This window comes from Protomyctophum bolini (genome assembly GCF_963924005.1).
Source record: "Protomyctophum bolini genome assembly, chromosome: 13".
NCBI lineage: Eukaryota > Metazoa > Chordata > Actinopteri > Myctophiformes > Myctophidae > Protomyctophum > Protomyctophum bolini.
In genome coordinates this window covers 2,818,831-2,890,919 of record NC_137874.1, presented here as the reverse complement: position 1 = coordinate 2,890,919, position 72,089 = coordinate 2,818,831, and the positions used below count along the sequence as shown (strand labels likewise).

Here is a 72,089-nt window from a genome sequence, read left to right as displayed (position 1 = left end):
AACTACATCTCCCAGTAGTTGTACTAGCCCTAGAATGGAGGAATGTCTGTGATCCTACATAAATGACATATATTCCTGTATACACAGCCATAGATCGGATGCCTCCGCTCCCAGTGAGCAAGGAGACATGGGCAGCATAAATGTGCTCCGCGCTCAGTTTGTACTCACCCAATAAATAATTCCAAAGACGTGGAGTGAGATATTGTCCTCTAGTTTCACATCCATGTAAAAGTTATCAGGGCGAGGGGTCCGGAATGACAGCTGGACTTCCATTTATGACAGTCATTCGCAGTGCAGGGTTTTCTGTAGCCCCTCTCGGAACCCTCTGAAAGCTTTTATGATTGGACTTAGCTTTGCGTAGGGTTCCTGGACATTACAAAATGTTCTAATGCGATTGTTGGAACGCGGATATAAACAAACTCCACGTTAAGTCGATCGGCGGACTCTGACGATTTTCTTTCTTGTAATGGCTTGTGAATGTGCGAACTATAAGTACCTATACATACCTCTGAGAATATCTCCTGTGTCGCGGAAGCCGTTAAGTATTTTTAATCCATGTTTGATTAAAAATGTCGCTTTGATTCTTCTTGTTTATTTACCGTTTATTGTACCGCCTCCCGATGTGCGGTTGGCTTTGACGGCTACGTCCCTGCCTCTGATCTGCTCCGTCATAGCTATAGCGCCACTAGCTAGCCAGATAGGCGGTACAATGAGGTGTCAATAAACAAGGTAGGAAGAAGCGACATTTTTTATCAAACATAGATTAAATATACTTAACGGCTTCCGCGACACAGGAGATATTCTCAGAGGTATGTATAGGTACTTATAGTTTGCACATTCGGAAGCCATCACAGAAAAAAACATCGTAATACCGCGCAGAATCTTTTCTCCTTACGTGTTTACATTGTATTTATGTGCGCATACCTGGTGGCATCCCGGCGGTGAACCAGGACCCAATGTACTGGGTCTACAAAGTGTCAGAAACTTCAGTACATTTGGGTTCTGCTTGTGGGGCTTGGTTTTCTGCTGCAGCCTAGGCTCCAAAGTCACAGGCACGGCGCGCAGAGCCTTTTTAAATCCATTCTCCGCAGCTGTAAGGAATTAATATTAAACCGAAAGAGCGCATTTCATAAGTACGTATTACATTCTAAAAGACAAGTGTAGGTTACATTAATGATAAACATCGGTGAAACAATGTCTGCATCGGTGCAAAAAATTACAGATACATCGGTGAGACCGATGTCGGCTCTACTCGCAACACCTTGCTCTGCGAGGCGTTGTGAAGAGACTTGAGACATTTTAAAAGATGGTTATGCTGACAAAACAAATAGGAGAATAAATGTCATCTTTGAGTTGACAAAAGCACTTTGAGTTGCTCTGCTGATGCTACCTTCTCTCTCCTCCTCCTGTCTGTGTGTAAAGAGGTTTCATCTGAATATGAGGAGAGGAGATCCAGTCTGGTCCTGGAGGAACTACAACCTCCACAGATTAAAGACGAACAGGAAGAGGAGACTGGTGAGTCAACTTTAGCCTCGGAAACCCAGACGTTTTTATTTCCATGGAGAAAAAAAAAAGTCTGGGGCAGAGTCCACTTCAATTCGGCATACAGTAGCGCAAACGTCGATCACTCTCTGCTGATTTCTGATCGTCTGCACCTTTGTTAAATTGACACACACACACACACACACACACACACACACACACACACACACACACACACACACACACGCACACACACACACTCCTCTCTCTCTCTGTCGCTCTAATTAATTAGTCTCATGTCCAGCAGCTGCGCACAGTTTATCCCGGCGGATCCTGCCGGGAGCTGCCTATGCCATAGATAGCATAGGTGAGTTCCAGGCTAAGTCAACTTTGACATTACTACGTAGGAAGATGTGGTGCAATACTCTCTCAGGTAAAACAAATTCATATTTTATTAGTATTATTCTAACAAGACTAAAGGGTCATTCAACAACTGTAACGATAAAAATATAGTTTGGTAACTCATGGTCCCCCAAAAGACAGACAGACACACAGCATGTTCTTTCTGCTTGTGCCGCTACATAAGTATAGCACAACAAGTTTGAAGAACCCATAATCATGTTTAGCTATGAAGATATTTGGCATAAATGGTCAGAGTCACAGGCACGGCGCGTGCAGTGCCTTTTAATTCCATTCTCCGCAGCTGTAAGAAATTGATGATTATCAAACTGAAAGAGCGCGTTTCATAAGGGCATATTACATTATTTATAATTATAATCTTTATTTAAGTATTAACTGTTTACAGAATTACAGTATATTTCAAGCACAACTCAATACAAAAACTGTTAACTGTGAGTGGACGACCCAATTAAAAGCATTACACTTGTTTACAAGAGGGTCCACCTTGTTCAATTCATCAAAACATTTGGAGACGTACAAGTATACACTTCTATTTTTCCAAAGAACAGAACAGGAAGTCATCATAAAGGAAGTAAAAAGGGAAATATACAGTGAGGGGGGAAAGGGGTGGTTGGGTGGGGAAGGGTAGATTACATTAATGATGATAAAAAAAATACTTCCGCCACATCGGTGAAATAATGTCGGGCTTCGGCGCCAAAAATGACGGATACATCGGTGAGACCGATGTCGGGCTCTACTCAGAGTCAACACCTTGCTCTGCGAGGCGTTGAGAAGAGACTTGAGACACTCATTTTTTTAAACGATGGTTATCCTGACAAAACGAATAGGAGAATAATCTTTGAGTTGACAAATAAAAAGCACATTGAGTTGCTCTGCTGATGCTACCTTCTCTCCCCTCCTCCTGTCTGTGTGTAAAGAGGTTTCATCTGAATATGAGGAGAGGAGATCCAGTCTGTTCCAGGAGGAACCACAACCTCCACAGATCAAAGAGGAACAGGAAGAGGAGACTGGTGAGTGAACTTTAACATTACTACGTAGGAAGATGTGGTGCGATACTCTCTCAGGTAAAACAAATTTAAATTTGTATTAGTATTATTCTCATAATCCACTACTCCTAAATGAAGTGTCTGGTGCTGGGAGTCTGGTCCAACGCACAGGTCCTGGCTGTACTCCTGGTGAGAGCAGGAGTGGACCTGGTGAGATGTAGGAGGGGCCCGGACTGGAGTCAACCCACAGAGCCTAGTCCCTCCACCTGGTCTTTCCCTAGTGGGTCTGATCGAGGGTAGCCTCGGAAACCCAGACGTTTTTAATTCCAGGGAAAGAAAAAAGTCTGGGGCAGAGTCCACTTCAATTCGGCATACAGTAGCGCAAACGTTGGTCTCTCTCTGCTGATTTCTGATCGTCTGCACCTTTGTGAATTTGACGCAGACACGTACACACAAACACACACACACACACACACACACACACTCTCCTGTCTGTCGCTCTAATTAATTAGTCTCATGTCCTGCAGTCTAGTTTCTCCCAGCGGATACTGCCGGGAGCTGCCTATGCCATAGAAAGCATAGTTGAGTTCCAGTCTAGATCGAGGGTAGCTACTGGGACGTAAGTCGGGTCTTGATCACTCGGCTGGGTCACCCGAGTGAGGGGTATGATGTTCGCGACACCCTGAACCCCGATGACCTTGGGATACATCACTGAGGATACCAGGTGCATCTATGTGATGTATTTTCATTCTGTGGTGCTGCAGGCTCCTCTTGCAGCTTGAATGGCCCTCCTAAAGGCCTCACCGTGGGGTTGTTGGGCTTCCTCCTCACGGAAGACACAGGCTGGGGCGCCAAACAACATACTGCTCCCGGGTGCCGTCTACATTCCGGCTGTCACGCGTCTCTCCGGTGGTCACCAGACTACTTCTGGTTGTTCAGTAAACCCTTATTGAATGATAAGTACAAGTTGTTTCTACTGGTGATTTCCACAGAGCACCACAGGGAGAGGTCTACAGTATCTAGAGAGATGGCCTCCAAAAGACATTCAACGTTGTCAGAGGAACAGCCAGAGGTGGACCAGAGACGTGGACTGTTTGATGCGAAGATGCAACCTGTCGTAAAGTTGTACCGTATAGGTATGTGCTGTTTTGCTTACCTACTTACATAAAGGGATATTTCACTTTCAAAATAATTGTGGGTAATGTTATCGTCTACTCTGGCTTTTTGTGAATATATCAGACCAGCCCATTGTAACTTCAAACTTCAAACATCGTAGATACACAGAAAACACCCATCCCTGGCATAGCCATAGCTGAATGGGTAGAGAGCCCGTCTAGGAAACGGAATGTACAACAGTGATGTTGTTAGGTCTGCAGTGGGTCTCAGGACCCACGGGTGGGAGTCTTAATAAAAAAAATTATAAAAACTTTTTTTCTTGTAGTGTCATTTTGTCATAACCTTCTGTTGAACATTATGCAAATGCAACATTATAATCAATACAAACACAAGATGTCTTCTAAAATCTTTACTTGGACAAGTAAGTAAATGTTCTTGTCCAAATGACAAGTGGCTCAAAAATGTAATGTCAAGCCCTGAAAACTGTCTTTGATTAGAAATGGAGAAGATGATGTTCCTTAAAAAATGCAAAGTTCAATCAAATGTTTACTTACAGATTAAACATACAGATTAAATTTACAGATTGACTAACTTTTTGATTATTGATAATGGACCCATCTGTGGAACTGCAGGGGTCCCATGGATGCACTAGGCTACTGTACTGTAAACTGGTGCCATTTAATTTACTTTGTTTGCATAATACGTTGCACTGTTGCTTGCATAACTCTTTGCAATAGTCAGATATAGAATTGTTTATTTATTTCAGATACTTTTTCTGCATGTATATAAGCTGAGTAGATAGAATAGAACCCAGGCCATTTCCACCGGTGGAAAGGAAAGTGCCTCAAAGAGTAAAAAAATGTTTTACCAAAAACAAAATAAGAACAGCTACTACATCTGGACAGCTGTATGAAGCCTGGTGAGTTATGGTTTAGTCCACTATAATTAAAACAGTTTCTCAGACTTGCTGTTGTCCAAGCAATGTACAAATGTATTGTTTTATTTTCGTATTATATTATATATACCGGCAACATCAGCGTTAGCTGTTGGTTGGTTTAGCATGTACCCAAAAGACACAGTAAATAGCCTAGAAGTTGTCAACATAGCTATTAGCTACAATACGACAATGTATGTACTTACTCGTGCCTGACATTCCATCCACACCACCCAGTTATTTTTTGTAGGTTTCCAGACATCTGTCTATGTGCGTCCAAAGCTGCGTTGTAACTTGTGGTGTTACCCGGTACACGGATTCGGCAGCCCTACAATAACAAACAAATGTGCATGTGGGGGTGTAGTCAACGTAGGTAGGTGGAACAGTGTCCGTGACGAGTGTTTCTTGGGGCTGGACTAGCTGCAGTGTGAAGAGACAAATGTAGTCCGGAAGGAATACGGAAGAGTGTCTCTGACGTCAGTGCCGATCGGATAATCTAAAATATCTAAAACCAGAGATTACACAAAAAATAACGCCAGGAAAGTGTTCTAAATCTTATAAAGGTCATTGATATATGTTTTTTTGCTAAAAGGGTGAAGTGTCCCTTTAATATGTATTTGTAACTATTCAAATGCCTCTACGTCCAGTACATGCATTTTTACTTGGACAATGTTCATGTCCAAAGGACAAGAGGCTCAAAAATGGAATGTCAAGCCCTTTGATTTCGAAACCAAAGCTATGAAACAGGAAACACTACGTTGGAAAAATGCAAAGTTCAAACATTAAATGTTTTCTCTCTCTTTGTGTCTTTTTTTTTCTAGCCGCCCCGCACCTGCCTGTGTGTAAAGAGGAGGTTTTCACTGAACAACAGGAGAGGAGCTCCAGTCTGGTCCAGGAGGAACCACAACCACCACAGATTAAAGAGGAACAAGAGGAGATACTTCAAAGACCAGTGGAGGCTGATGGGTCAACAATGACATTACAAGCAGTGAAAAGTGAAGATGTTCATGATGATGATGAAAACAGAGACACAGAGCCTGTAGCCGGCAGCTCAACTGAACACATGAAAACACAAGCTGATCTAGAGGACTGTGGAACATCACAACCAACTAGTGACGACCAGCTCCTCTCTTCACACTGTTCTGAATCTGACACTGAAGACAGTGATGAGTGGCAGGAGCCCAGTGAAGGTCAGTCAACTTTAAACACACTGAAATCACACAAGACAAATGTGGAAGGACAAAGATTGTCTTTGAGCAGCAAGCTGTCCAAGGGCCTGAAATCATCAAAACAAACTCACTCCATGAGGAGCCACACAGGGAAGATACGCTTTAGTTGTTCAGACTGTGGCAAATGTTTTAATCGGAAGTATCATCTGACAATGCACACAATGATTCATACAGGGGAAAAGCCCTTTACTTGTAACGTTTGTGGCAAGGGCTTTGCTCAGAGTGGTAAACTAAAAATACACATGAGGACTCATACAGGTGAAAAGCCCTTTACTTGTAACGTCTGTGGTAAAGGCTGTACACACAGTAGTGAACTAAAAACACACATGAGGACTCATACAGGGGAAAAGCCCTTTACTTGTAACGTGTGTGGTAAAGGCTTTGCTCAGACTGTTACTCTAAAAAAACACATGAGGACTCATACAGGGGATAAGCCCTTTACTTGTAACGTCTGTGATAAAGGATGTACACAGAGTAGTGATCTAAAAACACACATGAGGACTCATACAGGGGAAAAGCCCTTTACTTGTAACGTGTGTGGTAAAGGCTTTGCTCGGAGTGACTATCTAAAATCACACGTGGAGACTCATACAGGGGAAAGACCCTTTACTTGTAACGTGTGTGGTAAAGGCTTTACTCTTAGTGGTGGTCTAAAAAAACACATGAGGACTCATACAGGGGAAAAGCCCTGTACTTGTAACGTCTGTGGCAAAGGCTTTGCTCAGAGTAGTAATCTAAAAGCACACATGAGGACTCATACAGGGGGAAAGCCCATAGATGAATGAGGACTCATACAGGGGAAAAACCCTTTAATTCCTGTTAGTGGCAAATGCTTGGGTCAAAAAGCACATCTGAGGATAATGAGGAGGAATCATACAGGCAAGAAGTGGTTAGTTGTAATAGTAATAAATCCACATTTTCCCCATTTGAGTTGACACATGATATAACATACAATCGAATGATCATTCATTCTATTCCAGGATGACAATGACAAGTGGTAGATACTAAAGCCGTGGAATCACATAATCTGACACTATCAACATGACCACCACAATTTAGTATCTTTTGTATGTAAAACCTATATACACATGGCACAAAAAGTTGTTGTCTTTGGTAGATTATTTCTCTATTGTAACTCTGTTTAATTATACCGTCGGATGTTTCAGACATTAACTCATTTTGGGGCGGGAACCCTGTTTGGTCTTTTAAGCATTATATTATACTTTAGCCATTGAAAAATAGCAGATCTACAAGCTCATACGAGCTTGTAGGTCTGCTATTTTGTTTTTAATCGTGAAAATGTGGCGCAAATCTTTGAATATATATTCTTTCAGTGTGATTGTTGTTATTTTCAATTTTCAATTTAGAAAACATTTTGTAGAATGTTTCCCAGGTCAACATGGGTTAACCAGGTCAACATGGGTTAACCAGGTCAACATAGGTTAAACAGGTCAACATAGGTTAACCAGGTTAACCAGGTCAACATGGGTTAACCTTTTATACGTTTCGGGAAGCTGAGGGTGATGACCGGAAGAATAAGGTCGCAAATAATTATTTTTTGTCTTAGTTTTGTGTTTCTTGTGAGGACTGTGGATGAAAATTAGCAACTGTGCTATATCCCGTGTATTTACGTCCATGTGACGCCCATTAATATGCATTGTCCTGTCCAAATAAAGTAAAAGTAAAACATTGGGAGTGCTTTAGTTTTATGAGCCAATGAAAATTGCAGTTTTATGAAAATTCTTCTTCTGCCCCTAATCCATCCATGCAGAGTCAAGTGTTTATGAAACGTTGCAGTATATGGTGTAGAGAGTCATGCCAAATAACGCTGAAACAAGTCTTGTCCAGAAGCACTTAACACTTAGAATGCTGAAAGCGTTTCTATACGCTTTATTATACCCAAACATACAATGCTGAGACCGTACGTATACGTTTTATGGTCCAAAATAGTATTTTTATTGATTTCTGTAGTTCAACTATATATGCGCCCGGACAACTCATAATGTAACACCGATCGGCTCTAAAAAGAGTTAAACCCCCCCCCTGCTGAAAGGTGTTGGTCTGAGAAGCGTCTGGCTCCGCCTATTGGTTGGTCTATGCGAGGAGGCAGCCCCCATTACGACGTAATGGAGACGGCCGTCCGGCATAGACCAACGCAGATGTCAGGGGATCTAAAATGGATGGGTCCATGCTCTTGTGTGACTGAATACACTCGATTCCTCCTCCCCTCCTGTTTCTACATGGTTTCTCCCGAGGGAGAATTGTGGTGGGGGGGGGTCTCTTCCTCTTGGATCCCCCCCCCACTCCCAGTCCCCACTGCTTTCAACTGCTAGGATTTGGCTTGCCTTGCATTTCTCTCATTCTCGGAAAAAGATACAACGCGATTTGCTCTCTGCCCGTATATAAACCTGCAACGATCGGCATTTGATTTCATAACGTTTGCCAGACACATGGAGTTAGTCATGGACAGATTGCACATTATCGAGGGACCGCCATGATACGTTGGTGCCGATCGCAAGCCATAGCGTCTTCGCCAGCAGACACTATCTATCGGCTGTGATTGTAACCGTTGTATTCATTATAATTGCAGTGATAAGACCGCAATGAAGGCGTCTGGGACGTCATTGACCCGTTTGTAATGTATAACGAATACACATGTCTCATCCTAAACTGCGGAGGCCGTGGTGGATAAAGCTATTTTCCCTATAATTGTTGACGTGCTGCTGCTGCTTTGCTCGCATCCAACCATCCATCCCCCATCGTTGTTGTTTTTTTTTTCCAAACACGTTGACGTGCTGCTTCTGCTGCTGCCGCATCCATCCACCATCGTCGTTGGTTTTTTTTCCAAACATGTCCAGACATGATAATCCTCACCGATCCAGTCTCGCGTCTCACCTTATAGAGACGCGAGACTGGATCGATGAGGTTAGTGGTATGTCTGGACATGTTTGGAGCGGCACACGACGATCGACAATAATGTTGATTATGCAAGATCATTTCCTCAAAGCCTAGTTGCCCCCCCCCCCTGTTACTGCGATTGTAGCTCGAATCACAGAATGAGCGTAGGGAGAGGGCACATATGGGGCTACGATTGAGGCTGATGTATATTTTCTAACAACTTAGGAGAGAGACTGACCACGATGCAGGCAGAAGAAAGTTTCCAAGTCCGTTTTATGATCAGATATGTGCATCAAGACTCTCTGCTTTCATAAGAAAAAAACTAATACTGTAATTGCGAATGCAGTGAGCACTTACTATGAGACCTAGCAGATCACGTCTGTCTGTCTGTCTGTGTGTGTGTGTGTGTCTGTCTGTCCCGCTTTCTGTCCCGCTTACTGTATATGTGGACCTGGCCCTTTTGTGCCCATATATGGAGCTGAGTGATTTGTGAGTCATGGTGACATGAGTGTGATGGTGTGGTCCTGCTTTGGGGACTCCTTATATGGTTATGGCTGAGTCATGGTGACATGAGTGTGATGGCGTCTTTTGTGACCATATATGGAGCTGGCGTGGTCCAAGCACTAACTATGACACCCTGCATATTCTAATTGTTATTGCAATTTACGATCTGCGTTCGCTTTCCGCGTTCGCGCGTCTTACTCGTAATAATAAAAATCACACCCCTGTGAAGTGAGCAGTGCAATGTTGTGAAGTGAGCAGTGCAACATTGCACTGCTCACTTCACTGGGGTGTGATTTCTATTATTATTACAGTATTAGTATTTTTCTTATGAAAGCAGAGAGTATTCTGTTTCATACGGTATATAGTATGTACATGTCGCTATAGGCCTTATTTTGTGAATATTTAGTTGTTAGGTCCATGCTTTCTCTAAAATTATCTTTTTCAGAGAGAACTTTAGAGATGGCATGGGCCTGAAGAACTATTATTCACAAAATAAGGCCTATAGCGACATGTACATACTATATACCGTATGAAACAGTAGACTCTCTGCTTTCATAAGAAAAATACTAATACTGTAATAATAATAAAAATCACACCCCTGTGAAGTGAGCAGTGCAATTGCACTGCTCACTTCACAGGGGTGTGATTTTTACACCCCTGTATGTACATGAAGCTATAGGCCTTATTTTGTGAATAATAGTTATTCGGGTCCATGCCTTCTCTAAAGTTCTCTGGTGGGCGCAAGCTGCATTCAATAGCCAATTAGTGACAAACTGTACATGGGATCAATGTGTATTTGTTTTCTTCCTAAAAGTAGACATTCAGGGCTTTCATTCAGTGTATAGTATGTATATGATATTATTTGTGTTCATTTTTATATCTGTCTGTCAATGTCTGTCAACTTCAAGCCTCCATATCTCTGTTGTTTTTTTTCACGAGCAGCGTGCAGGCAAAAGCAGGTGTTAGAAAAAGGTCAATATCTCCAGAATGGAAGATGGTAGAATCATTTTTTTTTTAAATTGAAGTGGACAAGTTAGGCTTTCTTTTGATTTATGCGGTGTGATTCTCGCTATAAGAGGCCCCCTCGCTGTGGGCCCCTAAAAAGTTCAAAAGTCCAATGTTAATCGCTTAGCACCAGCAATCCTCAGTTCGCTAGAAACTGTAGCACACAAAGTGTTAAAAATGAACCGCTTCAACCCTATGGATGGACAGTGGGCTTGGTGTTATGGACCCACTGAAAAATCTGCCATTTTTCCCCATAGAGATTTACAAAAAAAATATTAATATAAATTATTTTAAGCCTATAGAAATCCAACCATTTAAGATCCTGGTGAATCACGACCATATATATAACACCTATGATTCTGAAAAACCTTTCCATTGTGAACAATGTGACTAGAGCTTCTCCCAGATGCTACGCTGACAAGACACCAGCGTCTACACACCGGAAAAATACCTTATTGCTGTAAACAGTGTTACAAGAGTTCCATTGATATAGGTTGTTTGCGGACACACCTGCGTATCCACACTGGAGAAAAACCTTACCACTGCAAACATTGTGACAAGAGTTTCATCGACATATGTTGTTTACGGACACACCTGCGTAGCCACACTGGAGAAAAACCTTACCACTGCAAACATTGTGACAAGAGTTTCAGTCAGTCAGGTACTCTGCAGGCACACCAGCGTCGTCTCCACCAGTGTTGATTTCGTCGACTAAGACGAAAAATGTTCGTTGACTACCTTTTTTCACTGATGAAAACTAAATGGAAACTAAAGGAAAACTAAGCTATGGTGACTAAAACTAAGACTAAATATACCAATATATATCCAGTATAAGTCATTTTACAATTAGTTGTATGCTGAAAATAGACAATCTACAAGCTCAAGCGCGACGCGTTGTGGGCTTGTAGATTGGCTATTTTCAACTAAAATACAATAATTACAGTCATGTTCGACTAAATCAACTGTAGATTTAGTCGGCAAAAATAGACTAACACTAAGACATTCCAGGTGACTGAGTAAAACTAAAATCTAAATTTGCTGCCAAAAACAACACTTTTCTCCACCACACCTGGGGGAAACTTAAGCACCATAAACGGTGTGATAAGAAATAGCTGTCCACAAAAATGCTGCGTTCGGGGCATGATGACACAGTTGGTAGTGCTGTCGCCTGACAGCTAGAAGGTCCTGGGTTCGATTCCCGCTGGGGACGCTGTGGGTGCTGGCTTCAGGGAGGAACGGTTCCAGGTCTGAACCTCCAGTTGGACACGCCCACAAAAGACAACTGGTAGTTGTTATAGGCAGTGGTGGAAAATAACGAAGTACAATTACTTCGTTACTGTACTTAAGTACAAGTTTGGAGAATTTGTACTTTTATTGACTACTTTTCTTTTGCTGTATTTTTACTTTTACTTCGTTACATTTACAAGGAAAAAATCGTACATTTAATGCGCTATATTTAAAATTGGACACCTCGTTACTCGCTACAAATTAAATAATAAAATCTTATATTTGTCTTACTGGAGGAATGCGCAGTTGAGAATTGAACAGGGCTGCTCCACTCTCAGATAATAGGGGGGCGGAGTTGTGTTCTGCTGCCTGGCCTGCTTTGAAGACGGCAAGACGCACACACTGTGTTTTGTCACACGCATTCAACATGGATGACCGAGACACAGTCTTAGCAGAAGGATTTTTTATTTTTGTCCTTATTTATTTTCCCCCCCATGTGATTATAGTACAGCAGTGTTTCTCAAAGTGATGTCCGGAGACCACTTTGTCCGGAGACATGTTTCGTTCAAACCCAAATGCATTAAAGTTGCACATTGCATAAACAACAATGCAGAGGTTCAACTAGCAATGGGGAACTGGGTGCCCCAGTGCTGGTTGAACCTCTGCATGGTCTGTTTGGCAACGCAACATGGAGGTCTTGTGTTAATTATGCATGTTATTGGGGGTCCTGTATGTTATTGATGTTGTACCCGAACGCGTTCAAAGAACGATGGTTTACGAACTCGTTCATATTTAGGGTGAACGTGAAGTGAACGTACTGTATTTCTGTTTGATGAACGTCATTGTGAACACGTTCATTTCTGGCGTGTGTGAACGTCACTTTTTCACGTTCAACTTTCGTTCAAGAGTGAGTGTTTCAATAGAGCCTTCCAGGCGAAATCCCCGGCACTAAAACACACCCTAAACATGCCTTAATATTTAGCGGAAAACCAACCAATAAGTCCCTATCCGACACAAATTAACTAATCTTTCTCAGCCGTCACTGGAGCGCGCATCTAGCTACTGCATGATGATCATGCACGCTGACAGACAGCAGACACTGTCCCAACTCATAACACAAACACTGAGGGAACTTGTTGTTGTACACACATAATGTGCCACGAAAAATAGCTTCCAATAGCTTAGTTGGTTATTATCGCTTCGAGGAGGTACGTGTCCATAATATCGAACGGCCAACAAAAGACATCTCTCTTCCACAGTGAATGAAGCGCAGTGATGCCTAATTTATTCTTCGCCGTACAAAGTGTTCCGTGCTGAAAATAGCTGATATACAAGCTCACAACTCGTCGCGTCCGGGCACGTTGTGAGCTTGTAGATCAGCCAACCCCAGCATGCGGAGATGCAGGCTCTGAGAACGTTCAGAAACTTTTGCCTTCACAATAAAAGCATGCAAAAGCCCATATAGAGAATAATTCGGTGGCATTTCACATTGCAAAAGAGCAATTTTTGTAAAATGTAAAAAATATATAAAAATTAAAGCAAAAAAAGAACGAAAAAGAACTATAATAGTTCATTTTTCAAACGATGAACTTTAGTTCAAAATTTGGAATGATGAACTATGAACGGAACTAGTTCATTTTAAAAATGTTGAACTGTGAACTGAACTATAGTTCCTAAAAAACACGACCCAACACGATGTATGCTGTTGGGGGTTCTGTATTTTCAGTATTTGTATGCTATTTAATTTTTTGGAATAAAGCCACTTTTGACAGGATGACAATTTTGGAAATTCATTTCTTTGTATTCATTTTGAAAATAATTTTGTATTTTGTACTTTGTACTTGTACTTTGTAATTTTTACTTTTATACTTTTTATACTACATTTTACGCCGGGTAAATTGTTGTACTTAAGTACATTTTATTTGAGGTACTTTTATACTTTTACTTAAGTAACTTTCTTAATGGGCATTTTGTACTTTTACTTAAGTAATTTTCAAGTAGAGAATCAGTACTTCTACTTAAGTAAAACATTTTTGTACTTTTTCCACTGGTTATAGAGCAGGTGTGCACAGGTGCAGACATATGATAAACAAACATGCACGCAGGCATGCGCACATGCACACACACACACACACACACACACGCACGCACGCACACACACACATACGCAAGACAATGCACACACAACATACATATGGCACAGAGAAGACAATACAGACACACAGACTGGATGTCACATTAACACATAGTTACTGCAGTGTGTTGTTCAGGTGTAGAGTGAAGCTAGCTTGAACCACTGCAATAACAACAAACTGCTTTGTCCTCGTGAGGCGTTGCACATTCCAGCGCGGTGCGTAATGAGTCTGCTCCAGTCTGTCTGTTGGCAACAACACGGATGATTAACAATCAATGTTTTGATATCACTCTAATGGACTTATCTCTTCTCTTATCATATACCTTTTAAGAACACTTAGGAGCCCATAATTGCTTCTGAGGTGTTAGGTGGTGTTAGTGTGTGGAAAGCACAAAATGTCCACAGTGACACGCTAACAAGGATATGGTTCATGTGCTACAAATGGATGCATCAATCATTTAGCTGGGGACCCCCTGGAACCACCTCAAGGATCTCTGGGGGTCCCCTGACCCCACGTTGACAACCGGTGGTCTATAGATCCATCTAGAACTGTCCCTCAAGCACAACATATCAGTGAAATATCAGTACTATTGTCCCAATCGGATCGGGTGATCGGAAATCGGGGCCGATCACGTCATTTTCAAATGATTGGAATCGGATTGGGAGCCAAAAAACGTGATATTATATCCATATCATGATATTAGACTGGATATTGTCTTTGATTTGGGATATTATACTATTGTGATATGGCATAAATGTGTTCTATAAAATATAAATATCGGATTGGGAAAAATCTGTATTGGCAGATGCTCAAAATCAAATGATCGGAATCGGATCGGGAGCAAAAAAACGTGATCGGGACATCCCTAATCAGTACCATTATGTAGGTTTCTGTATTAGTTTACCCTTTGGTTGGGTTGTAAACCTTTTAGAATGATAAACACAAGACGTGTGTAACAGTATAGGTTTGTTTATTCCGCCATCTTGGATCTCGTCCTAGCATGAACTCCCGTCCCGAAGTCTCGCGGGACTATACCAGTGTGCAACAGGTAACAGGTAGTCTATGCTACAGTGCCATCGTGTGGTGGTAAATACATGCAGTATGTTACATCTCCCTTCTTAAATAAAAGACAGTGTTTCCATATATTTGTGGTCGCATGGCTTGTAAGGCAAAGTCCAAAGGCACAATCATTGACTGAAAAATATATGTGCTCAAAATAGCAAAGTGAAATAGCAAAATAGGCAACATGGCATAAATCACTTGGACAGTGCATTATACGTACTTAAACCTGGGCAAAGTGCAAAATGTTGTATATGTAAACAGGTGTAGGCATGAGGATAGCTGGTTAGAGTAAGTTCAATACTTACTATTATTCAATACCTATTAGTGCAACTTCAATAAATGCAAATTCACATGTATAATAACCACAGGTAAGTTATATGCATCAAAATAATCAGTGTAAATTTCCTCAAATACAATTCCTTCTCCTTTCTTTTTTTTTTTTTTAGGAGGGCACAGGCAAAATCATAGAAAATAATACAATGTACAATCAATGTTATTTTTATTTTTATTTTTTATTTTTTTCAGTAGTAGGGCAGCGCTTGGCTTGCACCCTTTACAATGATTCACAAGTCAAGAACTTGTCTCGGCTTGACAGCACGACCTGATCGTGTGACATATTCTTGCCGAGGGCTATCCGGCTGACAGTTCAGGTCTGGAGGCACCACAGGATCACGGTGACGGATCTGTTTGTTGCTGGTGCTGGGCTCCAGCTGTTGGATGACCTCTGCTGTCGCACCGTCTCCGTTGTCGTGTCTCTCTCGGCTCTCTCTGAGATGTCGGCGGTTGCGTCGATAGGTCTGACCTCCGCTGGTGGTGATGTGGTAGCTCCTGTCTGTGTGTGCAGGTCGTGTCACTGTTGCAGGTTTCCAGGAACCGTCCTGCTGGCGAAAACGGACAGGCGTACCAGCAGCTAGCTGGGGTAGAGGTCTGGCAGATCTGTTGAAATACGACCGCTGCCGCTGCTGACAGATCTCTCTCCTCTCACGTACTGACCGCTGACAGACGACTTGAGGTTGCAGGTGTTTTGCTGTTGCAGGAAGAATCGAGCGTAGTCTCCGACTCATGAGAAGTTGTGCTGGTGATTTCAGGTTGTCTACAGGCGTGTTGCGATACTCTAGTATACTGAGGTAGGGGTCTTTGTTTTCAGCCTTGGCCTTGTCCAGTATGCGCTTGGCTATCTGGACATACTTCTCTGCGAGGCCATTGCTCTGTGGGTAGTGGGGGCTAGTGGTGGTGTGTGTGAAACCCCATGATTCTGCAAAGCGTTGAAACTCACTCGAGCTGTAACAAGGTCCATTGTCGCTGATCCAGACCTCTGCGATGCCTTGCCTGGACATGATGGACTTGAGTTTGGAGATAACAGCTGCTGAAGTACAGCTGTACAGTCTTTCCAGCTCAAAGAATCTGCTGTAGTAATCTACAACGATGAGATAGTCTCTTGAGTTCCAGGTGAATAGGTCGGTGCCTATCACCTGCCACGGCCTTTCTGGGATGGCATGTGACAGCAGGGGCTCTCTGGGGTTTGCGCTGCGTCGCTCTTGACATATGCTGCAGCCTTCCACTGCCGCCTCGATCTCTTTTCCCATGCCGGGCCAGAATAGAAGGTCTCTAGCTCTGTTTTTGCTCTTTTCCACACCCATGTGGCTGGAGTGTATCCGCTCTATCATGGTCTCCCTGAGCTTACGGGGAACGATGATCTTTTCACTCTTGAACATGATACCGTTGATTTCTGAGATTTCATCTCTGTGGTTCCAAAACTCCTGAATGCTAAGCGGGCAGTGTGACCTTGTGTCAGGCCAGCCATCCAGTGTAGCTTCTCTCAGTGTAGCGAGCTGTTAGTCTTGGCTCGTAGCCTCTCTTATTTCTGACAGTCTCTTGTCACTCACAGGAACGCTGCTGATAACTGTGTGCACCTGGGCCTCCATTCCTTCATGCAGGGTTCTGTCATGGTACTCTATGGATTTCCGTGACAGCGTGTCAGCCACAGGTATGTTTTTTCCAGGCCTGTGAATGATTGTGATGTCGTACCTCTGGAGTTGCAGTATCATCCTCTGCAGTCTTGGTGGCGCTGCTGCCAGTGGCTTCTTGAGTATAGTCTCCAAAGGCTTGTGGTCTGACTCTACAACTACCTTGCGGCCATACATATACTCATGGAAACGTTTGCAGCCGAACAGCACAGCATACAGTTCCTTTTCTATCTGTGCATAATTCTCTTCGGTGCTGTTGAGAGATTTTGATGCATAGGCAACTGGCTTGCTGTCTTGAAGCATGACTGCACCAAGGCCACTCTTAGAAGCGTCCACTTGGAGCCGTAGCTCTTTCTCAGGGTCAAAGTACGACAGTACTGGGCCTGGCTGCTGAGTTATCAGTTCTTTCATCTGTTTGAATGCTTTGTCGTGGTTGGCATCCCACACAAACTCACTGTCGTGTTTTAGTAGTTGTCGCAGTGGTGAGTTGATTTCTGACAGATGTGGAGCGAATCTGGCCATATAGTTTATCATCCCCAGGACTGTCTCCAATTCTGCCTTGTTCCGTGGTGGCTGCATCTCCTTCACAGCGTTCACCTTCTGTGGATCAGGCTTTATGCCTTCATGTGACAGTGTGTGGCCAAAATAACTGACCTCTGACACGCATATGTGGCATTTGTCAGGGTTCAGTCTCACACCTCTCTCTCTGGTGCGCTGCAGCATGGCTCTGAGGTGTCGGTCGTGTTCCAGCTTGGTTTTACCGAACACCAGTACATCATCGACGATGGCTGCCACGCCGCTGAGGCCCTCGTATGTCTCGTCTACACGCCGCTGGAACTCGTCCTGTGCTGAGATGATCCCGAATGGCAGTCTGAGGAAGCGATACCTGCCAAACACTGTGTTAAACGTGGTTAACATTGAAGACTCATTGCTCAGCTTTATGGCCCAATAGCCTGACCTAGCGTCTAGAACGCTGAAGTATTTTGCTCCGGCGAGCTTTGTGATGACGTCCTCCAAAGTAGGTAGGGGGTAGTGAGGCCTCACTATGGCCTTGTTGGCCTTGTTGAGGGGCCTGGGGTCTAGGCACACCCTCAACTTTCCCGTCTTTGGCTTCTCCACGACGACGAGTGCGTTCACCCAGTCTGTGGGTTCTGTGACCTTACAGATAATATTATTGTTTTCCATACTGTCAAGCTCATCTTTAAGGCGGTTTCGTAGAGCTATAGGGATCCTGCGTGGTGGGCAGACTACTGGTGTGATGTCAGGGTCAACACGAAAGTTGCATTCACCTGGGAATTCACCTATGCCCTGGAATACATCGGCGTACTCCTCCAATATGCTCTGACAGTCAGTGTCCATTTTTTCTTTGTCTTCAGACACGGCCATCACTATCTTGACTAGGTTTAGGTCACGGCATGCTTTCATAGCAAGAACAGGTGGGGACTGGGGAGCTAGTGTCAACAATGTGGAAGTCTAGCAGCAGTGTATTGTTTTTGTGTCTGCACTTCAACTTACATTTTCCATCCACAGTCAGTGCATGTCCTCCATAGTCTGTGAGCTTGCGCGTCACTGGTTTCAGTGGAACGTCCTGGAAAAGCGTCTGGAAGATGTTGACTGGAATGGTGTTGGCCTGTGCACCGGTGTCCACCTTGAATCTGACCTTTTGTGGGGGAGAGCCAAGCTCAACATCTGCGTAAGCTTGCTCACTGCTTTTCCCTTCATTCTCAATAGTGATGCTGTCAATGTAGAGCCCTGACTCCTCTTCATCAATGTCCTCTTCGTATGCATCTGTGTTCTCTCTGACAGTATGCACTGTCTTGCGGTGAAAACCTGACTGTGCTGGGCCCTTTGATTTACATGCTCTGGCGAAATGATTAAACTTTTTGCATTTCATGCATTGTTTTCCTTTTGCTGGACAAACATCCTTGCTGCTGTGTTGCCCTGCACAGTAGCCACAGGTTCTCTGAGTTGAATCATATTCTCTTGGTTTTGCAGCTTTCTGCGGTCTCTCCTGCCTGTATGGCTTTCTGTTTACAGCATGTACAGTATCGTGATCTCTGGCATTACCCATTGTCTTCAGCTGCTGCTTTGCCAGCTCATGGGACCTTGTAATGTCAATGGCTTTCTCTAGTGTGAGCTCTGCTCCCTGGCTGAGTAGTTTCTCACGTACATGTGGTGAATTTGTTGCGAAAACAATGCGGTCTCTGACCATTTCATCACTATCTCGGTAGCCACAGTCATTTACAAGCAGTTTTAGCTCAGTCACAAACTTTTCAATTGATTCATGTTCACCCTGCATCCTTTCTTGAAACTTGTATCTAGCATAGATGGGGTTGGCTTTGGGAGTGATGTAGGCCGTATACTTATCATAATAAGTTTGTAATTTCTTGGCGTCATCTGCTGTGAGTGTCCAAGTGTTGAAAACATCACGACCTTTTTCCCCGATCCATAGAAGAAGATAGCTGCATTGGTCCGCCTCTTCCTTCTCTCTGAGCGGGCCGGTGAACATCAGCTGGGCATGCTGCTTGAAGCGTCTCCATGCCTCAGGCAGGTTTGTGGAATCCCAGTCCATCCGTGGAGCAGGAACACCGTAGGAATCCATTTTTTCAGCGATGGGTTAGCAGATTGTCCGCTACACTGACACCATGTATTAGTTTACCCTTTGGTTGGGTTGTAAACCTTTTAGAATGATAAACACAAGACGTGTGTAACAGTATAGGTTTGTTTATTCCGCCATCTTGGATCTCGTCCTAGCATGAACTCCCGTCCCGAAGTCTCGCGGGACTATACCAGTGTGCAACAGGTAACAGGTAGTCTATGCTACAGTGCCATCGTGTGGTGGTAAATACATGCAGTATGTTACAGTTTCATACTGCAAAGTATTTGTGTGCAAGATCTATCATCAGAATCGTTGAGAAAGAACCATTCTTGCTCACACATCCAGACTGTGTAAACTTCATTCTGTTTCCCCACGAGACCAACAACACCATGGCTTTTAATAAGGAATCAACATGCAATACCCACAATGTTCCAGTTTTACAGTGTTCCGTCCAAGAAAACCCATCTGTATGTTTCATTATCAAAAGGAATTCACCTTTATTTTTAGCACAGTGTGTTGCCACATTCTGCATCAACATCAGCAGTGAGTCAGTGAGTCAGTGAGTCAGCTTCTGTGCACGGCTCTGCGTCCAACCAGGCCGACGGTGACCATGAGAGGGAGAGATAGTTGATACTTATTTCCCTACATTGCCATGACGATAACGACAAGGCTGCTGGCTGGACTGCCGGGAAAAGGCTGTGCGGTGGAGATGGGAAGGGAAGAGACTGGAGGATCGTGGCGGGCGAATTGGTAGTGCCAAGGCCCATGACTCATGCACCCTGGACTTGGACCGGGATGGGACGGGATGGTGGGAGGCGAGCAGAGTGCGTGGGAGGACAGCGAGCAAGGCGAGGTGATTGGAGAAGGAGCTGAGGGTTGTACCTCCATCGCCGTCAGGTAGCAGCATGGTGAGAAACATTATGCCATAGACGGGGATCACAAGAAGTGAGAGTGCTCTTCACGACTGTGATGGGTTTATGTTTGCACTGTAGTAATGTTTACTCAGTGACTTGTTCACCTGGGAAGGCGTACTGTATGCACTGTACAATGACAATCCTAATTGTTCGTTTAAAGCTGCAATCCGCAACTGATTTTAATGAGCAAACCACTCTAATTTCTAATAATAAACTTTATTCATATAGCATGTTTCATGTCATAGAATGCAGCGAAAATTTACAGGGCAAAAAAGAGAGAAGAGCACAAACGTAAAATAGCATTAAAACGAGCAAATAACACAGTAACATTAAGACTAATACAATAGCAAAGACCATAGAAACGGCAGCAAAACAGGCAGAACATGGTGAGCATTAATAAGAACACACACATGAATAAGAACACGCAGGTTTAGAAACTCAACTAAAAGCCAGAGTGAATGGTAATACAATATAGCAGGGGTTTTCTGATTATGATTATGAACCAGGGACCACCACGCTGACTAAGAATCAACCTGGAGACCACCACCCTGACTAAGAATCAACCACTGTTGAGTTGGGTGAGGGGATATTAAAATTAATATAAAATTAAATCAAGCCCTTAACAGTCAGTAATTTAACTGGCATATGCTAGTCGTCCGGAGCTATTCCTTTCCCATGGTTGCCCTTACTCTGTTCTCTTAACCTTCCTATTAAACTCATAGATAGCAGACACATGCGATTGCATGATTATATGGGCACATTTGACATTTCCTAATAGACTCAGTCAATCCGGTTCACTTTCCCTTGAAATTCAAACTCCCTTTCTGTGGAAGTTCTTGACATCTGACTTCCCAGTAACTGACATTGATGTCATCATACATCTGCAGGTCACTTAAAGGTAGAGTAAGTGATTTCACTCAAAAACCCTTAGGTTTCGTTTTTGCCTTGGGACCCAGCCTTTCATCCAATCAGGATAGAGAGCCACAAACGAAACCTAAGTTTTTTTGACCCCCAGGGGTTAACTGGGGACAGGGAGTTACTCATTATATGGTCAGCATACTCTATAGTAGGGAGGATTATCACAACAAAACAAAAAAATAAGTGATATTTGAATTAAGTGAAATCACTTACTCTACCTTTAATGAACTAGTTCGTTTCCCAACTAGTGGTCGATAAAAAACATACTAAATGCATGGCCAGGGACCACATGTAATACCTTCACGGACCACCAGTGGTCCACGGACCACCTGTTGAAAACCCATGCAATATAGTACATGTGATCTACAGTGTTTGGAGGTGGTCTTCGTCTCCCTCATCCATTGAGACATGTCCAGTGGTATTGCCTGAAGCTCATAGTAGATGTTTGGTCTCTCAGGCGGAAGGCCCGGGTTAAACTCGCCGGTAGGACACGGGCCTGTTTGGTTCCATTTGCACAGAAATGGTTACATTAAACATGAAGAATTTTGCAGTGCTGGAAAGGTGACACTTGTGCTCGTAATGTCGCGCCGTCAGTTCAGGAATGGGCCTCATCACTGTGTGACTCCTGAGGGTCACAAATGTGACACACATCGGTGTCATTGGGACCGTCATGGTCATTTACTCATTTTAAGACAAAGCGTAGCTTCAAGCTAGATTTAAAGGCCTTTTCAAATGGGGAGCGTGTGACGCAGACGCCTGGATCAACGACAGGTCTGCTCCAGGTCTGCTCATGAGGTCCCGTTGCGTTAAAAAAAAGAAGCTCAACACCATCCAGGTCTATAGTCAGTCGCGGGAGTGTGCACGAAACGAGCACGCTCAACTTCTCTGCATGTACACAAAAAAATGAATTCGCAGGCGAATTACGAATTACCAGGCGTGTCAGTCGCTGCCCGTCTGAAAAGGCCTTAAGTACGAAATGTCATGTGAACTCATCTACAGTACCTGGAGTTACATAAGGAAGCGGTCGGAACACACATGCACACACACACGTGCGCGCACACACACACACACACGTGCGCGCACACACACGCACACAAACACATCAACACACGCACGCACAAACATACTGCAAGCATCTGTAGACACACATGCAAAAGCACTTTTTTTTCAGCAGCCTTCTGCATTTTTACAGCCATCCCTCACGTCCATCTGACACTGTATATTAAATGTCAAGTAAATTATCACCAACAATCAGGCCAACAGGCTGGTTTGCGCAGTTCATTTATTTGCATATACACATAACCTGTAACACATGAGTTAAATGAACAGGTTTATCTCCATGTCACAAGGGGATAAACCTGGAATGAACTACTGCCTAAAGTGCCTAACCGGAAGTACAAGAAGTAGGCCTGTAGGCTACTTTCTGCACTTCTGGTTGTGGTTCATTAATTGGGAGTTTGGAGATTCTATTTAAAAATTACGTGACATTTTGGAAAGTTTTATAGATTTCTATAGACTTTTTCTTTCAAATGTTTTTGAACATTTTTGAAACTGTTCACACGTGCTGACTTGCTCAAAATATCTCTCACTCACATTTTGTACTCACACTACAAGTATCAATACCACTGTGCCGCCCTCGTTACGTAGAGAGGATAATTTGGCGGTGAGCATAAACACCTTCCTTCCATCAAAACTCTGGAGACCGTTCTCTCTTTAGACAGCAGGTTTATTGACAGTCAGAAGTGTAAAACTGAAAACAGACAAAAAGCATAGTCAAACTATGCTTACTGTAAAGTGCAAATATATTGCATGTATAAATTGTAAACTGCATATATAAATTGCATGTCATTGAATTACTAATGTAACAATTAAATATGCATTGCATATTACACAACTTCAACAAATGTAATTAGTAGGCCTAATTACTTTAAAGGCTACTGAAGTCTGCACTCTAATGCCGAATTAAAGTACAAATCACAAATGTCACATTGACATTAACACTGATGCACTGTTGCATAACACCATGCATAATAAAGAAGCAATAAGACAAACTTAGGTAGGTATACTGTGAGACATGTGAGTAGGACTAGACAGAGAATGACTTGACAGGCATTCTCACGTCAAACTTGACAAAACGTACTTCCATACAGAAAATAATGAACTGCAAAGATTAATCAGGTGAAAAGGTTACAATACATACCAACGATGCTACGACTGGGAGAACATTAGAGCAGATGATACAATATACAGAAGCTCTGGACTGCATGTGTCATGAATAGTTTGCAATGAAAATCTAATGCACTTCCTGAAAGGTCACATGATGTGTGTCACATGACAAAACTGAAAGCCTACTTCCTGTATTTCTTAAAGAGACACTACGGCCCTTTCTGAAACCACTCCCTTGACTTGAAGTGCCCTCGGGAGGTTCCCTCGTCAGGAAGTGCCCCTCCAGCTGAATCAAGTTCCCCTGATTAGGGTGCTCAGGGTATAAAACAGTTTGGAAAGGCACTCGCCCTCCTTGTGCAGAAACAGGAAACGTTGCCATGGCACCGCCTATACAAGCGATAGTAGCTGCGTCAGCTGGCCGTGCTTTCCTCCAACTGCTGCAGATGCTGAAACGTTCCGGCCGAAGGCGCAGACGTTTACAACGCATGTTGCTGATTATGCACCAACTTAAGGTACCCGGTATGTCCTTTGTCTTGGTTGTTTGATTGATTGAATTATTTATAAATAAATAAATATAAATATTTATTGACAGTTTGCAGAATTACAGTACATTTCAAGCACAAACTCAATACAAAGACTGTTAACTGTGAGTGGACGACCCAATTAAGCATTACACTTGTTTACAAGAGGGTCCACCTTGTTCAATTCATCAAAGGTAAAAGGTTTTGTCTGCAAAAGGTAAATCGCCATGCTAGTTTTGCCCCCCCCCCCCCCCCCATTTTATTTTATGTTAATCTGCAGCCTTCTAAGGTTAAACCAGCAACCTCGTCTATGTATTGCCAGCTATTATATGAGTCCATGTATAGGGCTCATCAATGGACTCATCTACAGTATATAGAGGCTGGACTCATCTAATGTTAGGCCTGAAACCCTTCAAAAAGATGTTTGATAGGCTAAGCTTAAGGAATTTCCTAGATGTTAATGCTGCTCATGTTTTGTTAGCTCTCCAAGATCCATGGATGTAAAGTGTATTACAAATGTATTGATAATAATAATTCACAGAACCTCATTACTGTTTCTAGGTGCACTCACAGGGCAGGGGGCGATACATGCAGCTGAACACTGCCAGCCGCATCATGAGGCTGTATGCTGACCCAGAAGCCTGCCTCAAAGACAACTTCAGAATGCACAGGACCACAATACACCACCTGCTGCAAACAATTGCCTCACCCAGGGACCATGGTTGGGGACAGGAGATGGAGGTAAAGAAAGATCTTCTTTATGTGGGAGGGTTTACAATGAAAAGCATACATGACAAACTGTAAATGCACAAGAGTAATCAAGAATTCTAATCCTGATCCTGTATATCATCCACAGCTGCTTGTGTTCCTGTACTACCTGGCCCATGCATTATCACTCAATGTAGTGTGCAATGCCTTTGACATTCCAAAGAGCACTGTGCACAACATGGTCCACAGAATCACCCGGGAGATGAAGGTGCACATCTCCACCATAATATGTTTTCCACCACCCCATGAGCTCGCTGCCATTGCGGCAGGCTTCAGTGAGCTGGCATATAGTCCTGTATTTTCCACTGTGGTTGGTGCCATTGATGGGTGCCACATTCGGGTCCAGTGTCCAGGGGATGAGAAGCGTGACGACTACAGTAACTACAAGCTCTTCACCTCTGTGCAGATGCAAGGTCTCTGTGACCACAGAGGCAAGTTCCTGGACTTGTTCACAGGGTATCCTGGGTCAGTGAATGATGCCAGGATACTGCGCAACAGTCCACTATTCCACCAGGCCCTGTACCCTCCAGCAGGATACTGCATCCTTGGAGATGGAGCCTATCCTTGTTTGGAAAGGCCCATCCGACTCATGACACCATACAAGAGGCCTCTTCGTAACAGAGTTGAGGTTAGTTGTATGGATGCACCATAACAATTTGACAACTTTTCAATTGTATTATAGATTATTCCCTGTCTAGTTTTAAGGTTGCAATATTGGTGACTACCCTCACCAAATCACTGATGGGAACAATGACGTTGATCTTTTATCTTCTTGTATCCAGGAGAGGTACAACATTGCACATTCCAGAGCCCGGAACATTATTGAGAGAGCCTTTGGAATGATGAAACAGCGGTGGAGGGCCACACTCTCCAAGGCCTTGGAAATAAACATCCTCATCGTCCCAGATATCATCGTCTGCTGTGCCATGCTCCACAACATTTGCCTCCAGATGAATGATGAGCTTGATGAGGAGCTGGAGAACGATGACTCGGATGAGGACCAGGTCCTGGATGATCCGCCCATCGGAGGCCCAGAGCATGATGGATTCCACATCAGGGACAGGATTGCTGCACAGTTGTCTGCACCTGTCCAGTTACCCCAGCAGTTGAATGAACACGACTATTTATAATGTGATTTTTTCTTTAAGCCAAATCAAAAGGTCTGATTTAAGTTTGTCTTTGTTTTGAAACAAGCTGGTTTTGTATTTCTGTTATTCTGCATTTGTTGATATACTACCAATATGTTAATAAAAGTATTTCAAAACGAGAACCATTGTATATATTTGATATTTCACTTTCCATTTAAGGATGAACAGATGTTTTTAACCTGGAATCCATTCCCCATCGACATAAAAAATTGCCATTACCTTATTGTCCAGAATACAAGACGATCCCCATTTTTCCAAGACTCATTTGTGGAAAAATAACATTGAATGTCAAATAGTCTAGTCCCCGATTATAATACAACCGTTTTTTCCCCATCCAGCTCTTAATGTGCGTGGAAACAAACTATCCTAACGCAAACATTCTATGCCATTGATAATGAATGACCATTTTACATCATAGTGTAAACACATTAAAGGTTGGTCTTGGATGTGAATGGCCAGAATGAGAGAGGAGTGCCCCTCACTTAACACAAGTTAGAAGTTGGCCTGAATCTGATGCCCCATGGGGAATTTGTTGGTACAAAGTTAACCGTCAGAGCTGCAGTCAGGCCTGTCTAGCAAAAGTGGAAATGTTATCTAGTTTTGGAAAATACACTCCAACCAAATGGCAGATCATGATCAGTATAGCAGGATTCCGATTTGGCACTTTAAAGGATCTCGATTGTACACAAGGTAAACCAACATCTATGGGCACATCCTTTCACATGGCTCTTAACGTCAATGGCAATTAATATACTTTCCAGATCCTGTATTAAGGACATGTCACACAGGGGTTCCTGCAATATTTTTTTAATAAATTTCTTGGCCCAGATTAGAAAACAGAATTAAATAAAACATTACTGGGCATCCAGTCAATAAACAATACTCAGGACTCAGGAGTCGCTACATTTTGTATACACACGCACACACCTCATGAATCCACTTGGTGTCGGTATTGAGCAAATTTGTTTGATAGGGGTTTATATGCGACCATACATTAACATCCTATAAGGCAAGATTTAAGATAATGTATGGTGACATATAAACCCCTATCAAACAAATTTGCTCAATACCGACAGCCACTCAGCAAGTGGATTCATGAATGCATACAGACAATAGGCAAATAATAATAACGATATAAATTTTCCCACAAAGAAACATATACATATATAACATAGGCTACATCTTGTCCACCATCTTCTCAAAGAGGTTGACAAATCTTTTAGTCTCCCCCATCAGCTCCTCGTGCCTTTTCTCCTCCTTCTCAGCCTCCTCGGTCAGGACATCCAGGACAGCATCAAAAGACTTATTTTTCTTTGCAGGTGGGGGGCCAGGGGGGGAGAGGTCAACGGAGGATGTTGATACAGGTGTTGGTGTTGATACAGGTGAATGAGGTGATACAGATGTTGCTATAGGTGTTGCTGGTGGTGTCGTGGCGGTCGCTGGACCAGGGGGAGCTGACTTGGACCAGCATGATGCAAGTACAACCGGTGGGCTCACAGATGGTTTTGACCCGATTGCATCATGCATGTCCCCCCAAAACGCCCATGTTGTTGGGGTTTGTTCCCCCTGGTCCGTCCCAGAGCCGGTCGGGGGGGTCTTCAGGTTCTACAACAAACAAACACGGACATGAGATCTCTGCAACATCTTCTAGGGGCTATATTCATGTTGTGTTATTTGTTAACTCAAGCGTTCAAGTTGAATAAAAGGTCAATATAGAAAGTAAATGTTATGTATAAACTTTAACTTGTATTTAGTTTTCAGATTCTCCCATTTTTTTGAGGCCTGTTTGGGAGTTGGAAGTGGCATCCCCTCGGACCCCTCCATTTGTTTAATGATGAAGCTGTTAGGAAATATGCCAGGGGTTAGTTGAAACGTTTTGCTCAAAATAAATCAATCAATATATGTGGTATGCTACTCTGTGGACCAGTAGCTATTGGCCTAAATACATCATGTCAAGACCTAGAAGCAATAAGCCTAAAATAGGTGACATTTGTGTGGAAACAGCATGTGTTTTATTCATCTCCTTAATTATCATCAAGTATGAAAATCTAATTGCTTGTTGGTCGAGTGTGACAAATGTACAAAGGTGACCGTTTGTGGATGGCAAGTTCAACATGGAAATAAATAATACTTACTCCCAAGCTTCTGATGAAGCATTTATTTTGTTTGATATGAACATGTGGTCATATTTTCCCCTAAGCATGATGAGTTCTCTGGTGCCAGAGGCAGTCCCTGTGAATATCCAAAGTTTCAATAAATCTGTGTTGGATATGGTAGACTATTTGATACACAACATAAGACAATATAAAAAGGAAACAATAAAATAACTTCACTCAACACCTAAAATCATCTGTGCAGGCATAAAAAAAAAATAGTTTGAAGTTATATTGCATTGTGTATTTGTTTGTGTGACATGTGGATTTCATTAATAGCCTATCCACAATTCATGGACATTTAAAAAGAAGACTATAATTATGTCAAAAGGGAAATTTCATAATTCATAGTGTTTGTCACGGGGCAGCCCGTGCCCTATACACACACACACTGATTAAGGACATTGCACGCACGCACACACCACACAGACTGGGGGTAGTGGGGCAGACAGGTCCATATAATCATATCATAATGTCAATACTGTTGATGTAGGCATTTACAGGATGTACAGATGAAATGATGCACAAAGGGAAAGCATTCTGTTTGTTAACCTGTGTTTATTGCAACCTCAGTGTTTGTATGGCCTTCCCAGTACTGGCACTTTAAGAAGGTGGGAAGGTGCCAAGTACTGTGGAGGAGTAGGGGTGTTCCACAATGGCAAGTGTAAAGTATGTATATTATCTGTTGAAATGAATGTAACCCCATATGAGGTGTAATCTAAAATAGAACAGCTAGGGGTGGGGTTACCGATTCAGGTTCAGCTGATAGGGGTGAGCTTGTGGATCTACTGGTTATATTTAATTGCTTCTCGGTGGGTGGTAGGATCCTCTCCTATAAAGAGGAGACTGCAGGCAGAGCTAGTCAGTTATGCTGGGGGCAGGCAGTATGATGACAGCCCTGTGAGAGAGCTGCTAGGGCCCATGTCATGGGCATAGCCTAGTGGTCTTTGTTATTTTTCCTTTTTCCTAAGTTGTACCTTAAGTATTTTTGAGTTCTTTGTTTTTGTATTTTTGGCCAGTATTATTTTTGTTGTTTGATTTTTCGTTGGTGAATTTCTACACTGGAGCTGGAGGTTTCTTACAATAAAAACCACCAAAAAGCATCGCTGACTGTTTTTGGAGCCTTGGCCCTCGGGCAACTTCACATGTGGTGGCAGCGGAAAGTAACAACAGTTCAGGATGCCTCCAAAACCACATCTGCGGAACCATCAACAGCAAGTATCATTCGATGAGGAGGAGGAAGAAGAGGGTGCCACAGGAAGAGAGATGGAGGAACAAATCCACACCAGGGTGAGCACTACCTCGGCCCAAGAGGAAACTTTCTCAAATCTGGCTAAGATGTTGGAGACCTACATGCAGTCTCAGATGGAGAAAGAGAGGAGGCAAGATGAGGAGAGGGAGCGACAGGAGCGGAAGCTCGACGTACTCACTCATCAGATGACCCGACTCCAATCGGACATGGAGGCGGCCAGTGCACATCCGAGGGAGCAACCAGCGACGGGAGCGCCACCTACAGGACCAGGGACGGCATCGGGCGTGGCAGGGCCTTCGGTAGCATCTGCACCAGTACAACCACCGCCGGCGCCAATACCTATGGGAGACCCGAGGCTGGTGAGGTTGGAAGACTCCGATGATATTGAACATTTTCTGACGACATTTGAGAGGCTAGCAGTGGTTTACCAATGGCCACGACAGCAGTGGGCCATCCGGCTGATCCCCTTGCTGACCGGGAAAGCAAGAAGTGCGTTTGTAGCGATGGATCCGACCTACACGCAAGACTACGACCGACTGAAAGAGGCAGTGTTGAAGAAGTACGAGGTGAACAGAGACTCTTACCGCCAACGCTTCCGTAGCCTTGATGTGCCACCAGGCGAGTCACCTCACGAGCTATATACACGCCTCAAAGACCTATTCAGCAAGTGGATGAACTACTCTTCTGCCTCCAACGATGACATCAGAGAGATGGTGGTCCTTGAACAGTACCTCAGGGTCCTCCACACAGACGTGAAGATCTGGGTCAAGGAACGGGACCCTAAGACGGCGGAAGAGGCGGCAACACTCGTCGACACCTATGTGTCAGCACACAATGGTCCGGGGTCCGACTCCTACCATTACTCCGGACAGCGCCAGGCGAGGGGTAAGTCTGAGGGTTGGTTCAAGGGGGGTGGTCCTCAGAATAGCTCTCATACCCAGCCTAAGTCAGGTAGACCAGTGGTTCAGGAGCACAGTGACCCAAGGTATCAGCCAGGGTCTAAGTCACAGATTGTGTGTTATAATTGTGGTGAGGTAGGCCATACACGCCCCGTTTGTCCCCTCAAAAAGCACAATTCCACCAGCCTTTGCTATGTCCCGAGACCCGAGTTCACTGTACACCTTGAAGAGCAGCCAGACTCTCCTTTGGCCACCGTTAAGCTAAATGGCAAGCCATACACGGCCCTCTTAGACACAGGATGTTCACAGTCGCTAGTTCAATCTCACCTGGTTCTAAGAGAAATGTGGAATGAGTGACTCAGTTTCAGTCATTTGTGTCCATGGCCATCAAGAACTGAGCCCAACTGCAGACATTTACCTGGAGGTTAAAGGTCAGGTGTACCTCATGAAAGTTGGGGTTGTCCCAGAATTGCCCTACCCCATCCTGCTAGGTACAGATTTACCAATCCTGTATGACCTCATTCATGAAAGCAGGGAAAGGTTTTGTGGTGTGGTGACACGTGCCAGAGCCAGGCAGGCTCCATTTCCGGAGGTACAACCACACATTGCCTCTGTAAAACAGCAGGCAGGGCCACCTGTTACAATTGAGACAGGGCCAGTTATGTCACTCCTACCTATCACACCCGACATGCAGGCAGACACATTGAAGTTAATGCCATTTCATGGGGAGGTAGTAGGGGAGCCCACAGTTACACAGGAGGACAGATTGGAAAGGCGCAGACAGCAAGTGGGGGGTCTTATGCCACAGTTCACAGAGCAGGCAGAGCCAGAAGTTCCAGCTCCAGAACTGCAGGTAGACTTGTTACCATGTGATCTTGCCAAGTGTCAGCGTGAAGACTCCACCCTTGTTAACTGTTTTAAAGAGACAGAGAAGGACCACTCAAGCAGTCTACCCCAACATGAGCGCTATATGATAGAAAACGACCTTCTGTATAGACTCAGTGAGGAGGGCATGCGACAGCTAGTACTCCCCAAAACCTGTAGAGAGGAGGTTCTGAGGGTGGGTCACACAATCCCTTGGGCAGGTCACCTGGGCTTTATGAAAACCCTGCAGCGCATTTCAAAAAGGTTTTGTTGGCCAGGGATGTATAGCCAGGTTAAAGACTATTGTAAAACCTGTCCAGAATGCCAGCTAACAGCAGGGAAAGCTACAGCCCCTGTACCGCTAATTCCACTTCCTGTCATTGGTACTCCATTTGAGAGAATAGGAGTAGATGTAGTGGGGCCCCTGGAAAGGAGCAAAGCAGGAAACAGATTCATTCTTGTTATCAGTGACTATGCCACCAGATACCCTGAAGCTATCCCCATGAGAGAGGTGACGGCTAGGCAGGTAGCATCAGTTTTACTGAAGTTTTTCTCTCAGGTCGGTATACCTAGGGAGGTGTTAACAGATCAGGGCCGAAACTTCATGAGCCGTACGCTCGCACAGGCCTATCAGCTGTTAGGGATTAAGAGAGTAAGGACTACCCCCTACCACCCTCAGACTGACGGGCTAGTAGAGCGTTTCAACAAGACTTTGAAAGACATGCTCAAGAAGTTTGTGTCAGAGACTGGGAAAGACTGGGACAAATGGCTGCCATATATTCTGTTTGCTTACCGCGAGGTCCCTCAGGCCTCGACGGGCTTTTCACCGTTTGAGTTGCTTTATGCCCACCAGGTCAGAGGTCCTCTGGATGTTCTCCGTGAGACTTGGGAAGGCCCAGCTAAAGCACAGGACATGAACATCGTTTCCTACGTCCTGAACATGAGAGAACAGCTCATGAGGTCCACTACCATCGCCAGAGAACATCTACTCCAAGCCCAGGCAAAGCAGAAAGAGTGGTATGACCGGTCAGCCAGGCAGAGAAGTCTCCAGCCGGGGGAAGACGTCTTGTTGCTGTTGCCGACATCGGAGCATAAGCTGTTGGCAAAGTGGCAGGGTCCCTACAAGGTCAAGCAGAAGATGGGTCCGGTGACGTACCAGATCCACATGCCGGAACGCAGACAGCCATTACAGACTTTCCATATCAACATGCTCAAGAAATGGAATCCTCGTCCCACCCCACCGCCACCAGCTATCCACTCTCTGTATGTCAAGGCTGTGAGGGAGGAAGAGGAGACACCAGAGCAGTATCTACCAGTGGCAGAGGGTGAGCCACCACTGGAGATGAGCCACTTGGAGGCGGAGAAGAGGAAGGAGCTTCTTCAGATCCTGCCCAGACACCTGTTTGGGTTAACTCCAGGCCGCACCGACGTCACCCAGCACCATGTCACCTTAAAAGACCCAAAGCCCCTTCGCCAGCCGGTCTACAGGGTCCCAGAACGCCTGCTACCGGTCCTGAAGAAGGAGATCGAGGCGATGAAGGATATGGGCGTCATCGAGCCATCGTCCAGTGAGTGGAGCAGCCCTATCATCTTGGTGCCCAAGAAAGATGGAACTCTGAGGTTCTGTCTGGACTTCAGAAAGGTGAACAATGTCACCAAGAGAGACCTGTATCCTATGCCAAGAATTGATGACCTGTTGGAGAGGGTGGGCAGTTCACACTACATTACGACCCTTGACCTGTGTAAGGGTTACTGGCAGGTCCCCCTCAGCCCAGAGTGCAAAGAGTGCACAGCGTTTAGGACACCGTTTGGACATTTCCAGTTCACGGTCCTGCCCTTTGGTCTCAATGGAGCGCCTGCAACTTTCCAAAGGTTGATGGACAGAGTTCTGGCAGGTACCGAGGCCTTTGCATCTTCATATATCGATGATGTGGTGGTGTACAGCAGGTCCTGGGACGAACATCTGGCCCATCTACAGGAGGTGTTGCAGAGACTCAAGGGGGCGGGCCTGACCATCCGTCCTGACAAGTGCTCCCTGGCCAAACAAGAGACTGAGTACCTGGGGTATGTGCTGGGTAATGGGGTCATTCGTCCACAAGTGGGGAAGCTCGAGGCAGTCAGGTTGGCTGAGAGACCCACCACCAAGTCTCAGGTCAAGTCATTCATGGGCCTGATAGGATGGTATGGACGTTTCATCCCCCGGTTATCCACCACCTCAGCTCCCCTCACCGATCTCACCAAAAAGAACTTGCCCAACAAGGTGAGATGGACAGAGAGCTGTGAGATGGCCTTCAACACCCTGAAAGACTTTTTGTGCAGAGAGCCCATTCTGAAAAGCCCTGACTTCGAACAGCCGTTCGTGGTCCAGACGGATGCATCAGACGTGGGGATAGGAGCAGCGTTACTGCAAGCGGAAGCCGGTAACCTTCATCCCATCGTCTACATCAGCAGGAAGCTCCTGAAGCATGAGCGACCATATTCGGTGGTGGAAAAGGAGTGCCTTGCCATAAAATGGGCACTTGACTCCCTGAAGTATTATCTTTTGGGGAGAGAGTTCACCTTGGAGACAGACCACCGGGCGTTGATCTGGTTGCAGAACATGAAAGACACCAACTCCCGAATCACGAGGTGGTTCCTGGCAATGCAGCCGTATGACTTTGTGGTTCATTACAGGAAGGGGTCCGAGAACTGCACAGCTGACTTCCTGTCGAGGACGCCACAGGGCGCGTCATCTGAAGGGGGGGGAAATGTCACGGGGCAGCCCGTGCCCTATACACACACACACTGATTAAGGACATTGCACGCACGCACACACCACACAGACTGGGGGTAGTGGGGCAGACAGGTTCATATAATCATATCATAATGTCAATACTGTTGATGTAGGCATTTACAGGATGTACAGATGAAATGATGCACAAAGGGAAAGCATTCTGTTTGTTAACCTGTGTTTATTGCAACCTCAGTGTTTGTATGGCCTTCCCAGTACTGGCACTTTAAGAAGGTGGGAAGGTGCCAAGTACTGTGGAGGAGTAGGGGTGTTCCACAATGGCAAGTGTAAAGTATGTATATTATCTGTTGAAATGAATGTAACCCCATATGAGGTGTAATCTAAAATAGAACAGCTAGGGGTGGGGTTACCGATTCAGGTTCAGCTGATAGGGGTGAGCTTGTGGATCTACTGGTTATATTTAATTGCTTCTCGGTGGGTGGTAGGATCCTCTCCTATAAAGAGGAGACTGCAGGCAGAGCTAGTCAGTTATGCTGGGGGCAGGCAGTATGATGACAGCCCTGTGAGAGAGCTGCTAGGGCCCATGTCATGGGCATAGCCTAGTGGTCTTTGTTATTTTTCCTTTTTCCTAAGTTGTACCTTAAGTATTTTTGAGTTCTTTGTTTTTGTATTTTTGGCCAGTATTATTTTTGTTGTTTGATTTTTCGTTGGTGAATTTCTACACTGGAGCTGGAGGTTTCTTACAATAAAAACCACCAAAAAGCATCGCTGACTGTTTTTGGAGCCTTGGCCCTCGGGCAACTTCACAGTGTTTATAATGCATTGTGTTAAAAGGTGTGTTGTGATTTAATTTACAGTTTTTCAAGGTGTCTTAATACACTGGGTAAATAAAGTGCCCTTGTGAACTTCAGTTGGAGCTTAGTTGATCTACATCAGATGCAGATTGTTTAGGAGCAGTAATACACAACGCAAATGTAATTTATTTGTCGTGGTAGGCTACTTACATTTGTAGGTTGCGGTTTCCATTCGGACAGTGTGTAGCGCAGCACACGCCAATCGAGTCTAGATCGACACAGACTCGCTCTTGAGGGCTTTATAAGCCACTTCCACTCAAGGCTGATTGGTTTCGGACGGCACTTAATATGGCGCAGCCTCGCGTGAACGCGCATATCGAGGGAAAGTGTGTAGGGCGAGGGGCGAGGAGCTGGTTTCAGAAAGGGGGTACTTGCCATAGGAAACAATGAATTAGCTTATTTTCAAAATAAAACCCAAAACATGAAATAAACAACCGTAACAGAACAACCACAATGTAGAAATTAATTATGTAAATGCCCTGTATGTTTTGTAATAATAATAAACATAAACAAAGTAACTTGTATCTAGTTTAGTTTTCAAATAATTGTTGTGGAGTACAACATTTGCCTCTGAGATGTAGTGGATTAGACGTAAAAGTATTGCAAATTGGAAATACTCCAGTAAAGTAAGTAACTCCAAATTGTACTTAAGTTAAGTACAGTACTTGAGTACAAATACTTATAGTTACTTTCCACCACTGGCATGATGCTTATCTCTTGTCTCTGACAAGAAGACCACCCAATGTATTGCCTGAAGATGCAATGTGTGTAATGTTGTGAAATGAGTGAAACTCACTTTGGAGTGCATTTGAATAATGTAAATTGCATTAGGGGTGGGGTGGTTCAGCTTGTGCAGCAAGCTAATGCAGTTTAGGAAGATGTATTAATTAGAAGGGGAATGAAGCTACGTGAAAGCCCTGATTTAACTTCACATATTCTAACTTTCAAAGACAACCTTAAATAACTGTATGTCAGCTAATTTGGGAGCGTACCTACAGTATGTTCCCCAGGTTCTATGTTCCCCACCATGCAAAAAAGGTTATTTGTTCCCCACTTAGAATAAACCTAAACCAGAAACCTAACCTAGTCATTTCAGTAATTCTAGTAAGACTAAAAGTATTTTATTAACTTAGTCGTAGTGTTACTTTTAGTCTAGCCTAGGCTACTTAAACTATCTAGTCTTAGCCAACTAAAAATGAACACTGGCATAAAATAAACTAAAACATAATTGCTCAGACTCTTCAACAAAGATGGCAAAAACAAACATTCTTTGTTCTGTACTATACATACAATTGTATACCGGTAGTACAAAACACTAAAGTTCTTAAACCAGAAACCTAACGCTTACCCTAAACCCTATAGGTAAGTGGGGATGATAGAACCTGGGGAACATAGAACCTGGGAAACATAGGGATGACCCCGCTAATTTTAGCAAGGTAAAAAAGATGTCAACCTCACATTATGAAAAAGGCCTGGAGAAATGCATACTACTATAACAACAGGTCACTGCACTCTGACACATTCAACTAGCTGTGACATCAAGAAACTTGTCTAATTGACAGCCATGATGGGAGCATGGGATGCACACTAGGGTTTAATGCCGGGATCCCGGGATTACGGGCCTCCCGGTTATAGGGCACGCAAATTCCCGACCGAAAATTTCTTCGGGACCCGTCATCCCGGAGGTGTTGTTTTTTCTTGTTGGAAATTACACTAAAGGAGTTTTCACACAGTGCACGTTCTTTCCCCAGCTGATCTATGAGTGCTCAAATGTCCAATCTGAACCCTCCCATCATTTTCAAACATGTTTGATGATATTTATATGGAATTATGGATCACACTGGGCTGTAACGGGGAGTCAGCGGGACCCAACGTAAATGTTTGCGGCACGGGCGGTATTTAAATACCTGCGGGCGGACACGGGCGGTCAAGATAAAATCAGCGGGACTCCGCGAATCCTGCATCCTCCCGCAATTAACCAGATACAGAGCTTATTATACACTTTAGCAAAAATAATGAATGTCTGAGGAGAACGTATCATTTCCTGTCTGCGCTGGACAGGCAAAGCACCGAGTCACTCTCTCCAGAACTGTGTTGGACATCTTCAGGCACGCTCCCAAAGCTGCTAGCCTGGCTAATAACCAGACCGAATCAGCCGTTGGCAAAAACAAAAGATTGACAAAGCTGCTGCACTTGTCAATCATTTAGCCTAATCAGTCTCTGTGAGAACTGAGAAGTGTGTTTTACCCATAGAGTATGAAAAGGAGGGTTTTACCGACGGAGCGAGGAGGATCCTTTCCCCGTGATGGACATTATCACTTCTAAACCCCTTTTGGCTTTTGCCTGCATGTGTGCGTCACTCAGCAGTCAGCAATAACGTGAAACGGAACACAAACAAAGATGAGTATAGGCTACAATTTGTTTTATATAGTAACCACCAGCACACAGCCCCTCTCTCTCTCTCTCTCTCTCTCTCTCTCTCTCTCTCTCTCTCTCTCTCTAACAATCACTAATCATCAGTGTGCTGTGCTGCGCACTGGCCGTGCTGGCTATTTTAACACCCAATCGGACTTTTCATAAAGTACAAAGCGGGATGATCAAATTATCTGCAGTGGAGAAGGGGACCCAGCACCACTGCTCAAAGGGTGAAAGACCTATAGCTAAATGTGAAAGAAAGACGTGAGGTCGTTTATCCCCCCCCGTGCTTCGACAGTCAAATTAGTGCAAACTCCTTAAGTGTCACGTTTTCTGAATAGCGTAGTAGGCCTATAACATTATTTTATTGCAGGCTATATGTTCATATTTCGTTCAAATAAAACGTTTTCAACCAAAAAATATCAATTCTATTGAACATATGAAGTATCTATACATATAAATGCATTTTGGTGGGCACTTTTTTCCCCTTCTCTTTTGTTTTTTTTTCTGACGGGAATTCCCGCGGGAGCCCGGGAAAAGGTCCGCAAATTCCCGGGAATTAAAATGAGCCAAATCCGGGAAAATATAAAACCCTAATGCACACACACACACACACACACACACACACACACACACACGCACACACACACACACACACACACACTGTGCAAGAGCAGCTGCATACCATTTAGAAGAGTAATCCCTAAAGAAAAAGAGGAATTTAGGGAGAAAGAAAGAATGAAAGAAAGATAGAAAATTAGAAAGACACTATAACTAAGTAACTAACTAACTAAAACTAACTAACTAACTTGTCTCATTAACACACTCACACACTCACTAACTTTCTACAAACCTAATTAACTAAGAATCTAACAAACAATGGGAATGATACAGTACACGCCCTCCCTGACAATCCAGAAAAAGAACACGTTTTCCCCGACAGCGTCATAGAAACCCAAAAGTGTTTAGTTACAGCACCGCCCCTCCCAGCCGTAGCTGCTGGCCAATCGCAGCTGACTGCAATCCCCTCCCATGACGGCAGGCAGTTAAAAACACTTCACTAACTTGTGCTCTGTCTATCCACTCTGGTCTCTCCCCAGCCATCCAGCCGTCCAGCCTGCCCGCCAGCCTAATCCTTCCTCAGTACAGTCTGAAGCCACTCCAGAACTCACCATGTCAGTGAAGAGGAACGTCACCTACAGTGTCAAGTCGTCCTCCTCGGGGACGGCCCCCAGGAGCTTCAGCAGCATGTCTTACAGCGGACCCAGTGTGGCCTCCCGTCAGAGCTACAGCGTCCGCAGCTCAGGACCCAGCAGGGGCTATGGAGGAGGATCCGGTGGCTCCTACATATCCAGCTCCAGTGCCTACGGAGGCGGCATGGGCCTGGGCATGGGCATGGGTATGGGTGGAGGTATGGGTATGGGTGGAGGTATGGGCATGGGTGGAGGTATGGGTATGGGCGGCCATGTCCCTATCCAGGCCGTCACGGTGAACAAGAGCCTGCTGGCCCCACTCAACCTGGAGATCGACCCCAAGATTCAGTCCGTCCGCACCCAGGAAAAGGAACAGATCAAGAGCCTCAACAACCGCTTTGCCTCGTTCATCGACAAGGTCAGTGCTTGTGCTGTACAATAAGAGCATGCAGTGAAACCCATTGAAAGTGTCAATGTAACTCAGAGAGGTCAAAACTGACCCTTACAGGTCCGCTTTGACCTCTCTGAGTTACACTGACCCTCTGGACACTGATGATTTCACTTTGTAGGTGTCTGTGTGTGAACCTTCTCTGTGTCGAGATTGCCTTGTGCTTGTACAACTTAATTATACACGGGGAGCCCATTTCTCCTCCTTCTCTCAGCCATGATGGTTATGCAAGCTGTGTTTGATCAAAGGTTTGATCCATGTGTCTGCAATACTATGCTAATACCTTGGGTTCGACGGCTTGGAGAAAAAGTTGATTTAATCTCCCTTATGGTTTCATCACCTCCCACGGAACGCAGTCAGGAAAGGGAGCGAAGGGTGTGTCCATATGAAGCCCATAGCTAGTGATACGAGTTACCTTGGGAACCTCCTCATTTTTAGGACGTCTGTTGCAGCTCAAAGGAGCTGACTGTCAAGAGGCTCTGTCCTCCAGACTTCAGAGCTGCTCTGTGAATAGAATGCAGCAGCGAGGTGGGGAGGGGCAAGGTTCAGTCGCTGGCCATCACATACCTGTTGTCACACCCTGTTATTAATGTCCACAAATGTCTCTCTCGCCTCCCCACCCCCACGGTGTTCTCCAGCCCCTCCCACCCCCAATGGAGTGACTCCCCCCTCTCTCTCAATCTCTCTCTCCCCTCATCGCACCTAGCTCACAGTTAAATATTTACCTTGCTTGTGTGTGTGTGTCTGTGTGTGTATGTAAACGAAAAAGGTTGCCTAGCTTCATAACCATGCCCTCCCCCCTCCCTCCTCCTCTCATCTGGTCTGGCACCCGTGACAACGGATATCAGTCTCCCTTGCTCTGTGAAAACAGGAAGACACAAAGGGAGGGATGGGGTTAAATACCTCTTTCCTCGTCATCCATTTTTCCAAACCCGAAATGCACACCTCCCTCCACAGTACATGACCTCCTGTCAGGATGCTTGTACAGCGGGCCTTCCTATGGAAAGAGAGACACACGCTGGAATGACCAATGAGCAGCTGGCCCCCGCAGATAAGAACAATAAACACAGTTGATTGTGAATAGCGGCTGAATCCTGCCATTTTGGTTGATGTCCAGGATGTTATCCAAGCTTTTATGTGGCTCTCATGTCAGCGATCAGCGTTTACATCACCATTACAGGCAATTACAACCTGGCGTCCCTATTATATTGTCCAAGAAGAATAGTAAAATTTTTATTATTACATTATGATAATGTATCCTTTTTCTAATTTCGAAAATTCATGGGAAATGTTTGCCTATAATGACATGGCTTCATCTTTCTCCATACCAGGTGCGCTTCCTGGAGCAGCAGAACAAGATGCTGGAGACCAAGTGGAACCTGTTGCAGGGGCAGACCACCACACGGTCCAACATCGACAGCATGTTCGAGGCCTACATCACCAACCTGCGCCGGCAGCTGGACGGCCTGGGCAACGACAAGATGAGGCTGGAGGCCGACCTGCACAACATGCAGGGCCTGGTAGAGGACTTCAAGAACAAGTGAGCGTCTGTGAGGCACGGGGACCTGATACCCAACCCTTAGGTGGTGGGGAAGGGAAGGGAGGAAGAATACAGGAGGAAAGGGTGGGAGGGATATATCTGGAATTTATGATTCACTACCGTCACTACCGTCAGTAGTCTTGCCTAGCCAGACAATGAGAGATCTCCGCCTACTGATATGTCTGGGAAATGTAGGGGCTAGAACAATGGGGAAAATGACCATGCACTGCATTGAAAATCAATCACATCACCGATCTAATATGAAGGACCACCTTAAAGTCTTTGCATTGGTTCCACAATGCAGTTCCTTTCCCCTAAACGGTTTCCACTCAGTTTTAGAAACAACATTGAATTTAGATGTCACCAGACATAATTTTCAGAGATTCCGGATTATGTGGCTACACATGACTAGAAGATCAGGAGCAAGGGTGTGAAAATAAGCTTAACCCTAAATGGATTATTCCAATGAAGTTGAAGGGAACATGTAGGTGAAAGGATTATTTATGGTCTGTGGACTCATATTTTTTATGGACATGCAAGGCTCAGGGTTCAAACAAGTTCTGAAATTATTAAGTTTCAAGTAATTTGACACTACGGAACGAGCCGTACGCTGGAGTTGATCGCTATGTGACCTACTCCCCACATCTGTCTGACCGCAGATCTGCAGGGAATGACAGCACACAATAGGCATGTCCTGAATTATAAAACCAACACAATACAAAATAATGACTCGAGACATGAACCTTTCACATGCATGACATAAACAAACACACCCATGCACAGCAGTGCATAGACGATGCAGTGCTGCATAAATCTATTGGCTTCTTATAGACACCTGGAGCATGTTAACTGAAGTCAGAGGGGGCTTGAAGGGAGAAATATGAACACCTGAAACTACTCACAAGTTGCTCTAAATCAACATTTGCACCGGTGCAGCACCAGGGACAGAGTACTCACGCCTCCTAGTGTTGAAGTAACATATTCTCTTGTATGTCCATGAAAATGGAACATGTGTTTCCATTGTAATTATTATTCAATCGGTTAAATATTTTATTCATAGAACGTACAGACAGTACCTTTAAACTGGCATTCTCATTTTAGGCATGCAGGTTTTCAGAATGTTCAACAATCTTTTTTCAAACGAATTGAAAAGTAGTAAAGATACAGCACAAGCCCACCACAACACATCCCATTGTGATGATTTATGCAACTTTTTGAAGTATGGAGACAATGTTTCTGCCCAACAGCGACGATTAGGAACATGACTTGATAGAATCGTGTCAAATTGTGATTTAGTTTAAAATGTTATACTAATGACAATCTCTAATGTTTGCACTCAGGTACGAGGATGAAATCAACCGGCGTACAGAGTGCGAGAACGACTTTGTGCTCATCAAGAAGGTCAGTATCGAGATTCAATATTATAAACTGAACATATTTGTTCTCTGTGCTCGGTTGTCCCTAACGATTTGACGATTCCGTTTCAGGACGTGGATATAGCCTACATGAATAAGGTCGAGCTGGAGGCCAAACTGGAGAGCCTGACAGATGAGATCAACTTCCTCAGACAGATCTATGAGGAGGTAAGCAATGATTCACTGCCTGACGTCACTCACCCACTGCATCCTGATTGGCTCAGACAAACCCTAGGGCCTCACAAGCACCAGCTGTTTTGGGCCTTGGTTGCACTCACTACTCACAGACTCACTAGAATAAAATCAAAAGAAGCAAAGAGAAGAAATTATAAAATAGAAAACCATCCTTGATTGAATCAATAAAGGTTACAGAGTAGAAATGGTAGCAATTCCGTGTACCAAGCATGGCTTATTTTGATTGCAAACAGATTAATTCTGGGTTGCTTTCATCAACATTATTCCGGGTTTAATTAGCGAGCTGTCTTTGTTGAGTTATGGCATGGTCCCTATGATATGATGCCATTTTGGTGTGGGTCGTTACTTTACTGCATTCATGGGTTTTTACACATCTGTTTAGCATCTTGACGAGATGTTTGCCCTACCTCTGGAACTGAAGGAGATGGTTGAATTAACTTGGGTTGAATTGAGAGGATTGAGGATTTTAATTTATACAATGTTGATCATTGTATGTTGATCCTTGGAAATGACTTTTTTTTAAATATATAAAAAGCTTCAATCCATAACTTGTAGTGAATACAATACTTCATTTAAATAAATCTGTATCATGTATGGTAGAGTATGTTGTTAATACACTATAAATAAGAACAACATAACTGCAGTGGTTAGAGGTGGTCTCCCTGCTCTTCTATTGAGACATGTAGATGCTGTTTACAGGTAGGACCACTAGTGGTTGACTAGAGGTATTGCATTACAGTAAAACGTTCTGCACTCGTCTTGCACGAGCGACCTGGGTTCATATCGTGGGTAGGACACAGAAGTTGTGGACTGTAGCTTTAAACAGCCTCAGAATTTGTTTCTGCCTGGTGTTTTAATCCCATGTCTGTCATGGTTCTTCCTCCAGGAACTGCGTGAACTACAGTCACAGATCAAGGACACCTCAGTCATCGTGGAGATGGACAACAGCCGCACCTTGGACATGGACGCCATTGTGGCCGAAGTGCGCGCTCAGTACGAGGCCGTAGCCAACCGCAGTCGCCAAGAGGCCGAGACGTGGTATAAGTCCAAGGTGAGGTCCAATTCCGATGCACTCACACGCTGACACGTGTACTGTAGCTCTCATCATGTAGAATAAAGCCAAAGGCAAAACGTAGTTGTGCGCCTGTGTGCATACGCTTGAAAATAGCTGATCTGCATGTTCACAACGTGTCACAGTGCGGCCTGCTGTGAGCTTGTAGATCCGCCAAAAAAGTATAACAGCGCTATAACGCAAATTGAATCTCTTACATTGGCACCTAACAATGACATTTGAAATCACAATGTTAACATTTGCGCATTATCAATACTGATTGGTTGTTTTTCTGATGTCTGTTTAGTACGAGGAGATGCAGACATCTGCCAGCAGATACGGAGATGACCTGAGGAACACTAAGACAGAGATCTCAGACCTGAACCGCATGATCCAGAGACTGACAGCAGAGATCGATGGCGTCAAGGGACAGGTAAAACATTATGTAGCTCAGAGTAGACTTCTGTAGTTTGCCATCATTGTTTTCATATTTTGGACCATTGCAACTTAATTTAGTCATTTTAATTGCCATACGACATTAGTCTTTGAGAATCATAAAGATATTGTTCCACCATTTTTGTTCTTACTGTCATGTGACCAGGAATGGCGCAGTAAAACACTTTAACTGAAATCAAAACCATTTGTTTTTAACATTTTAGCTTCGCCAGTTTTAACTGAGAATAACACAATTTATTTTCTGAACTTTTTGAATTCTCACCATTGACACATTTGTAGTATAGTATTGTGGCGAAAGCTTCCACAGAAAACAACAGATCGGCAAGCTGACAACGTGACACGTTGTAAAAAAACAACAACAACACACCAGCACAGAGCCCTGAGGGACTACACTCAACCATACAAGTGGTTAATGTCTTCTGTTCTTTGTCTTCTATCAGCGGGCCAACCTGGAGGCCCAGATTGCAGAGGCTGAGGAGCGGGGAGAGATGGCCGTGAGGGACGCTAAGGAACGCATCAAGGACCTGGAGGACGCTCTGCAGAGAGCCAAGCAGGACATGGCCCGCCAGATCAGAGAGTACCAGGACCTGATGAACGTCAAGCTGGCCCTGGACATCGAGATCGCCACCTACAGGAAATTGCTGGAGGGAGAGGAGGACAGGCTGTCCACTGGCATCCAGTCAATCAACATTTCCCAACAGAGCTGTGAGTTTTGAGTTTGCCGTTATTTCCTTGTAATAACTGCAGCTAGGTTATTATTGTTTCCCATGATTATACCCTGGTGTTGTATTCGTTTTCCTATAGGCTTTAAAAGCAATCCCTTCATTCGCAAACAAACATAAAAATGCCATCTCTGGTAAACATTTGCATGACTCTCCTCGTACAGTATTAAAGGATGTAGCCTACAATATGAAGATAAAAACATAAGGCTACACATTTAAAAAGTATGTACAAATGAAAACTGTATAAAACAAAGAGTGTAAAACATCTCTAGATGGTCAATGATTTGATAGATTTCTTCAATTGCCCATTTTCATTCTTGTCCTCGTCCCCTCTCAACAGTGAGCTACGGCGGCGGTTACGGTGGTGGCATGGACAGTCAGCTGAAGAGCAGCTACTCTAGCGGCAACTACAGCAGTTACGGCGGCGGTTACAGCAGTGGCGGCTACGGAAGCAGCAGTGCCGGCTACGGAAGCAGCAGCGGGGGCTACGGCTTCAGCTCCGGCAGCAGCTCCGGCAGCAGCGGCGGCTACGGCGGCAGCGGGAGCAGCGTTGTCCAGAACAAGAAGAGTGTCGTCATCAAGATGATCGAGACCAAGGACGGCAAAGTGGTGTCGGAGTCCTCCGAGGTGGTGGAGGATTGAGCAGTTCAGCTGAAAGCGTCCGTCGCGGCCTGCTAGGATCTTCTCCTGTTAGTCTTAGTAGTTTTATACTCACAGCTCACTTCCCCCAAACCGTTAGTCTCTCAAGCCATGACTCTCTCTTCCACAATCTTTGAATGCTACAGAGTGTGCAATTCCGCCTGGTAAAAGTACAGGAATCTGCTCTTCAGACTGGAAGGGTATTATTCGACCTATCACAATGCGGTGTTCACGAAAATGAAGTACAGACTGTCGGGCGGAAGCATTTGAGAATTTGAGAACACGTCTGTCTCGAGAGACTAAACCGCTGTCTAACAACCCAGTCTGAAGCAATTCCTCGCCATTCCTTCTACAGTACCATAGGCCTTCCATGTGTCCGCTAAAAGAAGCAATAGTCCTGACCCGAAAAGAAAAAAAGATCTGAAAGGGACCAAAGAATCTATTTTTGTCAGTCACATTTGAAATGGGTAAAGTAGTATTGTGAATGTACTTAAACAGTGCGGAGGTGTTTTTGGTCAACTAATGTCTTAAAAATGTCTGCTACAGTAGGTAGTGCATGTCACCCCTATGTGTGTATCCTGTAACTGTCAACGGTCGACCCCTTAGGAGACTGCCCACACAATACTGTTGTGCTACTGTTGTGCTTGTGTTGTTTTGCTACCAAACCAAATAAAACAGTGTTTACTGAAATCTCCACGTTGTGATGAATTTATCCTTCATTCAAATGAAAGTATGAATAAATTAATTAGCAAATTATGGTTTAAGGTTTTGAATGAATGAATGAAGCAGTTGAGACGAATAAGCAGTCTTAAGTCCCTAATTTATTCTGACTCCTCCCCGAAAAGGCCTAGCTGTGTTGACCCCATATACATCATTTATACATTATGGATAATTAGTGTGGACTTAGACTGTTATTCGTCTCAACTGCTCAATTAATGAATTAATGAACATATGAGAGAAACCGGAATAAAATACATCTAATCCTTATATTTATTTATACTATGTGCTATCAAATGAGCGCAGCATGCAATTAAAATGACTGCTAGCATTTACAGTTGTTTATCAAGAACGAGAAATTGCTTTAGAAGAACCTTTATAACAAGCGCCCCTGTTCCTTGACTGCAAAAGGCAAGCCATTTCACATTTGTATAGCCTTATTAGCAGTTAGCACAGGCATGTTAGCCCAGGGCTTATACTGTACATCTACTCTACTGTATATGTTAGTGCTGGCCGGTTTGCCTTAGTTTCACATATCACTTTCATTCACTTTGGAATGTGGGATATCCCATAAACCCTGCAATGAAGCAATTTACTGTAGGCATTTTGCAAGGTTTTCCCTGACTTTTCAGATCATGTCCTCCCCCAAAACACTGAGGTTAAGATCACTAATGTAATGTGTTGAACTTGTGAGGAACAAAAGCAACAGAGCTTTATTTGTTCAACCAAATATCTTGCTTGATCATGTTACTATAGCTTAGTAGCTTGTTAGTGTTGGAACAGTTTTTAAACCCCAGACTCTGATTTCGAAGTGTGAATTTACTATAGGATTTACTATAGGCTAGGCTAGGTGTAGGGCACGGTAAAAAGATTTAATATTTTAACATCCGTCCTGTTCCGTTTACCCTCCTGCTCCCGTCCACTAAAATGACTTCCGGTTTGCCATCTACTGCTATAGCCAGGGTCAGAGGTCAAAAGGCAGAACACGAAAGTTGTTCGACATGAGGAGACGCATAATGTCTATCAATGTTTTATTGTTGACGTTCAAAAGTTTGCATTTTCGATTGAGTGCTATAGCGCTCACCCTTTGGCCAATGGCCGTGGGCTTTGTGTTCTCACCATTTCACATACCTGTCTACCATTAAAAATTTACTTTTTATTATACGTGAGAAAAGGTTATCCTACAGATTGCTACTTTATTAACCAGTGGATCCATCGGACAGGGGCTTGCTTGCCAAAATAAGATTATCTATATCATCACGTTAGATTAAATGGGCGTGTATGTTCTACGCGAGGTGGAACCTACATGGTGGAAACGCTTGGTAAAGAGAGAGTCCGCTGACTGTCAGGTTCATGAGCCATTCCTTTTTTATATATATATTTCACTTGAGTGCTATAGCGCCACCCTTTGGCCAATGGTCCTGGGCTTCATGTCTTGACCGTTTGGCATAGCCCTCTATACCATAATGCCAAGATCCGCGAAAACCGACCGGTTCAGCCAGAACTGCTATTTTTGGCTAAAGGAGAAGAAGAAGATGAAGAAAATATAGCTGCAAGCAGCGATAAGACGGGGTCAAGCAATATATGTGATCACGCTGACCGGTATGAACTTCAGCTACAAAGATATAAATGCACCGTGTAGCTTTGCATCTTTATTTAATCTTTGTATCTTTTCAATCTGCCAATGTGAACGCAGAATTGTTTTTATATATTTTTTATCACACGATTTTTGTAACCCATTTTTCACCTCTGTGTCAATGATCTAATGTGATCCTGGACTCTACACACCCTCCGCCAACCTGGGGAGAGCAAGGACTTGAACTCATGCTTCCTTCATGCCCGAGTGTCCAAGTTGCTCCTTTACACCTTGACAGGGGGGAGTTTCCCCTGGTTGGACGTAGTGGAAGGAACACGTTATTCAAACCAGTTCCTTTCCCCTCCATCAGGCGCCCGGGCTGCCCAGGGGGAGGTAGTTTAGGATTACTGCATGTTTTTTGTGAGGGTACCTACCCTAGGGGACACAGGGAGAACATGTGAGGTACCTACGCTAGGGGACACGGGCAGAACATGTGAGGGTACCTACCCTAGGGGACACGGGGAGAACATGTGAGGGTACCTACCCATAGGGGACACGAGGAGAACATGTGAGGGTACCTACCCTAGGGGACACGGGGAGAACATGTGAGGGTACCTACCCTAGGGGACACGGGGAGAACATGTGAGGGTACCTACCCTAGGGGACAAGGGGAGAACATGTAAACTCCACACAGAAAGGCCCTTTTGTCAACTCCGCCTCGGGTATGGGCACTGATGACGTGGAGGAGGGAACACGCCCCCAGCACCCACAGTGTCCCCAGCGGGAATCGAACCCAGGACCTTCTAGCTGTCAGGCGACAGCACTACCAACTGTGCCACCGTGCCCCGAACGCAGCATTTTTGAGGACAGCTATTTCTTATCACACCATTTATGGTGGTTAGGTTTCCCCCAGGTGTGGTGGAGAACAGTATTGTTTACCCTCTACACCATATACTGCAACGTTTCATAAACACTTGACTCTGCATGGATGGATTAGGGGCAGAAGAAGAATTTTCATAAAACTGCAATTTTCATTGGCTCATAAAACTAATAATTTTTTTCAACAAAAAGAAAGTACTCCCAATGTTTTACTTTTACTTTAATTGTTTATTTGGACAGGACAATGCATATTAATGGACGTCACATAGACGTAATAAATACACGGGATATAGCACAGTTGCTAATTTTCATCCACAGTCCTCACAAGAAACACAAAACTAAGACAAAACAAAATTATTCGCGACCTTATTCTTCCGGTCATCACCCACAGCTCCCCGAAACGTATAATAAAAGGTTAACCCATGTTGACCTGGGAACGATTCTACTAAATGTTTTCTAAATCCTGACAGTAATCTGAAAAACCCTATGTTTCAAACATTTTCACGTCAAGGACCCCCAAGATTATATGTAATTGGCCGCCGACCCCCATCTGAAAATAACAACAATCACACTGAAAGAATATATATTCAAAGATTTGCGCCACATTTTCACGATTAAAAACAAAATAGCAGACCTACAAGCTCGTAGCGCGGCACTTAGCTTGTAGATCTGCTATTTGTCAATGGCTAAAGTATAATATAATGCTTAAAAGACCAAACGGGGTTCCCGCCCCAAGATGGGTTAATGTCTGAAACACCTGACGGTATAATTAAACAGAGTTACAATAGAGAAATAATCTACCAAAGACAACAACCTTTTGTGCCATGTGTATATAGGTTTTACATACAAAATATACTAAATTGTGGTGGTCATGTTGATAGTGTCAGATTATGTGATTCCACGGCTTTAGTATCTACCACTTGTCATTGTCATCCTGGAATAGAATGAATGATCATTTGATTGTATGTTATATCATGTGTCAACTCAAATGGGGAAAATGTGGATTTATTACTATTACAACTAACCACTTCTTCCCTGTATGATTCCTCCTCATCCTCAGATGTGCATTTTGACCCAAGCATTTGCCACTAACAGGAACTAAAGGGTTTTGCCCCTGTATGAGTCCTCATTCATCTATGGGCTTTTCCCCTGTATGTCCCCTGTATGAGTCCTCATGTGTGATTTTAGACGTTCACTCCGAGCAAAGCCTTTACCACACACGTTACAAGTACAGGGCTTTTCCCCTGTATGAGTCCTCATGTGTTTTTTTAGAACACTACTCTGTGTACAGCCTTTACCACACACGTTACAAGTAAAGGGCTTTTCCCCTGTATGAGTCCTCATGTGTCTTTTTAGATTAACACTCTGAGCAAAGTTTTTACCACAGACGTTACAAGTAAAGGGCTTTTCACCTGTATGAGTCCTCATGTGTGTTTTCAGTTCACTACTGCGTGTACAGCCTTTATGACACACGTTACAAGTAAAGGGCTTCTCTCCTGTATGAGTCATCATGTGTGTTTTTAGATGACAACTCTGAGCAAAGCCTTTACCACAAACCTTACAAGTAAAGGGCTTCTCTCCTGTATGAGTCCTCATGTGTGTTTTCAGTTCACTACTGTGTGTACAGCCTTTACCACACACGGTACAAGTAAAGGGCTTTTCCCCTGTATGAGTCATCATGTGTGTTTTTAGTTCACCACTCTGAATAAAGCCTTTACCACACACGTTACAAGTAAAGGGCTTTTCCCCTGTATGAGTCCTCGTGTGTATTTTTAGAGCAGACCTCTGAATAAAGCCTTTACCACAAACTGTACAAGTGAAGGGCTTTTCCCCTGTATGAATCCTCATGTGTCTATTTAGATAAACAGTCTGAGCAAAGCCTTTACCACACACGTTACAAGTAAAGGGCTTCTCTCCTGTATGAGTCCTCATGTGTGATTTTAGTTCACCAGTCTGAATAAAGCCTTTACCACACACGTTACAAGTAAAGGGCTTTTCCCCTGTATGAATCCTCATGTGTCTATTTAGATAAACAGTCTGAGCAAAGCCTTTACCACAAACTGTACAAGTGAAGGGCTTTTCCGCTGTATGAGTCTTCATGTGTGATTTTAGACCACCACTCTGAATAAAGCCTTTACCACACACGTTACAAGTAAAGGGCTTTTCCCCTGTATGAGTCCTCATGTGTGTTTTTAGTGCACTACTCTTTGTACAGCCTTTACCACAGACGTTACAAGTGAAGGGCTTTTCCCCTGTATGAGTCCTTGTGTGCCTCGTCAGATTTTCCTTCTGATTAAAACATTTGCCACACTCTGTACAACTAAAGCATTTCTTCACTGTGTGGCTCCTCATGGAGTGAGTTTGTTTTGATGATTTCAGGCCCTTGGACAGCTTGCTGCTCAAAGACAATCTTTGTCCTTCCACATTTGTCTTGTGTGATTTCAGTGTGTTTAAAGTTGACTGACCTTTACTGGTCTCCTGCCACTCATCACCGTCTTCAGTGTCAGATTCTGAACAGTGTGAAGAGAGGAGCTGGTCATCACTAGTTGGTTGTGATGTTCCACAGTCCTCTACATCAGCTTGTGTTTTCATGTGTTCAGTTGAGGTGTCGGCTACAGGCTCTGTCTCTCTGTTTTCATCATCATGAACATCTTCAGCCTCCATTGGTCTTTGAAGTAGCTCCTCTTGTTCATCTTTAATCTGTGGTGGTTGTGGTTCCTCCTGGACCAGACTGGAGCTCCTCTCCTGTTCAGTAAAAACATCCTCTTTACACACAGGGAGGTGCGGGACGGCTAGGAAAAAAGACACAAAGAGAGAGAAAACATTTAATGTTTGAACTTTGCATTTTCTCCACGCATTGTTTCCTGTTTCATAGCTTTGGTAGTGTCTTTTCCATTTCTAAATCAAAAACAGTGTTCAACAGAAGGTTATTACAAAAGAACACAATTATTTTGAAAGTGAAATATGTTTTGTTTTTACACTAGATGGTGCTCTTGCTAACCTATGGTCGCACACTGGATCGTTAGTAATGAGACGTTCGTTGTGCATCCGTTAAAGAAAATATGTTTGAATTAGTGGTGGGCATAGATTCATTTTTTAAATCTAGATTAATCTCACTGCAATCCTGGAGTTAATCTACATTAAAATGGCTCATTTGAACTCTGCCGAAGGCATTGCAAATATGTGTGTGCTACCTAAATAATGACCAGAAGTAAGTCCTTGTGAACAGCTTTAGACCAGGAGCCCTAATTATGGATACAACTAGCCTATTAATACCTTATATATTTCATATTGAGTGAGTTTGTAGAACTGTTCAGTGTTGCCAAGTTTAGTCATTATAAGCTACTTTGGACTTGTCTATCTGTAAAGTTTCTTTAACATATTGGTGGTCCTTGACATGAAAATGCTTGAGAACACTACTCTAAAACAATGATATTTGACAGTCACCACTATAGTTGCTTATTTTAGACTTGTTCTGACTTTTTCAGATTTTCTGACTTGATCTGGCCTGTTAACATTTACATAGACCTGGTTGCTTGTTTCTCTCTCAGTCACGAAATGTGGCAACCTTGGTCAAAGCGGTTTGTTGTGGTTGTGAATCTGCATGGATAGCACTAGCACAACAGCTATTTTAATGTCCCAGCACTTATAGATATGGACTCATGGCTACATCGCTGCCTCCTTTTTTCTAGTAAGAAAAGTTGTGGAACTTTAACGTGTTGCTGACTTGCTGTTTACCGTCCTTCTCACAGAGTGGACTCCATGCAGACGTTGCAGTGCTACTACGCCTCATCACACACACACGCACAGTCGCACACACACGGCCGCCTCCTGGCTGCAATGCAGACCCAGCTCCCACTCTATGCCCAGCTCCAAGACCCAATTTTGAGAATAGATTAACGGCGATAATTATTTTTAACGTGCGATAAGAGTCTCACGTTAACGCAGCACGTTAACCCCGATAACGGCCCAGCATTAGTTTGAATACATCCAACTGAAAATTGCATGGTGATCGCGCCCAAAGTGAAATAATAATGCCATTTTTATTAGGAAGAAAACTCAGACTCAATCCGTGGATCGGGATCTTCAAATAGTAAAATCAACGGGAATTAAACATTCTCATTAAAAGAATAAAACAGCACGAGTTTTGGTGATGCTCTATATTGTCTGAATCAACTTTGTTTGTGTTTGCTTAAGGAGTTCATGTATCTCGGGGTCTTGTTCACGAGTGAGGGGAGGACGGAGAAGGAGATCAGCCGGGGAATCGGAGCGACAGGGGCGAAATTGCAGTCACTGTACCGCACTGTTGTGATGAAAAGAGAGTTTAGCCAGAAGGCAAAGCTCTCCGTCTACCGAGCAATCTTCGCTCCTACTATCACCTATGGTCATGAAGTGTGGGTCATGACCGAAAGAATAAGGTCACGAATACAAGCGGCCGAAATGAGTTTTCTTCAACGGGTGGCTGGCATCTCCCTTAGAGATAGGGTGAAAAGTTCAGTCACACGAGAGAGACTCGGAGTAGAGTCGCTGCTTATTTGCCTGGAAAGGAGCCAGCTCAGGTGGTTCGGGCATCTAGTTACGATGCCTCTCGGGCGTCTCCCTAGGGAGGCCCTCGAGGCACGTCCCACTGGGAGGAGACCCCGGGGCAGACCAAGACCAGACCCTTGGAACGTCTCGGTATCCCCCAGGAGGAAGTCACTAATGTTGCTCTGGAGAGGGAAGTCTGGAACACTCTGGTGGAGCTGTTGCCCCCGCAACTCGACTACGGATAGGAATAAGTTATGTAAGTAAGTAAACAAAACAGCACATACGGTCAGTGTTGTGACTAACGCCCTTACATCGCGTTACGTTACATAACGTAACTACTATTTGCAATAATTTGTAACCCAACGCTTTACATTTCCCATTCCATAACGGCGCTATAATTACGGTGCGTGTGTTAACCGCGTTATGGCGTTATGTCAACTTATGTGATCAGTGAAAAAAGTCTCGCCATGCAGCTCCGTGAGTCTATCATACAGGCGTCTCTGTGCTGCTGAAGTGAAGGGGGCAAATAATGTTTCACTTCAACAGGGTTTCACTGTCCACAGCAGGCAGACCTGTCAAAACGATGCACTTCCCAAAACTCAGAGACATGCCACCACCTTAGAGTATAGGCCACCACCTATAAATTCAAACCAACCTCTGGAATATTGCTATCTCATTCCACTTTAATTTATTTTATTCCATAGTCTTAGTTTTTCTCTAATAAAGTTGTTTTTATTTGTTTTCTCATGTTCTCCTTGAAAAGTGACTTTAAGTACTCAGAGAAGCTTTATATAAATAATATTATCACTATTATTATTACTACTTGTTTTATTGCCTATGCTTATGGAGAAGAAAAGCTCACTTTTCAGGTCAAATAGGCCTATTGATATGCGATTAAAATGTGATTAATTGAGAAGAATTCATCACAAAGCTTCCAATTAATTAGATTGTTTTTTAATGAAGTCCCAAGTCTCCCAACCCTATTCTTCATAGATCTAGCTTAAAAAAAAAGAGTTCCTATATTCGGTATTGGCCGTTTTTTATATTATTATTTTTTAAAGTTTGGGAAACACTGACTGTTCTACCTGCAAAAGTTTTTCAGAGGCAGATCTCACCAAGTCGCGCGCAAACATTTTGGGGGCCCTTGGGGGACATTTTGGGGGCCTTTACAGCAATTTCACATGAGAAATGTACCATCTGATGTTATTTATATTATTAACTTCTTCCCTCCATTAACAGTGTTTATAAACTTTTTATAAAGGGCAGTGTGCTGCAGCAACACTGCCTGAATTGACTGTGGCTGGCCTGGCCTGAGCTTAGGAGAGATTGTTTTTGCTGCGCTGGTTGTGGCTGGCTGGCCTGACCTGATTTTTTTTTTTTTGAATGCCCTCCTTGCCACATGCCCCTGTGCAGCTGCACATAGCGGCGGATGGTTAATCCGGCCCTGTATATGTCACCCATTCTTGAGATAAGGGACAAAACCTTTTTCATTTTTTAATTTATTCTGGGTGCCTGCCATGCAATGGCAGAAACACAGGTTGAAATCCGAAACCAATACTTAATAATAATCCTATTCAAGACACGAAACTTTGACGTCTATGGCCGGCCGCACGGTTTACCAAAGCCCCACAATATATACATCGAAACGTGCGGCTCGGCCGGGAATGGTGTGCTTGTGCTTTTCTTTCCGATTCGAGTTACCGTGCCGACGTCATTCGCAATAAACGACGCGAAAAATGCCCCATGCAAAGTCAATGGGGAAACGCGGGTAAAAACAGAAAACGACACGTTACTTTGGAGCCACATTGCTCTTGCACACTGTTACGTAGACACACGATTTAAACGTCAAACAGCACAGGAGGCCATCGACTTTGTCCTGGTTAAGACGGAATTCGAATACGTTGCACGGTTTGCCCGCTATCGCAGTTCAAAGTGTGTGTGGTCTGAGCAAAAATCTCGACTTAGAGTGTCGCACGCCCAGAGAGAGAGCGGGTCAGAGTGAGAGGCCAATGTGAAAACTGTAGCGAAATTCTCCTAACAAATCGTTCTCACGGCCAAAATATTAACTTTACACGCATGGGTTTCGGTAATTTTGTAGCCACACTCGTCCTCTTTCACCCAATGTCACAACCACAGCCCAGATTCATATGGTACGCGAACTACAGCCCTGAAAGCGACAGGTGTACCATCATAATGTTTCATGAAACGCCATGTTAACTGCCTGAATGAGTCAGCATTTTTTTCATCACAAACACAATTTCTTAACTCGCTCTTATAACCACGTTTTTTATCGTACCAATACCACGATCGCACACGGCGTACCTCAATGTCTCGGGTCACTCACGGCGGAAACAAAAATCGCATTCAACTTTTACTTTTTGCGCTAGAGCAATTTGTTCGGACCGTATATCTGAACAAATTCAGCATAACAAAAAAAAGGAGTTCCCGTTCAGAATGGGTTAACTTTCAATAGTGGTGGCATTTGCATAGACTAGCCCAGCTGAAATTGATACATTGTTAATGATTCACCCTTCACACACGCGCGCACACAAACGCACACGCACGCACATGCACACATGTGCACGCACACACACACACACACATTGAAAGTCAATGAAGAAAATTGGGGAAACACGTAACTCTGTCATTTCTTCGGAACCGGGCCGCCCCCCTGAGAGAAACCAAATGGACACACACACACACACACACACACACACACACACACACACACACACACACACACACACACACACACACACACACACACACACACACACACACACACACACCAACACACAAACCCTCTCTTCCTATTGGCTGGCCTTTACACAGCTCTAACTTTTGCTTGCAGCATGCTACAGTCTTGAAACTTGCTCCATGGACTTGGACCACCAATAGGAGCACGCTGTAAATGTTTAATTGCTTAAGCCCCGCCCCTCTGTCTTCCTATTGGCTGGCCTTTACACAGCTCTAACTATTGTTTACAACATGCTACAGCCTCAAACTTTGGTACATGGACGTAGACCATCAAGAGGAGCACGCTGTAAATGTTTAATTGCTTAAGCCCCGCCCATCTGTCTTCCTATTGGCTGGCCTTTACACAGCTATAACTTTTGTTTGCAACATGCTACAGTCTTGAAACTTGCTCCATGGACTTGGACCACCAATAGGAGCACGCTGTAAATGTTTAATTGCTTAAGCCCCGCCCCTCTGTCTTCCTATTGGCTGGCCTTTACACAGCTCTAACTATTGTTTACAACATGCTACAGCCTTTAAACTTTGGTACATGGACGTAGACCATCAAGAGGAACAAGCTGTAATGGCTTAATTGCTTAAGCCCCGCCCCTCTGTATTCCTATTGGCTGGCCTTTACACAGCTATAACTTTTGTTTGCAACATGCTACAGTCTTGAAACTTGCTCCATGGACTTGGACCACCAATAGGAGCATGCTGGAAATGTTTAATTGCTTAAGCCCCGCCCCTCTGTCTCCCTATTGGCTGGCCTTTACACAGCTCTAACTATTGTTTACAACATGCTACAGCCTCAAACTTTGGTACATGGACGTAGACCATCAAGAGGAACAAGCTGTAATGGCTTAATTGCTTAAGCCCCGCCCCTCTGTATTCCTATTGGCTGGCCTTTACACAGCTATAACTTTTGTTTGCAACATGCTAGTCTTGAAACTTGCTCCATGGACTTGGACCACCAATAGGAGCACGCTGTAAATGTTTAATTGCTTAAGCCCCGCCCCTCTGTCTTCCTATTGGCTGGCCTTTACACAGCTCTAACTATTGTTTACAACATGGTACAGCCTCAAACTTTGGTACATGGACGTAGACCATCAAGAGGAACAAGCTGTAATGACTTAATTGCTTAAGCCCCGCCCCTCTGTATTCCTATTGGCTGGCCTTTACACAGCTATAACTTTTGTTTGCAACATGCTACAGTCTTGAAAGTTGCTCCATGGACTTGGTCACCAATAGGAGCACGCTGTAAATGTTTAATTGCTTAAGCCCCGCCCCTCTGTATTCCTATTGGCTGGCCTTTGCACAGCTATAACTTTTGTTTGCAACATGCTACAGTCTTGAAACTTGCTCCATGGACGTAGACCACCAATAGGAGCACGCTGTAAATGTTTAATTGCTTAAGCCCCGCCCCTCTGTCTTCCTATTGGCTGGCCTTTACACAGCTCTAACTATTGTTTACAACATGCTACAGCCTCAAACTTTGGTACATGGACGTAGACCATCAAGAGGAACAAGCTGTAATATCTTAATTGCTTAAGCCCCGCCCCTCTGTATTCCTATTGGCTGGCCTTTACACAGCTATAACTTTTGTTTGCAACATGCTACAGTCTTGAAACTTGCTCCATGGACTTGGACCACCAATAGGAGCACGCTGTAAATGTTTAATTGCTTAAGCCCCGCCCCTCTGTATTCCTATTGGCTGGCCTTTGCACAGCTATAACTTTTGTTTGCAACATGCTACAGTCTTGAAACTTGCTCCATGGACTTGGACCACCAATAGGAGCACGCTGTAAATGTTTAATTGCTTAAGCCCCGCCCCTCTGTCTTCCTATTGGCTGGCCTTTACACAGCTATAACTTTTGTTTGCAACATGCTACAGTCTTGACACTTGCTCCATGCACTTAGACCAAGTTGACCACCTCTCACACACACACACGCACACACGAACGCACATGCACGCACATGCACACATACACACATTGAAAGTCAATGGAGAATATCGGGAAAACACGTAACTTTGTCATTTCTCAACCGTTTTCGACGTGGGGCGGCTCGCCGGAACCGGGCCGCCCCCCTGAACGAAACCAAATGGACCCTTACAGCTCAGACATCTTAGCATTAGCATGTTAGCATTAGCATGTTAGCATGTTAGCATGATAGCATTAGCATGTTAGCATTATAGCATGAGCATGTTAGCATTAGCATGTTAGCATGTAGCATGGTAGCATTAGCATGTTAGCATTAGCATGTTAGCATGATAGCAGGTTAGCGTTAGCATTAAAATGTTAGCATGCTAGCATGTTAGCATGTTAGTATTAGCATGTTAGCATTATAATGTTGGTGGCGACATAATGCGCAATAAACTTAGACAAAATACCCCATTGAAAGTCAATGGGGAGACCTGGCTCACATGTAACCAAATGGACCCTTCTGAGAGGCTAAATGTCATCAAATGGTGGTCCGTGGCTCAAATGCTGCACAGACTTGGCAAGCTTCAGGCACCCAGTAAAATTTCTTGAAATTTTGTTTCTAGTTTTAATATTGTTTTGTTCCAATATCACACTATTATGAAATATCCAATTTCTCAAATCCGTCATTTCAACCTTTATTTTCAATATTATAACATGAAAACCATGTAAAAAAAAAAAAAGGAAATCATCATTACGTATCATTTCAGTTGGTGTTTCAATACATAAGCACAAAATATTTGACATCGAATCGTCTATTTCTTTGGAAATTAACAAAAACATCACGGGACCAACGTCTGACGGAGTTGATGAACATCTGACGGAGTTGACAAGTTGAACTGATTTAGGTTCTAGACCACCTAGGATCTTGATTCTGGTGACTAATCCCACATTTTCAAGGATGAGGAATACAGTGGTACTATTTAGATTTGCCCTGTGACCATGGCAGCCATTTTTCAAAATGGCCACCACCTGCTGTTATTTTACAATAACTCAAGTTCTACACCACCTAGGATCTTGATTCTGGTGACTAATCATACATTTTCAAGGATGTGGGATACATTGGTACTATTTAGATTTGTCCTGTGACCATGGTAGAATTTTTTGAAAATGGCTGCCAACTTTCTGTTATTACACCACCTAGGATCTTGATTCTGGTGACTAATCATACATTTTCAAGGATGAGGAATACAGTTGTACTATTTAGATTTATCCTGTGACCATGGTAAACATTTTCAAATATGGTGGACCTGCTATTATTTTACCAATTTAGTCAGGGAATATTATCAGAATAATGTCAAATCTGTGAATACATTTCTCTTACCAAGAATTTTCTTCACCAATGTGTTTGTAAAGGTGTCTACTAACATATCCTTTAACATATTTCATTATGCTTTAAGTAGCATGTGAGATGTCAACTGATTCTGAATCCATTCCAAGCATTAATTTTGCACGAAAACACTAGGTTGGCTAAAAACGGCCATAGCCATCATCACAGATGTGATGAGGTCAGCACATTTGGGCAAGTGGCTATGGCCAAACTAGGGGTCAAACTCCTTGGGCTAAATTCGGCCATATCCAAATGTGCCCAAATGTGCTGACCTCATTTTGTGATGACGGCTATGGCTGTTTTCAGCCCAAGGAGTGTTTTCCGTGCATAGCTAATGCTTGGAATGCATTCAGAATCATGAAAACTCCCTAGTTTGACATGCTACTTAAAGCATAATGAACATTTTGCCTTATATAGGTTGTTGATGATGTTGTTTCAGAAGCTGTCAAAAGTTCCCCTAGGGGGGTTGAATATAAAGCAATGTGCGATATGTCAGTAGAAACGCTTTCAAACACATTGGTGAAGAGAATTATTGATAATGGATTCATTACCAGACTTTATTAATATCCCCTGATTAAATAACTCATGATCTAGAGTAGACCACCTAGACCCGACTTCACCAACAGAGACCCGAGTGACACCTAAACAACAAGTGTGGACAGCCCCACCAATTAGTGTTACGGAAAATAGCAAGTGTCTACCCTAGGCCCAGAGGGAGACACATAACTTAGATGCGGCTCCTCAACAAGCTGCCACCAGAGATGAGAGCTGAATTCCGCTGCACAATGCTCTGCGGCCCAGGAGCAACCAACACCCTGTTGGAGTTCTCTGAGTGGTTGGAGTTCTCTGAGTGCTTGAAGCACGAGTCCTAGCCATATAGCCTGTGCAAAGGCAAACACCTTGAAGTCCTACTTGAGGTGAACAGTGAGCAGTGAACAGTGAGCGAAAGACTGAAGACAGAAGATCTGCCTTCAGGACTATCAGGCAGCATGTGCAGACACTGAAGGCATCAGTGTCTTTCTCTGTGTCCCCAGCATGTCAACCAAAGCAATGTTACCAAAACAAAGGAGCCTTCACCTCAAGTCACCTGGGGCTGGGTGAGCAATCGTATCCTGTATCTAGCCTCACAACTAAATACAGAAACTTGGCCAGACTGCCGTTTAAAAGGGTCAAACCCCTCATCCTGATTGGGGAAGACGCCTCCAGGTGGGCCAGCAGCCATCTGCACAAGACTGGGCTGGACCCTGCAGGAAAGCAATCTCCAGCCAAGACAATGTAAGTAAGTTGACTATAACAGAGCCCCAGAACACAGAGCTCATGAGAAGGATGGAGAAACACTGGCAGGAGGCCACCAAGATACAACGCCCCAGAGAGTGCCACCGCTGGCAGTAAGGAGATCAACTGCTGCAGCAACAATGTCATGAAAGGCAAGTCTCCACCAAAAAAACCCTGAACCTAATTGGGGTGTCAAGAGACCAAAGCTTCTCCCCCACAGTTCCCTGCAGTGGCCAGTGAAGTCAAACTGTGCATCTGTACCTGAAAGGGACAAGTCAAAGGCCAGAAAGCCCACCTCCTTTTAATGTCCTGTCAGTAGCAACTCAACCTGCACCTGAAATAAGCCCTGACCTCTCCCATAGAAAGTTAATCCTTGAAAATGTAATGATTAGTCGCCAGAATCAAGATCCTAGGTGGTCTAAAACTTGAGTTATTGTAAAATAACAGCAGGTGGCGGCCATTTTGAAAAACAATGGCTGCCATGGTCACAGGACGAATCTAAATAGTACCAATGTACCCCACATCATTGAAAATGTATGATTAGTCACCAGAATCAAGATCCTAGGTGGTGTAGAACTTGAGTTATTGTAAAATAACCTCAGGTTGTGGCCATTTTCGAAAATGGCTGCCATGGTCACCACGAGACAAATCTGTGATGGCCCTATAGCCAAAAATGTTCCTTAAGGCATGCTCTAACTGTGTGCCAAATTAGAATACTTCCCATTATTCAAAAACTATAATTTTATTGTTTTAGGAACACTTTTGTCAAATCCGTCAGACACAAAACCTGACGGAGTTGACGTCTGTTGGAGACAAAATGGCATTTGTTTTCATCTTAACCCTCTGTAGTACAATGTAGCCATTTAGTTTTTTCTTCAGTTGTTAGCTAAACCTAACCCTAAACTAAAATACTAAATACTATTTTGGAATTCTTAACAAAGATCATAATAATGTCCTGACGGAGTTGACATGTAAAAGCTGTGACCACATTGATATCAACATTGTTTGTTTAAAATATCAAACAATTTAATGCTTGTCAGACCAGGTGCTCCACTGTTGCAACAAATATAAACAGTACTTAGAAATGGAGTCTTCAGGCTAAATCAGTCGACAATATTTTTTGATTAATTTAAGAGTTGACGGAGACTGTTTTTTGGCTTTTGGCTGTTTGAAATTGTGACCACTTGCTGGGGACAGGCTAAATACAGGCCTTTTTGGGTACAGAGCCTGCTTTTAAATAATTCAGATGGAATATGAAAAAATATATAATTAAATTAATGTCATAAGAATACACAACTGTATTACATATAACTTTGCAAGTGCTTTAATTTTTATGAATTAATTATTTTTTAACATAAATAAGGCCCTTATGTGTGGGACATGTTTTTTCCACTTTTATCATCTCATCTCAAGAATGAGTGATATATATATATATATATATATAGTGCTGTCAGGCGATTACATTTTTTAATCGCGATTAATCGCATGATTTCTGTAGTTAATTGCGCAATTAATCGCAATTAATCGCTCTAAATTCAATGATGAACTGAAAGAAAACGGCGTATTGTAAAGATGCTCCGATCAGGTTTTTTGGGGCCGATCACCGATCACTGGAAGCAGTAACTGCCGATACCGATATTGCCGATACCGATCACAGTGTCGTGAAATCACACACCTTGCGTGTTTGGTGTCCTTTTCTGACACAGTAAACCAGGGATACTCAAATAGCTGAACATGTGGGCCACATTATGAAAATGGCCGGTTGATAAAATGACAACATTAATGTTACTTTTTTATTTACCTTTTTTCCACATGACGTATGAAAAGACAAGTGCAATGTGCATTATTTTATGGCTTGCCCATTTTATCTCTTTTGAATAATTCTGTGCAATTAGCACATTCAACACAAACAACTGTTTCCATAAAACAAACTAACATAGGCATCTTCTCTATAAGCATAATCATGAATAGGCCTATTTAATTTATACTAAAGGAGAATAGAGAGAGCAATGTGTTTGTGGCTCAAACTTTATCTAATATTATTTTAGAGCAGTTGTTCTCAAACATTTTCATGCCAAGAGCAAAGGACCCCCAATATTTTTTAAATCTACAAAAATAATCCCAAAATCGCTTATAAACAGATGTGGCAACACTGGCCAGAAACGACCAGTGTGACTGGAACGTACGCGAGCAAAACTTTTGTGAAATGTGAATGGAAGGCTGTTACTCCACTTAAAACATCCTAGGTCTGGGAAGGGAGTGCATTGCAGGAACCAGTATTCCTCAACATCCCACCTGCCAATCGCTGTGAAAAATGGATTTTCTTTGTTGTGTTAATGCGATAAACAAAATGAGTGCCGTTAATAAGGTGTTGCGTTAAGCGTTAACTTTGACAGCATTAATATATAGACATACATACACCTTCTAACTCAAATGTCATAACATAACAGTACAGTAAGTGCAACATTTTAGTGCAAACAGTATATAATAAAGTCAAAATACCACATTCAATAACTAACTACCATACAAATAACATTGTTAAAGTGGCTTTGATTACCTGACACAATCTAATCTGAGTGCACTGTCTGGCATTAGCTCCTCTTACTATGAAAACTGTGCTGTAACGTGTGTGTGTGTGTGTGTGTGTGTGTGTGTGTGTGTGTGTGTGTGTGTGCGCGCGTGTGCGTGCGTGAGACTGTGTGTAGGCATCTTTAAGACATTTGCTTGTCAAGATTCTTCATAAGGAAAATCAATTGATCGATGTGATCGTGTGTGAGTACACTGTGTTGAGCAGAAACGATGTCTCCTGCAGTGCTGAAAACTCTTTCTGATGCCACACTGGTGGCTGGTATACAGAGGTATTTCTACTACTGGTGAGGTATTTCTACTACTGGTGGCTGGTATACATAGGTATTTCTACTATTGGTGGCTGGTATACAGAGGTATTTCTACTACTGGTGGCTGGTATACAGAGGTATTTCTACTACTGGTGGCTGGTATACAGAGGTATTTCTACTACTGGTGGCTGGTATACAGAGGTATTTCTACTACTGGTGGCTGGTATACAGAGGTATTTCTGGTATACAGAGGTATTTCTACTACTGGTGGCTGGTATACAGAGGTATTTCGGGTATACAGAGGTATTTCTTTGCAAGAGAAGACATCAGTGGAAGGTCCACCTGCCGGGCATGCCCTGCCGGACTTTCTGGGTCTTCATCCAGGGGCAAAGGATCCCGCTGTCTGTACCTTTAAGAATCAAGAGGGTTTGTCATTCACTCCTGCAGGTTCAAGCCATAAGCAAGGCAATATTACTGACCATCAATAATATATACAGAGGATAATAATAGAGCTAATATTCGATTGACATTACATAAAAACGAAATAAGTAAAGTAATCCTACTAAATAAGATAAAGTAATAAGATTAAGGTTAATTGAATTACCTTGTGACTTCCTCGATAGCTTTCTCCCTTGAAGATCTTGCTGTTGTTCTAACTTGGAAGATTTCTCCAAACAGCTGATTCAGAGCCCCACGTGTCTCATTTTTGGGAGGACGGTCATCATCTGAAATAGAAAATAAATAATACGTACCGTCACTGTGTATTCATTGTTTTGTATTCCATCACTCGAGTGCTTTTCTTTCATCTTACTATTATGCAATATCTCAATCTGCTCACAGTGAATAAAACACAATTTTGGCTCATCCTGGATCTTTGGACTAACGATGCCGATGTCTGGATCTGCAGGAGCAGGAGCGGGGTCTCCCTGAGGCGCTGGATCTGGGGACTAACGAGGAGCAGGAGTGGGGTCTCCCTGAGGCGCTGGATCTATCTCTGCATTGGATCACTCTGAGCTGTTCTTCCGGCCCATTTACATCCTCTGCTTCCTAATGACACAATTATGTATAAAGTCACATATGAGATTAGATCAACAATCAGAGAAATGTTTCCCACTTATTAATTTCAAACTAATTTAAAAAAAAAAATTAACTAGTCTAGCAGCAATACATTCAAGCTCTGTTAAAATGCACTGTAAAACTAATAATAATTAATATTGTGTTGACTGAATGACAATGACTAGCATTAATATATATAAGCTCTGTTCAATGCACTGCTGTAACTAATATTAATTAATGTTGTGTGAATGACTAACAGCAACACATTCAAGGCAGCTCTATTATAATGCACTGTAACTAATAATTTATATTGTCATAGTGTTGATTGAATGTGTTCAGGGGGGGGGGGGTGCTATGTTACCTTTTCCTGGGCTGCATCTGTCAGTTTCAGGAAGATCCTCTCAGCCTCATGGTCACTCAGGAATGGCAACAGCTTGAAGCGAGGGTCCAGAGCTGCTGCAGTGTAGATTAGATCCTGGATGCCGTTTTCTGTGTACCGTTTCTGAAAGTCATCCCTGAACACCTCCTTCATGGACGCAATTACTTCTGTGTCCGCAGCAGATGCCACAAAGTGCTTTGCAAGTTTAACCCTCTAGCACCCAGAGTTGCTTTTTAGCAACAAATTTAATTTAATTAATTACTAAATTATTATTATTTTTTTCTGTTCTTTTTTCACCTAAACGTCATCAGTGATGTTCATTGCAATGCCATTGGTCATGATATTTGCATATAAACACCCCCCACAGAGGCTGAAATTCACACAAATAAAAAATGTATGGACTCTGTGCGATTTTGAACATTTTTTAACCTAAGACTTTTGACCTTTACCCTAAAAAAAAGTAGGTAAAATAATTGTAATATATGTTTTTTTGTGATCATTAGAATGTCTAGAGCATGTTTTATTCATTATTGTGAAAGATATCCCCCAAATGTAAATTATTAATTTATTATATTATTATATAATTATTATAAAAATGTCATCAAACTTTATTTTTTTATTTTTTTTAACATATTGTTTAGTGTCAGTCTTAGTAGTACAAAGTAGTAGTAAGGTTGAAATCTATTTTTTGCAAGTAGAAATTAATGCGGGTGTTAGAGGGTTGGAAAGGGGCAATCATTGAGATTGACTGATCATCCTCACACATAACAGTGGTCAAAAGTTTAACATCTGCCATCAACTTGACTATGGCTTCAGCATCTAGGTCACCGTCTTCAAGAGTGTTCTTGCTCACAGCATCCCCTCTTTGATTTGTGTCTAGTGACTGCTTAGTAATGCCATGCTTCCTCTACAGATGCGTCTTCAGATTAGTTGTGGTGCTTTTGTATGGAACGGCTGTTCGACAAAGCTTACAAATTGCCTTTGTTTTGTCTAGTTTTCCTCTACTCTTATGGAATCCCAAACTTTTCCAAACAAAGGATTTAAGACGGGACCCACCTCTATAAATAGTCTCTACTGCCTCCATGCTGATACTCGTTTGTGCCGTTTTCTTTCATGTTGTGTACGGCTGTATGCTATTGCAGTTGTTTTCTTTCATGTTGTGTACGGGTGTACCCGGTGTATGCTATTGCAGTTGTTTTCTTTCATGTTGTGTACGGCTGTATTCTATTGCAGTTGCTCATGCGGTGTCGCTTCTGTGTTCTGTCGCATAGTTGCGTGCTAGTGTCATAAGCACGCGCCACTTTCCTGCGCAGGAAGTAGCAGATTTAAAAGTTGTCTACCCATCGCAATGCACGGTATTGTGGGCTTGTACATCTGTGTTTTTCTCGCAGGTACTGAAGTTGAATCGATATATAACTTTAGGATCGAACCAATACAGACCGATACAGACACTACGTATATGGACCGATCCAGACATACGTGCATCGATGTAGTCGCATCGTTAATGTTAAAATCGATTATCGATCCATATCGATATTTTTTGACACCACTACTGTCTACTATTTTAACTATTGCAAAATGTTTTTCAAAATAGTAAAACTAAAAACACAAAGTAGTTAATTAGGGATAAGGGGTTTAGCATGGATGAAAATAGAGCACTTGATAGATGCATGATTAGAACCTTCCTGGACAGATTACTTAATCCTTTTGTCCTGTGGTGCACGTACCATGTCTCGTGCAATAAATGGTTACACATGCACGTAATATTGTGCTTTGACAATGTAAAATATATTTTATCAAGCACTTGTTTGACAGAGACAGACTGACAGACAGACAGACATATTATGATGGACACACATCACCTGGTTCAAAATATAAGATCTGTAAAGACGTGCGCACGCACACACACAGATACACAAACACGTTGGCTGCACTGCTTAAAAGGAATGGCTTTAGGGTGAATCACAGACAGACATCAGAAGTTATTTCTAGCCAGGGAACTAAAGTTAGTGTTTAGTTATCGAAATGGAGACAATTTCATACCTTAGCATTTATGCCAAATGTGTGTGTGTGTGTGTGTGTGTGTGTGTGTGTGTGTGTGTGTGTGTGTGTGTGTGAGAGGCACATAAGCTGTGCTTGAATGGCCCTTTAGTCTTGTTAGAATAATACTAATAAAAACATCATTGTGTTTTACCTGAAAGAGTATTGCACCACATCTTCCTACGTAGTAATGTCAAAGTTGACTCACCAGTCTCCTCTTCCTGTTCCTCTTTAATCTGTGGAGGTTGTGGTTCCTCCTGGACCAGACTGTATCTCCTCTCCTCATATTCAGATGAAACCTCTTTACACAAAGACAGGAGGAGGGAAGAGAAGATAGCATCAGCAGAGCATAGATGAGAGATGTTTGAAAAGATGAGACATATTTGAATAAACAAGCATTTTCTGGCAGAACTTTTACATGGATAACTAGAGGTCAGTATCTCACTCCACGTCTTTGGACATATTTATTGGGTGAGTACAAACGGAGCGCGGAGCACATTTATTGAAAGGATTTCCAGCACAGGATGAAATCCTCTATGCCAGACTCATAAACAGACAAAATATACATCAATTGAGTGTAAAATCTGCCACAAATTAGATTGTTGGTTTTGTAGTAGGCCTACACTCACGTCGCCACGGCATTTATAAAGTGATCGCAAACAGCTGATCCTTCCTTAATTTCGTTGCCTTGCTGTCATGTCCATGCACGCACCTCAAGGCTACATGACACATCGCCATGAATGGAATACGTTTGTAGGCTAGGCCTACATTAGTTTTATCCATTCGTGCACAGTGCATGGCGAAGGCGATCAGTGAGACTGCGCACTACACACAAGCACAAACTAATACATTGTAAATATGTTATATTGTTTTTAATTATTTATGTATCCGTCATTTTAGGCGCCAATGCCCGATAGACATTATTTCACTGATGTGACCAAAGTCTTTTTATATCATCATTAATGTAACCTACACTCTTTTAGAATGTAATACGCCCTTATGAAAAACGCTCTTCTAAATCCTGACAGTTTTCTGAAAAAGCTATGTTTCTGTCAGTCGTTCTTCGATTAAAAAAAAATAGCAGATCTACAAGCTCGTAGCACGCCACCGAGTGGCGCGCTACGAGCTTGTAGATCTGCTATTTTTCAATAGCTAAAGCATAACATAATGCTAACACCAAAAGTGGTTCCCGCCCAAAATGGGTTAAGCACAAACTAATACATTGTAAACATGTTATATTGTTTTTAATTATTGCGTGATATTAATTGCTTGTAAAGTTGGAAATATATATTTTTCTATTTTTACATGCATATACATACAGTTTTATATTAACATTTTAGGAGTGAATACATATGCTTAGATGCCTGTGACAGCATGTCAGCAGTTCAGACAATGCTGCTCCGCTTGTGTACGACAGAAAAACAGGTGAGGACAAAGCGTACGACAGCTCCCGACCCAACATGATTTTTGTCCTGGCACACGTTCAAGTTAAAGGTTTTGCGGAAATGGTAAATGCTTGAGAGAGTATTGCACCACATCTTCCTACGTAGTAATGTCAAAGCTGACTCACCAGTCTCCTCTTCCTGTTCCTCTTTACTCTGTGGAGGGTGTGGTTCCTCCTGGACCAGACTGGATCTCCTCTCCTGATGTTGTGGAGGTTGTGGTTCCTCCTGGACCAGGCTGGATCTCCTCTCCTCATATTCAGGTGAAACCTCTTTACACACAGACAGGAGGAGGGGAGAGAAGATAGCATCAGCAGAGCAACTCAAAGTGCTTTTGTCAACTCAAAGATGACATTTATTCTCCTATTCGTTTTGTCAGGATAACCATCGTTTAAAAGATGTTTTGAGTCTCTTCACAACGCCTCACAGAGCAAGGTGTTGTGAGTAGAGCCTGACATCGGTCTCATCGATGTATCCGTCATTTTTGGCACCGATGCAGACATTATTTCATCGATGTGTTTTCATTAATGTAACCTACACTTTTTTAGAATGTAATACGTCCTTATGAAACGCGCTCTTTCGGTTTGATATTAATTAATGTCTTGCAGAGAATGGATTTAAACAGGCACTCCGCGCACCGTGCCTCTGGAGCCTAGGCTGCAGCAGAAAACCCTGCCCTGCGAGTGACTGTCATAAATGGAAGTCCAGCTGTCATTACGGACCAGTGTTGGGGAAGTTACTTTTAAAAAGTAAGGCATTATAGTTATCGTTACTTATCTAAAAAAGTAATTTGTTACTTTACTTTACATGAAATTATGAAAGTAACTACTTTACTTTACTTTACTTTAGAAAATAATAATATAAAAAACGGCCGAAACCGAATACCGAATATAGGATTTTTTTTTTTGAAGCTAGATCTATAAAGAATAGGGTTGGGAGACTTGGGACTTCATTAAAAAACATCTAATTAATTGGAGGCTTTGTGATGAATTCATCTCAATTAATCACATTTTAATCGCATATCAATAGGCATATTTGACCTGAGCAGTGAGCTTTTTTTCTACATAAGCATAGGCAATAAAACAAGTAGTAATAATTATAGTGATAATATTATTTATATAAAGCTTCTCTAAGTACTTAAAGACACTTTTCAAGGAGAACATGAGAAAACAAATAAAAACAACTTTATTAGAGAAAAACTAAGACTATGGAATAAAATAAATTAAAGTGGAATGAGATAGCAATATTCCAGATGTGGGTTTGAATTTATAGGTGGTGGCATGTCTGTGATTTTTGGCAAGTGCATCGTTTTGACAGGTCTGCCTGCTGTGGACAGTGAAACCCTTAAACACGGGCCGTGTAACGCAGCAGCGAGTGTGAGGGGTTGGGGAACGGATGCAAAGTACATATAGTGAAACTAACGTTAGCTCCCATGCTAGCTAGTAGCTTCCCTCGTCAACACAACAACACCACAGATCGGGTGGAAGCTGCTGATATCACGTTGCTTGTGCCCGTGGATGGGAAATAAGATTTAAAAGGCTATGGAAGCGTGGATGAAAGGCAAAGCACAGATGTGTGCAAAGTTTTGTCGGATCTGCCTGTGCATTCCGTCTGCTGCAGTGCGTGTGTGTTCTGTCAACTTCTGTGTTACTCTTGTGAGTCTGTCACTGGCTGGCTGAATGCATAGTTAAAGAGCGTCATAAGCATGCGCCCTTCCTGCGCTGGAAGTAGCAGATCTACAAGTTATCTACCCGTCGCAATGCACAGCACGTTGGGCTTGTACATCTGTGTTTCTCCCGCAGTTTAGTTGAATTATATCGATTCACAACTTTATTTGCCCCTTCACTTCAGCAGCACAGAGACGCCTGTATGATAGACTCACGAAGCTGCATGGCCAGACTTTTTTCACTGATCACATAACGCCATAACGCGGGCAACGCTCGCAACAATAACTATAGCGCCGTTATGGAATGGGGAAATGTAAAGCGTTAGGTTACAAGTTACTGCAAATAGTAGTTACGTTATGTAACGTAGCGCATGTAAGGGCGTTAGTCACAACACTGTTACGGACCCCTCGCCCTGAGAACTTTTACATGGATGTGAAACTAGAAGACAATATGTCACTCCACGTCTTTGGAATAATTTATTGGGCGAGTACAAACGGAGCACATTTATGCCACCCATGTCTCCTTGCTCACTGGGAGCGGAGGCATTTGCGGAGGCATAATTGACTTATGCAAAGCTGTTTACGTTTATTTATGTGTGCGTACCCGGTGGCAGGGTGGAGCTGGAATAGGATCTCATGGCTACTGGGTCTTCAAAATGTCAGAAACTTCAGTACCATTGGGTTCTGCTTGTAGGGCTAATCCACGGTATGCACTAGCTATATTAATCATTTTCTTCTGTTTTCTACATGAATATAACCACATTATAACCATATAAAATGAAATGGGAGTTAAATGTTGCAATTAGTAAAAATGGCAAAATATACTAACATCGTTGACGTGGGACTCATAAAATGTCCCCGGAACTCATCTAAAAGACCATCCCTGCATCCCGGGACTCATTACATTGAAACCTATTTTCATCACTGACTATAGCTCTGATCCATAGCTCTAATGCATTGCATTTACAGTGCTCCCACTAAGGAAAGTCAGCTTTCTAATGACCCGCCTTTGTATTGGTGAGTAGCAAAAACTTTATTTTTATTTACGGTAAAGACCAGAGGCTGGTCTGCATTCATGCGAGCGGCGGAAGTCGAGAGTAACACAGCTTTAGATTAGAGCTATGGACCAGAGCTAGTTAGCCATGATTCATGACTCTCGTATTCATACGAGAGTCATGACGAAACTTCACCCTATTTTTGGCACTTGCTGCATTTACAAGTTTTCCGTATATATAAACATTCAGATTTCAAATATAAAGTACTCACATTTTGTCTCAGGGGTGTTAGTTAGTAGCAGATCCAGCGATTAGAATTTCTGCATCCCGCGTTGTTTAATAAAAAGCATTTTTATCCGAGCTGTTATTTTCCCATTGGCTTTCAACTACGCGCCCCTATCGGTCGGGAGGAGGGTGGCACTCGGTGTGTTCGATATAGGTACTCTGACCGCCCTGCCAATACAGACTAATAGGCGAGTGCGCTCCCGGTGTGCAACTGTGGATTTCCCAAACGAACCCCGTTTGAAAAAAGTAGCCGGGGCGCTCGGACAAAAATGCTTTTTATTAAACAACGCGGGATGCAGCAGTGCTAGCGTTTGGGCTGCTACTAAATAACACCCGTGGGAGAAAATGTGAGTACTTTATATTTGAAATCTGAATGTTTATATATACGGAAAACTTGTAAATGCAGCGAGTGCCAAAAATAGGGTGAAGTTACGTCATGACTGTCATGATAATCATCATGGCAGTCATGTTTCAGGGCTAAGAGCTAGTATAACTACTGGTGAATGTAATTCTGTCTAGCTAAGCTGGTGTTGTTCAGAGTCTACTAACCTGCAGTGTGTAGATCGATGTCCATATCAAAATCAATGTGCAGCAGTTTGTTTTGTGTCTCCAGCAGAGTTTGTAGTGTCTCCATCTCTCTCTGGAAGAGGTTGACCATGAACTCTCCCACTGCGCTGAGGCGCTCCAACACAAACACTCTGACGCTAAGCTCCACACTACAAACATCAGCAGCGCCACGCTGTTTGTCCACAACAAACAATATCTCCTCTCCCACCGACGCTAGCTGTTCATTTATCTTCAGCCGTACAGACTCCATTTGACGCTTTTCGCCTCCTTTAGGAGACATTTCCACCAAGCTTACTGTTCCTACTGTACTATAGAATGTGTAATAAAGGCACAAACATCAACAATTCCCGAGAGACACGACATGTTTGACTTGTTCAACAGCGGCCATCGCCGTAATGGAAAAACTAGACGCAGTCACGTGACTTGATGGAATCACGTGATGCAAACAAGCACTTCAGGGTCAAAGGTTTTCCACGCATGCGCAACAAAATAATGCAGGCACTGTTGCCTTAATGCCTTTCGCCCTCTGGTGGTGGAGGTGTGTAACTGTCATAGATAGATAGATAGATAGATAGATAGATAGATAAATAGATAGATAGATAGATAGATAGATATTTTTTTAAACTGCCTTCGAATCTTAAAATATCTACAACCTCGTGTTGCGGTGTGACACGCTTTGAGCTTGTAGATCAGCTTTTTGCACATTTGACAATTTAAATCCATGATTCATTGATATTAATAGGAAAACGTACTTTGCAAATTTTCATTTTGAATACTTGAGTATGCGTAGGCTACTTTGTCCGCACCACTGATGACTGGAATCCAACATCAGGGACTCAGTGAGGAGTCTAAATTAGTACCTATATGTAATAGACAGTAATTACCGAGTAATTATTACTGGCGGTTCATGAGCTGGCAGTTCATGATCTATGCCTGTTTTTCAATTGAGTGCTATAGCGCCACCCTTTGGCCAATGG

At 43.3% G+C, this 72,089-nt stretch overlaps 2 protein-coding genes across 2 annotated transcripts; both read left to right on the top strand.

Moving 5' to 3' along the window:
- Positions 1–24,397: 24,397 nt before the first annotated feature.
- Positions 24,398–25,981, top strand: LOC308327088 (uncharacterized protein; the record flags this gene model as incomplete). Its single annotated transcript, XM_080780227.1, has 3 exons — positions 24,398–24,824; positions 24,940–25,479; positions 25,634–25,981. Exons 1-3 carry the CDS (start codon positions 24,672–24,674, stop codon positions 25,979–25,981), a joined length of 1,041 nt encoding a protein of 346 aa, XP_080636353.1. The 5' UTR covers positions 24,398–24,671.
- Positions 25,982–38,224: 12,243 nt separating this feature from the next.
- Positions 38,225–45,296, top strand: LOC308327190 (intermediate filament protein ON3-like). The gene is made up of 8 exons (XM_080780409.1): positions 38,225–38,778; positions 40,140–40,348; positions 41,689–41,749; positions 41,836–41,931; positions 42,845–43,009; positions 43,317–43,442; positions 43,906–44,170; positions 44,528–45,296. Exons 1-8 carry the CDS (start codon positions 38,341–38,343, stop codon positions 44,827–44,829), a joined length of 1,662 nt encoding a protein of 553 aa, XP_080636535.1. The 5' UTR covers positions 38,225–38,340; the 3' UTR covers positions 44,830–45,296.
- Positions 45,297–72,089: the final 26,793 nt, after the last annotated feature.

Bases quoted from the DNA above. Each gene is read 5' to 3' on its own strand.
- LOC308327190 (XM_080780409.1), top strand. From the start codon at position 38,341: ATGTCAGTGAAGAGGAACGTCACCTACAGTGTCAAGTCGTCCTCCTCG. The intron at 38,779-40,139 runs GTCAGTGCTTGT...TCTCCATACCAG, and splicing joins TTGCCTCGTTCATCGACAAG to GTGCGCTTCCTGGAGCAGCA. The intron at 41,932-42,844 runs GTAAGCAATGAT...TTCTTCCTCCAG, and splicing joins TCAGACAGATCTATGAGGAG to GAACTGCGTGAACTACAGTC.